General features: G+C 40.6%; 1 long non-coding RNA gene across 1 annotated transcript; it reads left to right on the top strand.

Moving 5' to 3' along the window:
• Nucleotides 1–45,133: 45,133 nt before the first annotated feature.
• Nucleotides 45,134–51,891, top strand: LOC309855497. Its single transcript, XR_014306836.1, has 3 exons — nt 45,134–45,635; nt 50,882–51,072; nt 51,421–51,891. It is a non-coding gene; the product is annotated as an uncharacterized lncRNA (long non-coding RNA).
• The last annotated feature ends 20,198 nt before the right edge of the window (nt 51,892–72,089 follow it).

Here is a 72,089-nt window from a genome sequence, read left to right as displayed (position 1 = left end):
GGAGACTGCAACTCTCTGATGTTACTTGGTGGGATAGTCAGAATAAGTCTGATATTTATCAAAATCTCATATTGTACTATCTCCACACTGTCTTTAAGGCAAAAGAGTATGAGAAAGGTGCTTTGCTTAGGTGCTTGTGGTGTGACAGACTGTAATTTTTTTTTCAGCATTTTAGAGATGGAATTCCCTTTTTTAAAAAAAAAAACTCATATGTATCATTTCTTTTGAGATATCAGCTGACTGACAACTATGGATTCTTTTAGAGTTATCACTTCTTTCTGTAGCTACTTTTAAGGTTTCCTCTTTGTGATTATTTCAGCAGCCTTATTATAATGTTCCTCTGTGTAGTTTTCTTAGTATTCAAAGTACTTCTTGAATCTATGGCTTGACTTCTTCCATTGGTGGGGGGAAATTCTCACTCATTATCTCTTCAAATATTGCTTCTGTTCCATTCTTTTTCTCCTCCCCACATGTGACTCCAATTATACTTTTATCAAACTATTTTACTATCCAACATATTACTTACACTTTTTTTTAAATTTTCAACGTTTTTTCTCTATGTTTTAGACTGTATATTTTCCTTCTGATCTTTCCTCCAGTTTACTAATTCACTCTTCAGCCCAGCTAATCTGATATTAAACTCACCTATTAAGTTTTTAGCTTCTGTTATTGTATTTTTCAAGTTTATAATATCTGTTTAATATTTGTTATTTATTCCTGTTCTCTGCTAAAATTCTCCGTTTTGCCATCTATATTCTTGAAAATTCACATCTGATCACTCTAATAATTTTAGTCTATTTATATTATGTTCTTTGATTTTAGTACTCTCTCAGTTTGTTAAGTGCTTTCTTAGTGAATGTACATCATTGGTCATGTTTCATTAAATGGCCTTCTGTCATGAAAAACTGTGAACACTATGCAGGATGTTATCTTCTTCCAGAGAGGATTTATGTTAACTTTGGGCAAAAAGTACAATAGGAGCAGTTCATCTTGATCTGATCAGGAACTGAACATACTCAAGATTGGATTTCAGTCCTTGTAAAGTCTTATCTAATTTTGGTTTTTCCTCACAACTGAGATGTAGACATGCAGGAATTTTAACTAAAAGCTTGATATGTTTACAAGGGCTCTGAATTCTAAATATTGTCTCCCTAGCACTAAAAGAGTATAAAAAATAACTGCTTGGCTTCGTGGCCCTTCAGCCCTTATGTCTTATGAAAAGATAAACGCTTTTGTGTGGAAAAGCAATGTGAAATATGAGATTCACTCTCCTGTGTTTCTCTTCATTCTGGAGTCTTGGGTCATCAAATCTTTGTAATATAGAAACTCCAATATAGGTCTGTCTCACCTATGAAATGGAGGAAAATTCTAATCAGCTTCCTTACCTATGGCTACAACTTTCTGAGCTTCATTGCCTTTTTCACCATGCAGTTTATGAATCAACAAATAAGAGGGAAAATGATACAAAATTTTGTCCTTGCCTCAGTATATTCTCTTCTATCTGAGATCTTAGCCACTCAAGTCCTGGATGCATTAATAGCTCTTTTGTGCCTTCAATAGGTCAGTTGGTGAAGCATCTGCTTTTTTTTTTTTAAGATTTTTATTTATTTATTTGACAGACAGAGATCACAAGTAGGCAGAGAGGCAGGCAGAGACAGAGAGGGAAGCAGGCTTCCCGCTGAGCAGAGAGCCCGATGTGGGGCTCGATCCCAGGACCCTGGGATCATGACCTGAGCCGAAAGCAGAGGCTTAACCCACTGAGCCACCCAGGCACCCCGAAGCATCTGCTTTTGACTCAGGTAGTGATCTCAGGTCCTGGGATCGAGTCCCACATCATGCTCCCTGCAAACTGAGTTTCTTCTGTGCTTTATCCAGGTTTTCTCTTGTTCTGTGAAGGATTGTTTGGCTATATGCTAGTTCATCCTAAGCAAAAGAACAAGATAGTGAAAAGTAGTTGAGTCTAGATATATATTACAGGCAAAAACAAAGAATTTGCTCTTTCATATGAAGTAAGGTATGAGAGGTGAATTAAGGGTTATACTGAGCTACAGGTAGGAATGAGTTGTAGTTTATAGATATGGAAAGAGCACTTGAGAAGAAAGGTTGGCAGGGGACTATCAGGAATAAATTTTGAAATGGCTGTTTAAAGAATTAAGAGTAGATATCCAAAAGGCATTTTGGTATATGAGTCTGGAGTTCACAGAAGGGTACAGTCTGAAGATATAGATTTGGAAATCTTAAGCATATGGATGGCATTTAAAACCAAGATAATAGGTGAGGTCACCAAATGTATGAGTGTTGATAGAAAAGAAAAAAGATCTAAAGAGTAAGTCTGGGGAATGCTAACGTTTATGTAGGTGTCAGGGAGATGAGGAGAAACCAGCAAAAGAAAATAAGAACTTAAAACAAGAGGGATTAAAGGAAACCCAGGTGAGTGAGTTGTCCTGGTTTCCAAATGGAGAAGTTATTCCAAGGAAAAGATGATAAATAGTATGTCAAATACAACTGAAAAACCAAATAAAATGACTGAAAAGTAACCTTTGGATTAGCAACATAGAGTCACTGGGGTCATTATGAAAGTCATTCCAGTGGGAAGATGGGAGTAAAAGTCTAATTACAATGGGTTCAAGATAAAATCAGTGACATCAGGGAATTAATTCATGTTATTTTATTAGACTTTCCAAAATAATGTCAGATAAGATTCACCTGATTTCTTGGGGCACCTAGGGGACTCAGTCAATTAAGCATCTACTTTTGGCTCCTGAAGTCCTGGGAACGAGCTCCACATTGGTCTCCTTGCTCAGCAGGGAGTCTGCTTCTCCCTCTCCCTCTGCTCCTCCTTCTGCTCATGTGCTCTCTTTCTCTCACTCACTCTGTCCCCCTCAAATAAATAAATAAAATCTTAAAAAAATAAAATAAAATTCACCTGATTTCTTAGAATAGATTAACATGGTTCATGTATTCTCAAGGCATTGATTCTTTTTTTTTTTTTTTTAAAGATTTTATTTATTTGACAGAAAGAAAGAGAGCGTGCACAAGCAGGGGGAACTTCAGGCAGAGAGAGAAGGAGAAGCAGGCTCCCCACTGAGCAGGGAGCATGATGTGGGTCTTGATCCCAGGACCTGAGATCATGACCTGAGTCAAAGGCAGATGCTTCACCAACTGAGCTACCTAGGAGCCCCAAGGCACTGATTCTTTAAGCAAGCCTCCTTCAATGTTATCTTCAGTATCTGTTCATAGCTTAAAACCTTTTTTTTTTTTTTAAAGATTTTATTTATTTATTTGACAGAGAGAGATCACAAGTAGGCAGAGAGGCAGGCAGAGAGAGAGAGAGAGGAGGAAGCAGGCTCCCCGCTGAGCAGAGAGCCCGATGCGGGACTCGATCCCAGGACCCTGAGATCATGACCTGAGCCGAAGGCAGCGGCTTAACCCACTGAGCCTCCCAGGCGCCCAGCTTAAAACCTTTTTTGTCCTTAAACAGTTAATAATCATATGTCTGATGTAAAGATTTTCTATGGTTTCCAAACTCCCCAAGTTATTATCTGGGCCCTTAAACAATACTGTATAGAGATGAACAGAAATTAACTTCTAGAGCATGTGCTACAACAAAAACTTGTCCCATGAGGCTCTTCAACAGTTGCTTCTGCTTTCTCAGTTCTAGACTTGGAACATCTCCATGGACCATCCCAACCTGTACTCAAAGATATCCCTACCATGAGAATAGCACACCCTGGGGAAACACAAACACACACACACACAGACACACGCACTTCACCCTAAACAATATTCACCCTAAACAAACTTCAGATTTCAGGCCTGTTTTGAACTTTGGGAAAAGATGGGATATCCTTAAGCCTAGCATTTCTGACAGATGTATCATATGTTTCCCTTCTCCTTTAGACAACCTTTATTTTCTAAAACAAGGAAAGTACGGATGGTAAACTTATTGATTTATTTTCATGTCCACCCTTCAGATACCCACCACTAAGATAAGCTCCCAGAACACCACCAGTATTTTCCCTCTAAACATTTACACTTCTAAACATATGACTCAGTATTTTGAACCCATGTAGGGTTCAAGATTATTCTGGAGATTAGAATGAGAAACTACCTTCATTCCATTTCTAATAATAAAGATGCCATTTTAAGTGATTACTCTCTATCATACTTTCTATTATTAGTCTCCACAATATATGATGTGGTGTATTACTCAGGATATGCTAACCACTGGAACAAACACACCCTAAATCACAGAATGTTATCAAGTATTTTCTTGAATTCCAAGATGCACATCCCTGGTCAGGTGGTTCTCCTGGCAACTTTTCTCCAAGCAGCATCTCAGAAACCATCTTGTGGCTTCAAGGTACCCCTGAATCAGTCATCAGATAAGGGAAAAGAGAAAGGTTTGCACATAGATTTTGTGGCCAGTCCTGAAATCACATGCATCACTTCCACAACGTACTATTGACCAAATGTTTGTCATGTGATTTTAATCTAAGTTCGGAGGAAATGGAGAAATACATTATTCTTGTGTTCTCAAGAACAGGAAACATGACTGCTGAGCATTTAGTCAATTTCTGCTATAGATTTTTGCCTGGCCACCAAATTCTCAGCTCACTCTCCCTCTCATCTGCAAAATACACTTACCCCCTCACTAATAAGAACAACCAAAAATCACACCCATTCATTACATCTAGTTCAGAGTTCAGATGTTCAGAGTCCAGATGATGCATAGTCCCTCCACAAGGGCTAGTTAAGGCTCCCTGTGTTCTGGTAACCTACAAATTAAAAGAAAAATTTTCTGTCCACCACCAGACACACACACACACAGAGTCAATATGTGATGGTGGAACAGTGGAACAGGCACTGTAACAGTAACAAACACCCCATTTACAAAAGGAAAATGTGGAAAAGCCTAGAAGCCAATGATCTATAGCAACACTCAAGTCCTTTTGGGTAGAAAATGTGAGGAACTCTGAAATGATGGTAGGAGAAGCTGTGTGATAAGGTTTTTCTTATGCTCTCTAAGAATGTCCCTGTCCATCTTTCTCTGTGGCTCTGGTCCCATCCTTTGTGAGCTCCGCTTTGGCCACACGTGAAGTGGGAAAAAGGGAGCATGCCTTTGGGAGCCTTGGAAATTAGCCTAAAGTTTATGGAAATTTGAAGTTCCAATGGTTGTCTGAAGTCTGAAATGTTCAAAACTGGCAGGGTTTATTTGTTTAGTCTGTGGTTTATTTGAAGATAAAAATTCCTCAAAAGCTTAATGGGCTTCTGATCTATTTTCTTCCTAACAATTTTATGTGCCAGAAACCCCCTTTGAAGATTTCTCTTAGACATAATTCTCAAATACGTTTTACCTCTCTGCTTCTTGCCACCATACTAATTTCTCTCAATTTAATAATAGGCTACCTTGCAACTACAACTTTTGAATAGAGAATATCCTATCCTTAAACTGATCTTTTTTGTGAACCACTCAGTTCACCTGGGAAGATTTACTGAGCTGCAAGTGCTTAAAGTTTGTTTTCTCTTTTAAGTTTCATTTCCCAGGGTTCAGATTCTACAAACAGCTGACTTTTCAACTTTGCAGAACTGAATTTTCCAGACTCTCTCTAGTCTCTTTCATTTATGCTTACAAACTAGACATTTCTTTCTCAAGCTTTTTCTTGGCCAAATACAGCCAATAAAAACCACACACCACTAGAGTTATGTTTCTCATTTCTTCTCCTAGAGTTCGATTTCAATAGGTACGTGTTCTACCTTCCAAGTGTTCACACGGAAAAGTTTTACAAAATGTCTTGCCACTGCATAATAAGATTACCATTTTTCCAGCTGCCAATTTCAGTTTCTTTACTGACCATAGCCAATTCTAAGCCAATAACATATATTTCAAAATTTTGTTATGAAAGAACCCTACTTCAACAGATGAATATTTATATTTGAATAGGCTAACTGCTGTATCAAACAACCCAAAATCTTATTGGCTTAATGTAACAGAAATATTTTTAAAATCCATTGTGAATATTCTTGGTGAGTGGTTCTCTTGAGTGACTCCCCTATAAGCTATGATTTAGTAATCCAAGTGCTTCTACATTATGGCTTCACCATTTTACAGGTTCAAGGTAATCCTGGAATAATCTAGTCAGTAGATGGGGGGAAGACAGAGGAGCATAACCAGAGGATTTATGACCATGCCTAAAAATTACATACATAAATTCTATACACATTTCTTTCCCCAGAACACTGTCACATAGCCCCAACATAATACCAAAGAAAGCTAGAAAATAACATCTTAACATGCCCAGGAAGAGGTAATAGGATTGGGGAGCTTGTAGACAGCTTCGAAGTACATGCAGCTAAAGCCACAGATTATCCTAATATTGGCAAGTGAAGATTATCCAATTCTGAAATATGCAACAGAGACATAGAACACACAGCTCAAACCCTGAAAATGTACTTTCTTAATATATTAGCTAAAACGCATGGAGAATTTACTATTTTCCAGGAATTCTTCCAAATATTTTATGGCTATTAAATCATTGGTTCTTAAAATAGTTCTATGAGATGGTTAGGTTATCATACCCATTTTACAGATGAAAACACCAAGGCACAAATGGATTAGGAAGCTTCCACAAGGCCTCACAGGTAGTAAGCAGCAGGAGCAGAATTTGATTCAGGTAGCCTGGTTCTAGCGCGTACACTCATCCATTATACTATTCAGCCTTACTGATTTATTCATGCACGTCTCAAGTAATTAGTTTATTTTTTTATTTTTTTAAGATTTTATTTATTTATTTGTCAGAGCAAGAGAGAGCACAAGCAGGGGGAGCAGCAGGCAGAGGGAAAAGCAGCTCCCCATTGAGCAAGGAGCCCAATGCAGGACTTGATCCCAGGACCTGAGCTGAAGGCAGACACTTAACTGACTGAGCCACCCAGGTGCCCCCCAGATAATTAGTTTAATACACTATTGCCTAATGGCATATTCTCTCTTCCCCTCCTCAACCCAGAAGGCCATTTTCAGTCTTGTCTGTCTTGTTTCTTTCCACTGATTCTCTAGAACCTAGTCTTTTTTTTTTTTTTTAAAGACTTTACTTATTTATTTGACAGACAGAGATCACAAGTAGGCAGAGAGGCCGGTAGAAAGAGAGAGAGGAGGAAGCAGGCTCTCCGCGGAGCGGACAGCCCGATGCGGGGCTCGATCCCAGGACCCTGGGATCATGACCTGAGCTGAAGGCAGAGGCTTTAACCCACTGAGCCACCCAGGCGCCCCTCTAGAACCTAGTCTTAATGCATTTCTGTACTGTCATACAGCTGTGTTAGTGGAAATTTGGGGAATAGGAATTATCATCAAGTCTATAGAATGAAAAAAGAAAAAGATAAAGGGCAAATACAAGGAACTTATTCATTTAAAAGGCAATAAGGAGAAAAACCCAGCCCACATCTAACTTTTAAGTATTAGACAGAGAATGTGGGCCTTTGTTTGTGCTCTTGCCCTAGGAGTACAAACAAAGGCCCACATTCGATGTCTAACACTTAAAAGTTAGGAGTTAAAGCTGACACAATGTTAAATAAAATACATTTCATCCTTCTACCTTGAAAACTGTATTATCATAACACCCTGGAATGCCAGGTAGGATTTAGAATTTTGGGACTCAGAATTCCATGCCAGAATATGGTGCCTTGAAGAGGAGCTGGCACTCGTGCCCCACCTTCCTTCTTCTCTCACCCCTGGACCCATCCTGTATGACAAGGAGCCATTGAGCACACAGCTGGATACGCTAACATGCACATTTGTGTTTTGTCCATAACACTACACCAAGTATTCACCCTTGTGTCCCTCAGAAGGATGATCCAAGAGAAGAGGTCTGGGCTGAAAGTCAAGTTTGTAATGTTTAAGCAGAAAATTCCTGGGTCCTGAGTATCCAGAATATGGTCTAGGTAGAGAGAAAACATTAGTTCTAAGTCAGTACATCCCCTTGGCCCCAGTGAATGCTCACGCTGTGGGGAAGGGCACAGACATAGATGTGCCAGAGCAGGACTCTGAAGAGTAGGACTGAAATCCCTGATTTTCCCTGTGAGCACAAAAGATTAGTAGGGATTGGATTTATTCTCCTGCCTCAGGCAGGAGACTTGAATTACAAATAATGTTAAAGGAAGTTCTTCAGGCATAGGAAAATGATGCCAGATGACAACTCAGAACTATGCAAAGGAATGGAGAATGCCAGAAATAATAAATATGTGGGAAAATATTATTTTTCTCATTTTTAGCGCTTTGAAATATAATTGACTATTTAAAGATACACCATGTAACAGTAAATAAATAAATAAAGATACACCATGAAAACACTATTCTACAAAAAGGCAGAGTGGCTATATTAATATCAGACAAAGATTTCAAAACAAAACAAAAAAATATTGTCAGGAATAAAGAGAAATATTTCATAATAATAAAGGCACTAATTTACCCAGAGGACATCATAATCTTAAATTTAATGCACCTACTAATAGAGCTTCAGAATACATAAAACAAAATTGGCAGGACTAAAAAGAAAAACAAACAAATCCATAAAAATAAAACTGAAAAGGGAAATGAATAAAATCAGTATCACAGTAGTAGATGGCAACACTCCTCTATCAGTAATTGATAAACAAATAGATGAAAAACTTAAAGGGATTAAAATCATACAAAGTATGTTCTCTGACTATAACAGAATTAAACTAAAGATGACTACCAAAAATATATCTGGAAAAAAATTCTCAAAAACATGGAAATTAAATAATATATCTCTAAATAACACACAGGCCAAGAAAAAAAAGAGAAATCAGAAAATATTTTAAACTGAATAAAAATGAAAATATATAAAAATTTATGAAATACAGCTAAAACAGCATTTAGAAAGAATGTCAGCATTAAATGTTTATATTAGAAAAGAACATGTGTCAAATCAACAATCTAAGATTCCATTTTTAAAAACTAGAAAAAGGTAGATCAATGAAATAGAAGAGATGCCAGAAATAAACCCACATATTTTTGGTCAATTATTTTTTGTGTGTTATTTTGTTGTTGTTGTTTCTTAAAGATTTTATTATTTATTTATCTATTTGAGAGAGAGAGAGAGAGAGCATGCACAGAAGCAGGGTGAAGGGCAAAGGAGGAGAAGCAGACTCCCCAGTGAGCAGGGACCCCAATGTGGGACTCAATCCCAGGACCCTGAAATCATGGTCCCAATGTGGGACCCCAATGTGGGACTCAATCCCAGGACCCTGAAATCATGGTCCCAATGTGGGACCCCAATGTGGGACTCAATCCCAGGACCCTGAAATCATGAACTGAGCCGAAGGCAGACACTTAATCAACTGAGCAACCCAGGTGTCCCTTGGTCAATTGATTTTTGACAAAAGGGCCAAGAGAGTTCAATTTGGGAAGGATGGGCTTTTTACCAGATGGAGGTAGAACAATTGGATATGCATGTATCCATTATATTTTTTTTTCTTGATTCTCAACTCCCATTGAAATAAACTATAGACCTAAAAGTTAACCTGAAGACTACAAAACTTCTAGAAGAAAATGTAGGAGAAAATCTTATATCCAGAATGTTTAAGAAGTCTTGTAAATCAATAAAGCAAAGAAGACATCCCATTTTTTCAAATGGGCCAAAGAGTTGAACAGATATATCATCAAAGAAGAATGACAAGTATGCATGTCCTAAGAGGGGTGATCAACTTCATTAGTCTTAAGGGAAATGCTAAGTAAAACCACAAGGAGTTACCACGACACTTAAACTAGAACAGCTAAAATCGAAAGACTGACTACTAAGTGCTGGCAAGAAATGTGAGGATACGGGAGCTCCCATAGATTGCTTGCAAATGCAAGACAGTATCAACCACTTTGGAAAACAGTTCATCATTTTCTTATAAACATCCACTCCCCATGAGATTTAAATGTCCTACTGTCCGATAATGCCTCCAGAGACATAAAAAACATGTTCACGCAAGGACTTGTGCTCAAGTGTTTACACCATTTATTCCTAACAGCTCAAACTGAAAATAACGTAAATGTCCCTTGCCTGGTATTTGAATAAAAATAACCTTATGCTACTCAGCTATAAAATGACACAGATGAACCTCAGAACCACTGTAATGAATGAAAGAAGCCACACACAACCTTCTGCCTCGATAGTGCGTACTTTCCATTTACGCACAACTCAAAAAGACAAACTTGTAACGAAAGAAAGTTTAGTGGTTGCCCAGGATGAAGAGAAGGGGGGAGACAATTGATCCCAATGGGACACAAGAACATTTGGGCGTGATGGAAATGTCCTTTATCACAATCACGGTAGTTACATGGCTCTATAGATCTGTCAAACCTTATCAAATTGTACCCTGATCACTAGTGAATGTTACTGTGCATGTATCATATCTCAACATAACTGATTTTTTTTAAAAGATTGTATTTATTTGACAGATGGAGATTACAAGCAGGCAGAGAGGCAGGCAGAGAGAGAGAGGAAAGCAGACTCCCTGCTGAGCAGAGAGCCTGATGCGGGACTCGATCCCAGAACCCTGGGATCATGACCTGAGCTGAAGGCAGAGGCTTTAACCCACTGAGCCACCCAGGCGCCCCATAACTGATATTTTTAAATGTGCAAGGGGAGCCAAGCAGAGAAACCTCTTGCCTGAGTCTAAGGACAGTAATGAAAACAAAAACTAGTAAAAGAGGCAAAAAATGTATAATTTGTAGGTGGACTAGAGCCCCTGCTCCCGGGGTTCATAGAAGCCTAGGAATAACAATCATCACCCATCAGCAGCATCTAACTTTTAATGAGAGTTTCTGGTTTGTCTTTTAGAGATGGTCAGTCAAGTACAGCCATGAGAGAAGACAGAGGAGAGGCTCAGAAAAAGAGTTTAGTATAATCACGGGTCCTAGAGAAGAGAGACAGCGCCACGTGGAAAAACATAGCAGTCAAGGGACAAGACTGGAAGTGCGGAGCACTTGGGCCATGGCCTCTGTTGGGGTTTCTGCAGGAAAGGCAAAGAAAGCTAAATGTTAAGGACTGGCCAATTTGAATCATTTTAATGGCTCCGTGCAATTGGGATGGTCTCTAGGTACCTGGTACCTGGTGCCTGGCCTGGCTCTGGGATAATTAAGACAGAGGAATATTGCCTCCTGAGTGCAGGAACCAGATAGAGGAGCTGTGGCTCTGAATTGGTTTATACATCAAGGCTAGGCTTTTAACTTGGTCCCTCAGTTACCTCTAAGAATCGGTTAGTCTAGGGAGGTGCAGACTCTCCCCAACCAGAAAGGATTTCATTAAGATGTCAAAACAGGATAACATGCAGAAATAAAATACATACATATCTTTCCAAAATGCCATTCAATAATTCTGAACTTTTTAAAAAAATTTTATTTAATTATTTGACAGAGGGAGAGAGAGATCACAAGTAGGCAGAGAGGCAGGCAGAGAGAGGGGGAAGCAGGCTCCCTGCTGAGCAGAGAGTCTGATATGTGGCTCGATCCCAGGACTCTGGGATCATGACCCAAGCCGAAGGCAGAGGCTTAACCCACCCAGGTGCCCCACTTCTGAACTTTTTTAAATTAAATGTTTCAATCTTGATGACAACCCCGGTAGCGAGTCAAACTCTTTCATGAGGGCGTGGTCAGCAAGAGGACTAGAGTGGCCTTCGGTTTTGTGCTAAAGCATGTGCTAAGCTGTTGGAAGGGTAGAGTTGAAGCCAGACTGCTGTCCATTCAGAGTGAACCCCGGGGTAGTAAAGGAACAAAAACAAAGAAGATTTTGTAGCAGATGTTGACTGTGAAGAAACCAGGTGATACAGAATCACTGTCAACAGAAGATTTGTTTTCTTAGGTTCTGAGATTTTTAACATATTTATATAATAAGACAAGGAAAATGGAAAGATACAGATAGTGAAAATATAAATGGTTTTCGGGGGTGCCTGGGTGGCGCAGTCACTTAAGTGTCTGCCTTCAGCTCAGATCAGGATCCCAGGGTCCTGGGATCCAGCCCCATGTTAGGCACCCTGCTCAGCAGGAAGCCTGCTTCCCCCTCTCCCTCTGCCTGCTACTTCCCCTGCTCTCTTATTCTCTCTCTCTCTCTGTCAAATAAATAAATAAAATATTTTTTTAAAAATGGGAAAAAAAATATAAGTAGTGTGGGAGATACTCCATGAAAAACGAGGACTTAAGTAAATTGCTTTACCTCTTGGAACCTCATCTGTTTCTTACTCTGCAATAATAGTGAGCATCATCCCAACTGCAAAAATTTTGGTGAAGATTAAGTGCAACAAAATACAGCCCATTTAGCGTATACACCAGCATAAGGTATTGTTCAATAAATGACCATTTTACTTACTCCACCTTATTTTTCACTTAATATCACACCACTACTTGCTTTATGAAGTCCAAACCAGCTGCAAAATATAAACTTGCTAGAATTTTGCCTCTTCAGGTTTTTCTATGAATCCTTTTAAAAACAGCAGGGGCTGGGGGAGCTGGAGAACTTTCAGGTAAGTTATTGAGAACCTGATAGATGTCAAAGGCCACATCCAAATGCTGAATAGGAAATGAAGCATGGGAATAAATGCAGTGCTTTTTGGAAATAAAGAGAAAGGGAGGAAGAAAAACTGAAATAAGAGAACACAATAACTCCAAAAAAAATTTTTATTGAGTTTGCTATTGGAGCAGGGTAACTGACACTTTTATTTCAGATGATGGTAGCATTAAACTAAACAGGCAAAAAGTTGTAAGCATCCTTGATTGCCTTCCGTATGTGGCATTAGCAACATAAGTCAACAGAGCAGATGAGCTAGGTGGGATTAACTGAACTATGAAAATGGGGGTAAGAGTGAATATTGGATTTTTATTTTTAAATTCAAATTAAAATAATAGCCCCAGGGACATATAAAGGCAGTCAGGAAATGTCAAAGATAAAAATGTTAATTAGAACAGGTGGTTTCTTCTTAAAGTAGGCTGCAATGTTGTCTCTTGCTTGACATTTGGAAACCTGAAATTCTTCTCTACCAATTCACCCTTGACTAATATACTCTTTTGTTTAAAGAACAGAACCAGTGAAGGTAATATTTGTTTGTTTGTTTGTTTTTTACGTTTAAAGATTATGCCCTCTTTGGGGGGTAGATATCATGAAGTCAAGCTCTGTAATTCAACCAAAGGTAAAATCTGTAAAAATATTTGCTTAAAATCCCCTGGAGAATGTTCTGTAGCCCTCAAAGTAATAAGCAGGAAGTCACTCTATTGCTGTCTATATTCGCTGTCTTAGCATTTGTGTAAGAAAGGGAGTAAGGGCAGTGCACATCCTGCACACAGAGGGCACATTCAGAGAATGTGGGCTGTGCATGAATCCCATGCACAAGCAACGTGGGCTTACATGCTCTCACATACATAATATATGCATAAAAATGTTTCCAAGATCCAGTTAAAATACAAATTCTAGCTGGACGCTTCTCAGTCCCCCATTCTATTTAACTTTATTAATGGGTCTAGGGTTGACCCAAGGAGGATACATTCTTTTTTTTTTTTTAAGATTTTATTTATTTATTTGAGAGAAAGAATGAGAGAGAAAGAGCATGAGAGGGGAGAGGGTCAGAGGGAGAAGCAGACTCCCCAGTGAGCAGGGAGCCCTATGCAGGTCGATCCTGGGACTCCAGGATCATGACCTGAGCCGAAGGCAGTTGCTCAACCAACTGAGTCACCCAGGCATCCTAGGAGGATACATTCTTAACTGTCACTCCTAAGTGATTTTTATGCAGGTGGTCTGAAGACCATACTTATAAAAAGCAATGTCTAAGTTACTCATTATAAAGAAAAGAATGATATTGTGTTAGTACCTTTATCTAAGCTAGTCTTACCTTAAGCAGAGAAAGGTAAACTAAGTGATCTGATTTCTGGGCTTTTGGGTGCCTAGAGGTGACACAGGCATTCTGTAATTAGAGGTCACACTGAATAGTTTTCTCTACAGATATAATGCATTGATTTAAATTCACATTCAGAGTAAAAACAAAATGCATGAACCGTTTGGTACTTCTATTTCCTGTGTGCTAGAGATGTAAATCTGTTGAACATGGCCCTCCAAAGGCCTGACATCTGTGTTTTTCAACCTGCTGCACCTCTAGTGATCTTCACCTCAACTCCACTCTATCATTCTGCTCCCATGGCCACATCCCACACAGTTTAGCTTCACCCAGAACAGCTGAAACTCTGAAATCCTCCAATTAAATATTCCCCCAATGAACACAAAGCTCTGTCCTTCCACTCTGGGCTTCGCTGGGACGTCCGCTCCATGACTTATTTTTCTTCGCCTCATTAGAGCCCTTCTGCCTTTACTTATTTTCTTTTTCATTTTGGATTTCATCATCTCAAAAAGTTTTGGCACAAAATGCAACTCCTTCTATTATCGTCCTCTCTTTGATACCTCAAAAATACAAAGCCTACACCAACCCAACTGACTGTTTTCTCAGTGCAAACACTGGGATATTAGGTTCAGTTAGACACTTGAAAAAACAATGCAGATAGTGGCTGCTGTAAGTTCATGATTTATGAACCTCGGCTGGGTTCCCAGACTTCTCCAAAAGCCTTTTTTAATTTTATTAGTGCACACTCTCTCGCACTCTCCAGTCTAGCTATTTCCAATCTTTGCCATTCTCTTCAAACATTTGGACCCCTCACTCTCAGGGAGAATATTCACCTCCTATTTCAAAGAGGAAACAGAACATATCAGACAAGAACCACTAAACTTTCTATTCCTAACCAACATATATGCCTTATGTTGGTTAGGCCTATACCTGGTCCTGTCACAAAAGGATTAAATATCCCTTTATCTGTCCCCAGGGAATCTCATTGTTGTGCTCTAGATACCTTTAATTCTTTACCTATTTTCTGCAAAGAATTATCTGAACAACAGCAGCATCCTTATTATCTTGGGGGACTGATGAGGTACAGAAGCCTCTGTTCAGATCTCAGAATCAGCATCTCTAGATGTGACACCAAATAACTAGGCATTTTTAAAATTTTTAGGTGATATTTCTCTCAAGTATGAGAATGACTGACCTCCAGCCGCATCAGAGACCTACAATATTTATTTGCCCTCATCCCTGGGTCTTCCATATCTCCCACCAGTGTTTAAACTGGCATAGTTCACTCATCAGGTCGGCTGTCTAACCCCCTACCGACTTAGACTCTTATGCTTCTCTTCTGTTTCACAGACATGTTTCTTGAAACATTTGCTTACTTTCTACACTCTCTAAACTAACATTCGCTTTTCAATCACTGTCCCCACCACCAGCGTTCCTATCTACGTGAACCATTTTGAAGGTGACTAATTGCCTTACTGCTGAGTCCAGGAGGCATGTTTCTGTCCTCATCTTACTTAAGCTGTTGGTAGGCGTTGATTCAGTTGACTGCCTTCCCTGGACTTCCCTCACACAATAGGCAATTCCTGTTCCTGGCCCATCTCTCTCTTTTTTTTTTTTTTTAAGATTTTTAATTTATTTATTTGACAGAGAGAGATCACAAGTAGGCAGAGAGGCAGGCAGAGAGAGAGAGAGAGGAGGAAGCAGGCTCCCTGCTGAGCAGAGAGCCCGATGCGGGACTCGATCCCAGGACCCTGAGATCATGACCTGAGCCGAAGGCAGCGGCTTAACCCACTGAGCCACCCAGGCGCCCACTGGCCCATCTCTTAAATTACTCTACAGATTTCTTCTCTAAGATGTCTTCTCTTTTACTTTATATATATGTTCTTGGGGGAAATTTCATCCATTTCTATGTCTTCAAATGTTATATACAATCTGATGGATACAAACGTTTGTATTCTAAGCCATATTTCTCTCTAAAGCTGCATTTCCATTATTTCCATCTCACTCCCACACATTCACCAAGCCTGTTCCTGTTCTGTTCTCTACCTGAATCTTGCCTGAGTATTATCTTTCATTCCTGTTCCTCCTTCACCACCACATCTGATGAATCATGAACTTCTGTATATTCTGTCTCCTAATCTCTCTCAGATCTATTCATTTGCTCCTCTACATCTCACCTTGTTCTTCTCTTCCCTTACTTTCCTGAATATTCAGAACAAAAGCCATGAGGTGGAGACAAGAAAGACATGCATCAACATGGATATGTGGGGGTGATGGAAAGCTGCTAGTGGCGCAGGGTGCAGGAGCAGGAGTGGGAATAAGAACAGTAAGAACAATAGGGAGTTACCAGCATGGAAAGGGAGAAAAACAGATTGAATTCCTGCCATGTTGAATTAAGAATTAGAGGAACAGATACGAGTTTGAGATTTTTAATATATATAGATATATAAAAAAATAAATGTTATATATACACACACATTAACACACACATATGCATGAATATATGTCTATCGCTTGGTACTGTTGACCAAGAGGATTTGGGAGCATGATTTAAATGGTTATATTGTGCTCATGTAGAAAAACATTCTTAGTTGTAGGAAATACACCCTGAAGTGTTCAAGGGTGGTGGAACATTAAATAAGCAACTTACTTTCAAATAGTTAAAAGAGAAAAAAGTATTTGTACTATATTTAGAACTTTTAAGTGTAAGATGGTCTCAAGATAAAAATAAAACAAAGTAAAAAAAAAAATGAGATGGTGCTACATACCTATGGAAACGGCTAAAATCCAAAGGATCATACATTTCAAGAAAATCTATCCTTTTTTATGTCAGTAATTAACAGATCTAACAGACAGAAAATCAATGCGGGTACTGTTGAACTGAATAGTAACATTAGTCAACAGTACCTAATTTTTTTAAAATACTTCATCCCACAACATTATAATACACATTCTTCTTCAAGCTTACATGGAACACTTACCAAAGTAGACCATATTCTGAACCATAAAATATACCTTAACAATTTTAAAAGAATATAAATCATAAAATTTATGCTCAGACTACATTGAAATCAAAATGGAAATCAATGACAGAAAAAAAACTGAAATATTGAAATAAAAAATCCTGAAATATTTGGAAATTAAACAACATACTTTTTTTTCAAGATTTTTTTTATTTATTTGAAAGAGAGAGAGAAAGGGAGAGATAGTGAGCACGGGGGAGGAGCAGAGGGAGAAGCTGAGCAGGGAACCTGATGCAGGGCTCAATTCCTAGCCCCGTAGGGTTCATGACCTGATCTAAAGCAGATGCTTAACTGACTGAGCCACCCAGGTGCCCCAAAACAACACAATTTCAAATAACACAGAGATCAAAGATAAGTCTTCCTTGAGGTAAATACTCAGGAGTGCAATTGCAGGGTCATAGGGAAGCTCTATTTTTAATTTCTTGAGGAATCTCCACACTGTTCTCCAAAGAGGCTGCACCAACTTGCATTCCCACCAACAGTATAAGAGGGTTCCCCTTTCTCCACATCCCCTCCAACACATCTTGTTTCCTGTCTTGTTAATTTTGCCCATTCTAACTGGTGTAAGGTGATATCTCAATGTGGTTTTAATTTGAATCTCCCTGAGGGCTAGTGATGATGAACATTTTTTCATGTGTCTAATAGCCATTTGTATATCTTCATTGGAGAAGTCTCTGTTCGTATCTTCTGCCCATTTTTTACAGATGTCATGAAAAGAAGGGCCATCTGTACCCCAATATGTATAGCAGCAATGGCCACGGTTGCCAAACTATGGAAAGAACCAAAATGCCCTTCAACGGACGAATGGATAAGGAAGGTGTGGTCCATATACACTATGGAATATTATGCCTCCATCAGAAAGGATGAATACCCAACTTTTGTAGCAACATGGATGGGACTGGAAGAGATTATGCTGAGTGAAATAAGTCAAGCAGAGAGAGTCAATTATCATATGGTTTCACTTATTTGGGGAGCATAACAAATAGCATGGAGGACATGGGGAGTTAGAGAGGAGAAGGGAGTTGGGGGAAATTGGAAGGGGAGGTGAATCATGAGAGACTATGGACTCTGAAAAACAATCTGAGGGGTTTGAAGTGGCGGGGGGGTGGGAGGTTGGGGTACCAGGTGGTGGGTATTATAGAGGGCACGGATTGCATGGAGCACTGGGTGTGGTACAAAAATAATGAATACTGTTATGCTGAAAATTTAAAAAAAAAAAAAAAAAGATAAAGGGGTGTTTGTGTGACTCAGTTGCTTAAGCTTCCAACCCTTGGTTTCAGCTCAGGTCATGATCTCAGGGTCCTGGGATAGAGCCCTGCATCGGGCTTTCTCTGCTTAGCAGAGAGCCTGCTTCCCCCTCTCTCTCTCTGTCTGCCTCTCTGCCTACTTGTGATCTCTCTCTCTCTCTCTCTCTCTGTGTCAAATAAATAAATAAATAATCTTTTAAAAAATAACAAAATATTAAAAAGGATAATAAAAGAGGGGTACTTGGGGCACCTGGGTGGCTCAGTGGGTTAAGCCTCTGCCTTCGGCCCAGGTCATGATCCCAGGGTCCTGGGATCGAGCCCCACGTCGGGCTCTCTGCTCAGCGGGGAGCCTGCTTCCCTTCCTCTCTCTCTGCCTGCCTCTCTGTGTACTTGTGATTTCTGTCTGTCAAATAAATAAATAAAATCTTAAAAAAAAAAAAAAAAGAGGGGCACTTGGCTGGCTCAGCTGGTGGAAATGTGACTCTTGATTTGGGGTCATGAGTTTGAGCCCCACATTGGCCATGAGCTTATTAAAAAAAAAAGAAAGAAAGAAAAAGAAAATAAAGGAATATTGTGTACAACTCTATTCCCATAAATTTGGTAACCTAGATGAAATGGACCAAGTCCTTGAAACATATAGTCTATCAAAATTCACACGAGAAGAAATGGATAAACTCAATGGGCCTCTATCTATTAGAGAAACTGAATCAATAATTAATAACCTTTCAAAACAGAAAGAACCAGACCCAGATGGTTTCACTGTTAAATTCTACCAAATACTTAAAGAAAAAATTAATAGGCTGTCTGCAATCTGTTCCAGAAAACAGAAGCAGAGGGAAAGAGGAAATACTTTTTAACTCATGTTATGAGTCCAAAATTACTCTAATACCAAAACCAGACAAAGACATTACAAATAAAGAAAATTACAGACCAATCTCTCTCATGAACATAGATACAAAACTCTTCAAGAAAATATTAACAAATCAAATACAACACTGCACAAAAAGAGTATACACCATGACCGAATGAGATTTATCCCAGATGTGTAAGACTGGTAGAAGATTTGAAAAACAATTAATGTAATTCATCATCACACTGACAGGCTAAAGAAGAAAAATCATGACACATGATGGTATCAATAGATACTGAAAAAGTATTTGGTAAAATCCAGCCTCATTCATGACAAAACTTTCAGCAAACTATGAATACAGAAGAGTTTCCTCAATTCGATAAATAAAATTTAAAAAAAAAACTACAAAAACCCTACAGCTAACATCTACTTAATGTTTCAGATATAGAAATCAATTGCTTTCATATATGCCAGTAATGAATAATTGGAAAGTGAAATAAGGAACACAACACTATTTACATTAGCACTTCCCAAGATAAAATACTTAGGCAGATTAAATCTGACAAAATATGTATAAGATCTATATGAAAAAACTATAAAACTCTGATGAAGGATATAAAGAAGATCTAAAGAAATGAAAAGATAGTCCATGTCTACGGATAGGAAAACTAAATATTCTTAAGCTATCAGTTCTTCACAACTTGATCTGTAGATTCAATGTAATATCAATCAACATCCCAGCAAATTACTTCGTGGATATTGACAAACTGACTAAAGTTTATATGGAAAGGCAAAAGACCCAGAGTAGCCAACAGAATACTGAAGCAGAAGTACAAAGTCGAGGACTGACACTACCCAATTTACTGTAAAACTGCAACAAGCCAGACAGGATGATGTTGGTGAAAGAACAGATTTTAAATGTCAATGAAACAGAAGAGACAGCCCAGAAGTATGCCTGTGCCCACAGAGTCAACTGATCTTTGACAAAGAAGCAAATGCAATTCAGTGAGAAAGAACTGTCTTTTCAGTAAATGGTGATGAAACAACTGGACATCTACATGCAAGAAAATGAATTTAACGAGACTTTATTTCTTTCCTTAAAAAATTAACTTGAAGTTGACGAATGATCTAAATGTAAAACACAAAATTGTAAAGCTCCTCGAAGATAACACAGGAGAAAATCTAGGTAACCTTGGGTGTAGTGATAACCTTTTAGATACAGCACCAAAAGCATAATGCATTAAAGAAAAAAAATGACAAGCTGAACTTCACTGAATCAAATTCTGCTCTGCAAAAGACAGTACCTAGAGAATGAAAACATAGGGGCGTCTGGGTGGCTCAGTCATTAAGAGTCTGCCTTTGGCTCGGTCCTGATCCCAGGGTCCTGGGATTGAGCCCTGTATTGAGCCCTGCATCAAGGCCTGCATCAAGGCCCGCATCAGGCTCCCTCCTCGGTGGGAAGCCTCCTTCTCCCTATCGCACTCCCCCTGCTTGTATTCCCTCTCTCGCTGTCTCTCTCTCTGTCAAATAAGTATATAAAATCTTTTTTAAAAAAAAGAATGAAAATACTTTCTGAGAGAGAATCCACAGTCTGGAAGAGATTCCTTGTAAAACATGCATCGAGTGAAGTACTAGAATCTATAATAAAAAAGAATTTTTAAAGCAACTGTAATAAACAACCTAACTTCAAAATAGATAAAATATCTGAACAGATATCTCACCAGAGAAGACACACAGATGGTATATAAGCATAGGGAAATATGTTAAATACCATATATCATTAGGGAATTACAAAGTGATACAATGAAATACTAGCACACACCTATTAAAATGGCTAAAATCCAAAACACCAGTAACACCAAATGCCAACAAGGCTGGGAAGACCAAGAACCCTCATTCGTTGCTGGTTGGAATGCAAAATGGTACAGCCACGCTGGATGACAGTTTGCTAGTTTCTTACAAAACTACACATATTCTTACTATATAATCCAGAAATCACACTACTTGTATTTACCCAGAAGAACTGAGAACTTATGTCACCCAAATACCCACACATGTATATTTATATCAGCTCTATTCATAATTGCAAAAAATTAGAAGTAACCAAGATGTTCTTCAGTATGTAAAGAGATAAACTGTGGTACATCCATACAATTCAGTGTTATTCGGTGATTTAAAAAAAAAAAAAAGCACTATCGAGTCATGAAATGCCACAGGGGAACCTTAAGTGCATCTTGCTAGGTAAAAGAAGTCAACTGAAAAAGTTGTCTGTACCACATGATTCCAACTGTATTACACTCTGGAAAGGCACACTGTAAGATAATACACAGATTTTCCATGATTTTAGGGGGAGGAGGAAGGGATGAATAGGTGGACATAAGGGATATTTAGGACAACGAGACTATTCTGTGCAATATTAGTGGAAAATGCATGATATTATGCATTGTTAAAACCATACAACTGCAGGACACAAAGAAAACACCCCAACGCAAACAACGGACTTTAAGTAAAAATCATTTATCAATAAGTTTATCCATTGTAACAATGTACCACACTAATGGCAAGATGTTAGTAATAGGAGAAACAAGTTTACATGTGAAGGGAGGCTGTTGAGGGAGCTGGCATATGGAACTCTGCACAATTTTTTTTCCAAAGATTTTATTTATTAATTTGCTTGTCAGAGAGAGCGAGCGAGCACACACAAGCATGAGCAGGGGGAGGGGCAGAAGGAGAGGAAGGCTCTCGCTGAGCAAGGAGCCTCATGCGGTACTCGATCCCAGGACTCTGGGATCATGACCTGAGCCGAAGGCAGAGGCTTAACCCACTGAGCCACCCAGGCGCCCCAACTCTGCACAATTTTTTTGGAAACCTATAACTACTCTCAAAAATAAAGCCTATTTATAAAATAATGATTAAGAAACAAGATAAAGTCTATTTTTTTTTAATTTTTTTTTTAAGATTTTATTTATTTATTTGAAAGACAGAGATCGCAAGTAGGCAGAGAGACAGGCAGAGGGAGAGAGAGGGAAGCAGGCTCCCTGCTGAGCAGAGAGCCTAATGCGGGACTCGATCCCAGGACCCTGGGATCATGACCTGAGCCGAAGGCAGAGGCTTTAACCCACTGAGCCACCCAGGCGCCCGATAAAGTCTATTTTTAAAACCTCTACTTTTCTCCACTGCAATTTCCATATGTTTGTTCAAGCTACCTCCATCTTTTGCCTCTGTACTTTTTTTTTAAAGATTCTATTCATACAGTTAGTTAACAGAGAGAGCGAGAGAGAGCACAACCAGGTGAAGCAGAGGGAGAGGAAACACAGGGAGCCAGACACTACAGGGGGGGCCGATCCCAGGACCCTGGGATCATGACCTGAGTGGAAGGCAGACACTTAACCAACTGAGCCACCCATATACCCCCTGCCTCTGTGCCATTTAACCTCCACCTAACCTTCACATCTCCCCTGTGACTCATAGTTCATTCAGCAGCAAAAGGAAGATTTTTTTTAACACTTTATTTTTTTTTACGTTTTTATTTATTTATTTGACAGAGAGTGAGCATGCACAAACAGGGGATACAAGCAGGGGGAGTGGCAGGAAGAGGGAGAGGAAGAAGCAGGTTCCCCAGTGAGCAGGGAGCCCCATGTGGGGCTCGATCCCAGGACTTTGAGATCATGACCTGAGCTGAAGACAGATGCTTAACCAACTGAGCCACACAGATGCTCCTAAAGTTTTGATTTTTAAGAAATTTCTAGGGCCGCCTGGGTGCCCTTAGGCAGCTAGCTGCCTTCGGCTCAGGTCATGATTCCAGGATCATGGGATCAAGCCCCACATTGGGCTCCCTGCTCAATGGAGAGCCTGCTTCTCTCTCTCTCTGCCTGACACTCTACTTACTTGTGCTCTCTCTCTATCTCTCTGTCAAATAAATAAATAAAATCTTAAAAAAAAAAAATTCTATACCCTCTGTGGGACTCAAACTTAGAAAAATCAAAATCACACACTTACTTTTCCAACTGAGCCAGCCAAGTTCCCCAAGGAAAAAAAAATTTTTTTTATTTGACAGGCAGAGATCACAAGTAGGCAGAGAGAGAGAGAGGGAGGAGGAAGCAGGCTCCCTGCAGAGCAGAGAGCCTGATGTGGGGCTCGATCCCAGGACCCTGGGATCATGACCTGAGCCAAACGCAGAGGCTTTATAACCCACTGAGCCACCCAGGTACCCCAAGATTTTTTTAATTAAAAAATAAAAATTGGGGGCACCTGGGTGGCTCAGTGGGTTAAGGCCTCTGCCTTTGGCTCCAGTCATGATCCCAGGGTCCTGGGATCGAACCCCACATCGGGCCCTCTGCTCTGCAGGGAGCCTGCTTCCTCATCTCTCTCTCTCTTCCTGCCTCTCTGCCTACTTGTGATTTCTGTCTGTCAAGTAAATAAATAAAATCTTTATAAATCAATCAATCAATCAATAAATAAATAAAAATTGTCCTCTTTTTAGTTTTAAATATGTCCACTCCTCCCCACTGCCTTCAGAGTACAATTCTGAACCCTTCACATGAGTCATCAGTCCCTCCATGGCCTGTTTTCTGCCCTCCCTGCTCAGCTCTTGCCCACAAAACCTACCCCACCGAAAGGCTGCCGAGCTGCCCTGTGGCTTCCCCCACACCTGGTTCTCTCTCCTCTCCACTGCACTCCCTGCTCCTGCATCATCTGCTCAGAGGAGACCTACTCCTCCTCTGCTCTCACCGTAGATATCTTTTCCTCGAGGAAGCCATCCCAGTTTGGGCAAAAACGGGCCCTGACAATCTTCAACTTTCAAAACAATCTGATGGATTTCTAATCTGTACATCTGATAACTCTCCTCCTTCCATTATAGGAAGAGCCCAAAAAACACATCCCAGGCTTGATTTCAGCTTTAATGGATGAAACAAAAACATCTGAGGGGAAAAAAAAAAAAACACTCAGCCACATGTGTGTGATCGGCTTTCCAAGTGCAAATGAATCTGGGCTGGCTATCAGCCTGGACCCCAGTGAGGTCTCCCCAGGCCCCGATCCCATGTCACAACCAAAACAAAGTTAAAGTGACCCCGGGGACAGCGGACAGGTCATCACAGCTGTTCTGGTGTGGATGCGGGCAGATTACCCTGGGTGATAGCGACTATTACTACAGGAAGAGCTCCGGAGTATTAAATAGGTATTAAAAAATAATCCAGCTGCACCTAAAGAGTCACTTGGGCCTGGGAGGGAGAGGTGAAGGGTCAAAGCTAAGGTTAAGGCTTGACTTAAGAACATGCTAGGCCCTCAAGAGTTCAAGGCAGGGGAACATGCAAACATTTTATCCAACACTGGAGCCTCAAGTGGAAAGGCCAGACATGCATTTTCCTCTGTTCTCTGAACAAAATTCACTAAAGTGGCTGGCACAACTGCTAGAGGTGGTGGTAACAAGTGGCCTGTAAGCAAGGCGGCCTGCCTTTGTCAAATGCAGGTGGTAGGCTCAGATTTTGAAACCCAAGTTGAGAGGCAGCGATCCAGACAAGACACGGAGACACGAAGGTGTTAACTGAAGAATGTCGGGCAATGCAGGCAACAAGAGAAGGTGATAATAGCTTCCTCCTCAGTCCCCCCAAACACCCAGCGTGGCCCCAGGTTCTGTGAAGTGAGAGGAGGGGGGGAGGGCTGACCTAGTTGTGTGAGGGGCCACACCCACCTAGCCACTCATACAGCTGCCCAAACACAGTCATCTGCCCTCTGCTTTAGACCCTCTGATCCGTTCCCTGCATGCTTCTTGGAGCACGGGTTCTCTGATGCACTTATTCCATCATTCATCATTCATTCAACAATAGTCACTGGGACCAGGCACTGGAGAGACCATGATAAACAGGACAGACAACATCCTCCATCTCATCGAGCTAGTATTCTAGTTGGAGAGGTAGACTACTATAGACAAACAAACTCACGTACAAAAAATACTATCAGGGAGTAGTGAGTACTGTGACGAAAAACAAACCTCGAGTAAGAGAACAGAGGGACAAGCGTGCGGTTTCAGTTCGAGTGGCTCCAAAAAGCCTCTGAGAGTAATATGACCGTATGTTATTTTCATATGGTCATTCTATTTTTAAATTTTTGAGGACCTGCCATACCATTTCCACAGCAACTGCCCCATTTTACATTAGCAGAGTGTGTATTTTTGAAGGATCGTTCCGGCGGCTGAGCAGAAAACGGACTGTAGAGGGACAGGAATGGAATCAGGGAACCCGGTGAAGGGGCTATGACAGGACCACGGGCAGTCAGGAGAACGTTGATTATAATGCCTTGTTGGTCAACGGGCTTGGAAAACTCATGATGGTACTAAACCTGGTGCTGCCGGGCTGGTTATAGATCACCAGGCTCACAACAACAGGGGCACAGCAAGCTCTGGGAATGACTGGATGGTTCCATTCACAGGCTCCGCTCAGTCAACAGTCTCCATGGGAACGCTGCTGAATTGGCTGCAGACCGAGTATGACTGGTACTACTACATCTCACACACAAATCCCCCCTAAAGAAAGGGGATGGCAAGGCAGATGCCTCCTTTGGAAACCGGTTTCCATGGGAAGACAAGGAAACCAAGAGCCCTGGAAAAGGATCACTAGAGATTCGGCTATTCCTTTTGCCACTAAGTCAGGACCACACTGAAGAATGCAGTTCGTTCTCTTCCAGAGGAAACTGCCACTTCCCACTTGTGGTTAGGCCCAGGAGCCTTGGAAGGATTCAGAGATCGACAGAACTGTGATTTCTCAACCTCACAGTTGTTTCTAGCAATGTTCCGTTATTTTATTTCTGAGGAAAACTTGCATACATTTCGCTCAGTAGATTCAAATACTTACCAAGATCCTTTGGTTAATAATGACATTCAACAAATGGCTTCCATTTCACCTTTTCAGAATAGGATCCACAAATCCTTCCTGAGACCTACAGAGTTCTTGAACTTTTATAAATGACAAGCGTTTCATTTCAAATTACTGAGCTTAAACACTTCAGATAATAAGAGGAGGGTGTTTATTTTAACACAGTGATCCATTTCAGTCAAAGATACAATATGGGCCGTTAGAAGAGTTAAGCCTTGATGAAAAATAAGACCAATCTAATTCCCTGCCAGCCTATTAGCAGCTTTTCCTTTGCAGAACGTTAATATTCCAACCCTCTAGAAGAGTCTTTGAACCAAAACCACAAAACCTTATCGCTGGCTGTCTACTGCAATTCTCTCTCTGATTGGATTGCACACAGTCCCAGAGGCTCAGATGAGAGATGGCGGACAAGGAACTCTCTCAAAAAAGCACCAATGCATAAATACCTAGACTGAGTGACGGGAAAAAACTGGGGAGAACGTATAAGGTTTTTGGAAGCATAAGTTTTTGTTTTGTTTTTTTAAAGATTTTATTTATTTGTTTGACAGACAGAGATTACAAGTAGGCAGAGAGATAGGCAGAGAGAGAGGAAGGGAAGCAGGCTCCCCACTGAGCAGAGAGCCCAACATGGGGCTCGATCCCAGGACCCTGAGATCATGACCTGAGCTGAAGGCAGAAGCTTTAAACCACTGAGCCACCCAGGCACCCAGAAGCATATGCTTTTTATCATAAAATATCTCATAACACATTCGTACACTTCCAGCTTTGTCCACATAGCAATTATAATAATCATTTGTATTTAATTGTCTAGTTGACAGAGGTTTCATTACACATCAACTTCTTTAAAATGGAAAAGACCTCTATGAGGTAGGTGTCCCCATTTTCTAGAGTGAAAAATTGGGGTGCCTTGCTCAAATCACACATCTCTTCATCTGAAACACTTTAGGCAACAAGTATCTCAGAAGGTATTTGTGTAAACCATTTTGTTTTGGCCTTAGGGACACGGAGAGGAGGATTTTTTTTAATGAAGACAGTATTTTTATTAAAACAACAACAACAACAAGGGTGTGCCTATTGAAACTTGAAAATGTAGTGCCTGCACCTGCTCTGTGGCTGTAAGGAAAGGCGGCACAGTATAATGGCTTATGCTCAGGTTTAAGTACTAACGGCCCTGGCTTCTTATCCCAGACCTGCCCCTAATTCACTACTTAACCTCTGGGGAAGTTCGATATCCAGAGCCTGAGTTTTATGGATATGCAAAGTGGAAGAATTAACAGTGCCTCCCTCTCAGGGAGGCCATGAGAACAGAATGTAACATGGCCCATAATGTGACTGTCACCCAGTGGCTGCCATCTGGTCAGCACCCAATGAGAGGTGGCCCTCAGAAGGCTTCCTGTCCATACCCCAGAACTCCCAAGAGACAGTTGGAGGGAGGGTCACACAGTCCAAATGGAGTGGCCAAGTTTGAGCTCAGGGAATCTACTGATTGCTGCTCACTAGGCAAGAGGGGTTTAGAATTCAGAACAGGGCTATGTCAAGGAAGCTGGTTAGCACAGATTGGAGAAGTACAGAAAAGCGTTTCTTCTCTCCCTGCCCTTGTAAATTCTGCTATTGGAAAACACCTTCTTGAACTCATAGAGGATACTCCACCTGATTGTTTCTCTCTGGTTCATGATTAGTGAAATGCTTTTTAAGAAGGAAATACATATCTTTTTTATCCATGTAGTTGCCTAACCTATTTTTAAAACTCAAGAGCTTTTTTAGTTTTATCAAATTTTATTTTGTCATTTTTTTTCAATCACTTCTCTGATCCTAAAAGCACTGTATAACTCATAGTTTATCTTTTTTTTTTAAGATTTTATTTACTTATTTATTTATTTGTCAGAAAAAGAAAGAGAGCACAGAAGCAGGCAGAGAGGCAGGCAGAGGCAGAGAGAGAAGCAGGCTCCCTGCCAAGCAAGGAGCCCAATGCGAGACTCTATCCCAGGACCCTGGGATCATGACCTGAGCAGAAGGCAGCAGCCTAAACCACTGAGCAGCCCAGGCGTCCCCATAGTTTATCTTTGATTCTGACAATTTCAAATTCATTTGATTTTGAAACTTTGATATCTTTTGATGTTTTATATTTATTAGTTGCACTAGAATAGAAGTTGTTTCATGAACCCAATAAATGTTGATTCAGTGAATAAAGGTGAGGCACATAAAGGTGTAGAAAAGTCTTAGTTTTAAATTACCAACTAACCCTGTGACTCAGCAATTGCACTAATGGGTATTTACCCCAAAGATACAGATATAGTGAAAAGAAGGGGCACCTGCCTTCATGTTCATAGAAGCAAAATCCACAATAGCCAAACCGTGGAAGGAGCTGAGATGTCAACAGATGAATGGATAAAAAAGATGTAGTCCATATATACAATGGAATGTTACTCAGCCATCGGGAAGGATAAATACCCACCATTTACATTGACATGGCTGGAACTGGAGGGTGTTATGTTACATTAAATAAGTCAATCTGAGAAAGACAATTATCTTACTGTTTCACTTATATGTGGAATATAAGAAATAGCACAGAGAATCATAGGAGAAGGTAGGGAAAACTGAATGGGAAGAAATGAGAAAGGGACACAAACCATGAGAGACTTGACTTCAGAAAAGCAAACTGAGGATTACAGTAGGGGAGGTGGGTGAGGGGATGGGGTTGGCTGATGGGCATTAAGGAGGACATGTGTTATGATGTGCACTGGGTATTAGACACAACTAATGAGTCACCGAACACTATACATCTATATATAATATTATATATATATATTATTATTTAATATAACTTAATATATGATATATAATATATATATTATTAACAACCAGTGAATCATTGAACACGACATCTATATATATTACATATAGATATGTAAAACTAATGATTTACCACATGTTGGCTAATTGAGTTTAAATAAAAATAAAATAAAATTACCAGCTAAGGAATAGATGCTGGTCCATGCAATTGAAATGTCTGTCTATGAGTTGTTAATAATAATAAAGTTGTTAATAATGATAAACTTTAAGAACAGTGAACATGGCCCCATGGTGAGTATGACCTTATGACTTTTATCTAGACCCCACTGCACGGAAGTGTTTTCTACCTTTCTTTTTCTCTCTTTTTTTTTTTTTTTAAGATTTTATTTATTTATTTGTAAGAGAGAGAGAGAGAGCGAGTACAGGCAGACAGAGTGGAAGGCAGAGTCAGAGGGAGAAGCAGGCTCCCTGCAGAGCAAGGAGCCTGATGTGGGACTTGATCCAAGGACGCTGGGATCATGACCTGAGCCAAAGGCAGCTGCTTAACCAACTGAGCCACCCAGGCGTCCCTACCTTTCTTTTTCTCAAACATTCCCCAACCTCCCTCTTCCAACTTCCCCACATATCACTGAGAGAGTATACTCTTATCAATGATATCAATGTATTCCCACAATAATTTTTGTTGGAGTCTTTTAAGGGGTTCTCAAATAGTGCCCTTGTTTGCAATAATTCTGAACCAACTGAGAAATAAGACAAAGGAGAGAACAGCAGATGGGAGGAAAATGTCACACGTACTGTCGCTGGTTGTACAGATACCACTAACTGCCCCCCAAGTTTGTTCTTTCTCTTTGGGACCACATTTCCCAGGCTCTCGTGCCATTAGATCACATTTCCTGCATGGCTGTGTTCTCTACTATGGCATGTGAATGGAGGTGGTGTTTCTACTGCAGACCAGGCCCAAATGACTTCTCAATCATACTCCTTGATTCTCTTTGCCCTTCTTGTGGGTGGGAAGGGAGATATTCAGGGATATCCTAGAAAGCATGTGTTGAACACAGCAGACTAGAATGACTGCATGGAGAAATTCCATCCCCCTGACCTGAACACCAGCCTTGTGCTATCAAGAGACAAAGAAAGAAACCACTTGTCCTTTGGTCATTAAATATTTGCGTAACTTCTATTAGCACAGCTGACCCTATCTTACCTATTAAGAAACTGATTTTAAAGACTATATATTTTATCTATGCCCAGATAAATTCCAGCATCAAGCAGCCTTATCCACCCAACACCTCTGACCAGGGATTTCTCCATGCCCTTCCCACCCCTCCCCCCGATGCCGGCAAGAGCCCAGCAGAAAGCCCACCCCAGTGATCCTCACTGGAATTACAAATAACTTCTGAATAACTGCTTCTGGAAAACACTTTGGAATGGTTATTTACAGAAGGATAAGAAGAGCAGGATTGGGGAATGGAGATAAAAGGGAACAAAGAAGTAAAACAAGAAGGAGTGGAGAATAAGCTCTTCTGTACTAGCCTGGATTCTAACCCTGATCCACTCCCAACTCCACTTCTGCTCCATAGACCAAATTTTGGCATCTTGTCCACATGCTCCCAGCATCTGATCTTGGCTTGCCCTGGAATGAGCTTTTCTTTTCCATCTCAGCCCACACAGCTGGGAATTCTGCAGCAGCAGAAGTCTGCCGAAACAATAGCCTTCGTAAACGTCCAACAATAAATTACGAAGCGTCCAGTCAATGGAGTATTACTCAATCATCAAACAGGATAAACATAAAGCCTTCGGAACAACATGGAAAATGCCCGTGAAATAAATGTTCCTGAAATTTTCCTTTCCTAAAAGCAAGTCATACAATCACATAGGCAATAGGGCAGCAACATTAAAAAAAAAAAAAAAAAAAAAAGTCCCTATGGGAATGAAGCTATGGATTAAACTGGAAGAGAAAAAAGCAATTGTTGGGTTGGAATAGAGGGATTCAACGAGTTTTTTTTTTAATTTATTGTTTAATTAAAGCTATTCTGTGTCTGAGTCATAAAAGGAGCAGCCTTTGCCATCCTTACTCAATGACTACAGAGGCCTCCCGCCCCTCTCTGCCGTCAGTGGGAACCACTGCAGTAGAGGGCAGAGGGTAAACAGGCAGAGCTGCAAGAGGCACCAAACTCCAGACACCCATGTTCTGCGCGATTCGAAGTCTGAGTGGAAGTCCTGCTGTTGCTTCCATATGTCCTGCTTTATTTTTAACTTTTTTAAGATTCCAAGCAGTTTGCATTCTGCTGGTGGTGTTGTCTCCCTTAGTAACTCAAGACACCCAAATAGAAATACTCTCAGACTCCCTACCTTCTGATGATCCCAGTTAGAGGAGTAATGGAAAATCGATCTCCTTTGATGATTGGAACAGATTACTATAACCCTGTTGACAAAACTTGTCATTGTGGGATTTGTACTCCTGTCTCTGTTCTAGAAGGTATTTGTAATGGGGTCAAGTTTTGGCTGTTTTGGTCACCTTCTTGAAATGGACATGGAGAACACCTATATGAAAAGCATTTGGTACCAGTAGGATGCAAATTAAGGCATGGTGCACACATTTCTTTCTTCAAAACATTTCGTATCTCAAAAAGCTTCATAGTTTATCATCTCCCTGGCTCTGTCCTCTCAGGTAAAGGAAAAATGCAGGCAATATACAGCTGTCAGTCATGCACCAAGGCCTTATCTTGACTTCCCTAATGGGAAGTCTGTGAGGGAAACCTTCCTGGGATATGAACTCCTGGCTCCAGGCTTTGCAGAATGTCCATGGAGTTCATGTAACGTCAGACAAGGCCCTAAGACAGAGGAGAGAAATGCACGCTGGGAGCATGGAAGGCAGAATAGAGAGTAACAGCTGAACAAACTGTAGGTATTCTTGCTCCAGGGGCTGAGGATTGGAAAAAAAAAAAAAAAATGTCACCAGCCACTGAAGGAGGTTAATGAATTTTTAAGTGAGGAATTTGACCCTAAAACTCATTTCTCGGTTCAGTGGGGACAGGAACCAACCCTGGGCAGCTGACAGAGGCATGGAACGAGCTTTGAGGCAGTGCCCACAACCGGGAGGCCTGCCCAGGGCAGCAGTCTTCCCTGGGATCTCACCCCCAGCATCCACTCCAGGCTGGCCAGAGCTGGTTTGGGCACTGGAAAGCCCCATAACCCCTTTTGCAATCTCTCTTCCAATGGCCAGCCCTCTTTTCTGATCTTGTCCCCTGTCACATATAATTGCCAGATCACTACTCCCTTCTTTGTCTTTTGCAGCACTCTCTCCTTCCCCATATTAACACTTACCACCCTTTCTAGTAATCATCTATGTATTAGGCGGGTTCTCACCCTTGTGCTTTGAATAGACCATGACCAGGACCTTTTCATAGGTACCTCCGTATCCACAACATCTAGTTAGGTGCCTGGCACCTTGTAGGTCGGTGTTCAATAATCCTTTGTGGTATCTGTATTGCTTCTCTAAGATAGAGACACTTCTCTAGTCCAGAAGACCACTGAGAGGAGAGAAGGGCCGTAGAGCAACCCCCTTCTCTGCGGAGAACAGGTTTCAAGACCCCTAGTGGACGCCTGGAACCACAGGTAGTAGGAAACCCTACATACACCAGGTTTTTCCCCCACGTATACATACCTATGATAAAGCTGAATTTATAAGGTAGGCACAGTAAGGTATTGACAAACTAATAATAAATGGAACAATTGCAATATACCCTATAATAAAAGTTACACGCATGTGATCTCCCTCTCAAAATAGCTTACTGAGCCGCACTCACCCTTCTTGCTGTGACGATGTGAGGTGATAAAACACTCTACAGACTAGAGGAAGAGAGGCGGACGACGTAGGCGCCGTAAGGTAGGGTTGGGCGGATGACGTAGGCGCCGTAAGGTAGGATTGGGCGGATGACGTAGGTGCCGTAAGGTAGGGTTGGGCGGATGACGTAGGCGCCGTAAGGTAGGGTTGGGCGGATGACGTAGGCGCCGTAAGGTAGGGTTAGGCAGGATCTTGACGTGATGACGCAATTGCGTCAGAAGGAGGAGCCTCCATTTCCAGACTGAGGTTGACCCGCTGGGGAAGTGACATTACGGAAAGCAAAACCAAAACTAAAACCCCGGGTGAGGCGGGGGCTGCTGTGTTTGCTCACCACTCTAATTCAGCAAAAGCAAGCGCCCACTAAAGATGTACTGGGAACTCAAGGCGGCTTTAAATATTCTTCCCAGAAATGCCTGACTCTAGCAAACTTCTCGAGGCCATTTCTCCAGCAAGACCAGGTGAGAGAGAGGAGAAGCTATAAAGTTGTTCCCCACAAGAAATAATCTTTTTTTTTTAAGTTTTTATTTATTTATCTGACAGAGAGATCACAAGTAGGCAGAGACAGGCAGAGAGAAAAGGGGAAACAGGCGCCCCGCTGAGCAGAGAGCCCGACGTGGGGCTCGATCCCAGGACCCTGAGATCATGACCTGAGCGGAAGGAGAGGCTTAACCCACTGAGCCACCCAGGCGCCCCAGAAATAATCTTTTTAATTACCTTCTGCAACAATCCTGATGCTGTGCGGCAGGCTGTGAAGTTTGCACAGCAAACACAGGACACGGTAGCATTTTGGAGGGATAAACCCAGCTACGGGGCTGCACCGTGTGATGGGGAGACTGACATTGAGCTAAGTAACAGCTGGGGTTACGAAATCTGAACCTCTATGCCGCGCAAAGATGGAGACATTCACTATTAGCTAGAGTAAGTCAGGAAGATTAACATGATGAGCATTAGGCTGCATTCTTCATGAGACCATCACACCCCCAAGACTTTATTTTTCTTCCTTGAAATAGAACATTTTTATCTTGTACTTGGAAATGCAGCATTTTCTTCTGAATTCATTAAAACTTTGTAGTGATGCTAATTCTAGTTTATGATTTATGAATCTAATTAGGAAAGGTCTCTTCCCATCTTTCATGTTGAATTAACAAAGCGTGAAATATCAAAATCCACACTGAAGAATTTTTAAAATCCTTCTGTCACCAAACATATTTACAATTTTTTTTCTTGTGATGAGAACTTTAAAGATACACCTCTTAGAAATTTGCAAGTATACAATACAGTATTACTGATTATAGTCATCAGGCTGTACATTACATCCTCATGACTTATGTCTTTTTGAAGTTTAAAAAAAAAAGAAGCAAATTCCTCTAATCAAACTTACTTCACCAAAGAAATGCTGCTATGACACTTAGAAATTTAGTCATGAGAACCAACACCATGATTTTCCCCTCTTTTCAGGATACCAATGTTCTTGCTATATTTGTGAGTTAAATTCAAACACGCTCTTACTAAGAAAGCAAATCTTATCAATATAAGGTCACTAATATTAGAGGGCTATTTTAGGGAGATTAAGTATTTTGACTCAGTTGGAATTTGGACAAAGAAGAATGTAGTGAATTATTACGAAAAAGTCCTAGTAGGTCAAAAGTAAGAAGTCTTAAAATTCACTGGTAGACCTTGAAGGAACTAAAAGTTTCTGTTTCTCCTTCCAGCAGATGATTATCAGTATTTTAATACTCAACCTATTTTATACGTATATTGCAGAACTCAAAAGAGCTAATAAAAGCTGGGCAATTAAAGGAAAAAACCATGCACTTCAGAATTTTCCAAATGTGGGCTCACTAGTAGGGTGACCAATTGTCCTGGTTTGCATGGAGGTGAGAGCTTTCTCAGGATCCAGGATTTTGAGTGCTAAACCAGGGCAATATCAGCAACCTCGGAGGGTTGCTCACCCTACATTCTAGTTCTGGAAGTTAGCAACTGAAAAAACCTCATTCTAACTACTTCCCCAAATTTCAGTTTCCTCCCCTCTAAAATGGAAATAATGGATTGTTTTTGAAAATTCTTAAATATAAGTATAGTTCCTTGAACATTCAGATGACATTTGGCACTCAATTTTACTGATAAACTTATTCAGCAAGAAGACCAAAATTTTACCCAAACTATATATTTGATCTTTTATCAATAGAATAAGGGGTTTTTGTGTGATTTTACTGTATTTTTTTCATGTGTCCAAGTACACACTTCACCTTTCAAAATGTTTTTCAATTCAAAACTATAAATCCTGTCAAAGTCTAGAATCTGAATATAGTCATGGATTTCATTTAAACTTCTGTAGAACATGGATTTTATATTGATTCCAGAGAAGAGTATATATTCCCTCTTTCTGAAACTCCATGCATTCTGAGAACTCACTGATGAGCCTGAAGCAGGCTAACATTGCAAGAGTCTCCATCTTTGATCATCATGAACTACAGACAAATCTAGATTGATGTCAATTATCTAAAGACTGGGATGGGGCCAGGAGAAGGACTGTGGGCCACCATCAGTTCTATCAGATGCATGTCTGAGACGAAACAAAGCAAATCCTTTGGGTCAGTGTGAGGGAGGGTGGGGGATAGGGCCAGCTCAGTAAGGAAGTTTCAGGAGTTCTGCGCAGGTACTTCAGGAATTGGCTGCAGTCCCAATAAGGAACTGGAGCAGGAATCAGAAAAAACAAAATGTCCTGGAGATAAGGTAGTCAAGAGGGAGCAGGTTATTACAGTGGCAGCAAAACAGGGTGGGGGCAGGCAGGACTAACACCATGGAACCAGGTGGTTTCTGAAATCTGATATTTTTAAGAGATTTTCCTTAAAACTGAATTTAAATGTCATTAGCTATTTTTAATCAACTAACCAATTTATGGGAAGACTTTAAAGCCCCATTTCTACTATTTATTTTTCTATTTTTTATATGGAAGGATATGCGCTTCCTAACCAACTTCCTTCTCTTGCATCTGAGAAAACAAGCTGAATGAAGGAAATACCTCTACGCTCCTCCCTCCACCTTAATTCATACCTGACATGATAAACATGAAAATGACTCATGAAGAGTAATACAATTTTTTTAAAAATTGTCTCCTGACAATAAAATTAGAAATGATCCCCATAAGAAACAAACAGAGGGCATAACTAAAGAGACCAATGCCCTTTAATAGTAGACTTCTAGAAACACATTTTTGCAGGCATATGCAAAAGAGAGGGGTTGAGGAGTGTGGGGACACCATACAAAGGAAAGAAAAGAAAAGGAATTGGTTTGAATCTCTAAACATGATATTAAAATACTAAAAACTTCCAAATAGCTGAGAAATTTCTAAGAGAGCATGCAGACATTTTTGGCTATATCGAAAGTAAATAGAATAACAAGAAATTTATTTATCAGCTGCCTGGGCCACTGGTGTAGTGTTAACAGATGACAACGAGATAGAAAGGAACTCAGTTTGGATTTTGTGTTAGACTGCCTTGTCAGCAAACTTGATTTTTATTCTGGAAAGGGTAGGAGAAATACTGATGGATGGGAAGGTGTAATAAAGCAGCACCTGACATCTCTGAAGTGGTTTGGTTCCACAGCAGTAAAAAACATATTGTGGTGTAGTGTTCGATAAGAACTGTAGTACCTTGTGGAATGATGGAGACTGGGTAAATGTGTTCCCTCTTATCTTAAAAAAAAAAAAAAAGATGCAGATAGAGCTTGTCTCTATGGACTTACAAGCTTGTTGTGAAAGCCAGGCAAATTTCTAGAATAGGATATTAATAGATTGAATTGTGAGTACATACAAGGAGATGTGGAGAATACTAGAAGACACCATGGGACCTATCAAGAACAAATTGTACCCAACTGATTACACACACAAACACACACACGTTGATGAAATAAATGCATCAGATGAATCTGAATTGCAGGAAAGCCTTTGACAAGGTCTCATGATGTGCTGATAGAAGAAATAGAAATGTCTAGGGAGACTGAAGGCAAACTCGCACTCACTGACTGACCTTCCCAAAAGAGTACAATATAATGCATTTTGTTGGCAGTGGGGAGGTCTGTTCAGCAGTTTAGTTGTAACAAATGTTACCATTTTGATCCCAAGGGCGAATTACTTGAAAAAAGGAGAGATACATTGTAATACACTAAATGGCTGCTTCTTAAAATTGTTCTAAGGCAAAAGCACTGGAAGGAATACCGCTTTGGGGAGGGAAAAAACCTAATATAACTATTTTACTTGCACAGTTGAGCACTGCTAGACAGGTGGCATCAGATGTAAATGTGTTGAAAAAATATGTCAAATCTTGAGAAAATTCTTTCCATTTATTCTGTTAATCGATAAGCAAGACATGAATTAATTTTAGAAGTGTAGTCTGGAGAATTCCAGGTTCAAGAGGAGCATAGTCTGAAAAGCATTATATTGTACTTAGTATCAAGTTTTGTTTTGTTTTGTTTTTTAGAATGAAGACTCTAGAAGAATTTCAAAGGATGAGAAGCATCCAATTATAGAAAGGACAAAGGATGTCAGAACAGCATAGAAAGATGTCTGAGTTTTCACTAGCCAAATGTTAAACATTAATGTCAGTGTTGTGCAAGAGATGCCAGAATTTCAAATAGGAACTTGGGCTCCATTAAAGGAATACCTTAGTGCGTGGAAAAAATGGCATGATCATACCTTCAATGTGACGCTGGTTTGTTTTGTTCTGAGAACCACATGCCGTGAAGGACATGAACAAACTGGAGTGTATCCAGTAGAGAAGGTTCAGGGTGGTAAAAAGACTGAATGATTCGGTCACAGGAATAGATGACGGAACTAGAATTGGTTAGCAGAGAGGCAGTTGCGGGGAGACCATTGCCCTCATCGCCTCAGAGCTGAACTTACAGAAAAAGGATCATCACTGTTGTTCTATCAACGCGGTCTAACGTGCTTGTAACCAGTGGGGCTGGGCAAAGCAAGCGCTGAGTAAGACCCAGAGTCAAGGTGGAAGAATCTCAAATATGAGCACTATCAGAGCTGGCACAGATGTATGTTTTAAAGTTTGTAAAGTCCTAGGCTGCAGGGGTTTTTTAAAGGAAGAAGATGGGAGAACCAAGGCACAAAGCCAAAATCATCATAGAGAACCAGAAAACCGATGAGCAAAGTATAGCAAAACAGTCAGAAAATGGGAGCGATAGGAAGGTTGAGGCAAATCAGAGAAATTTTAGAGCCACTAGATGACACAGCTCCTCTGGCCATGCTGGTGGGTATGCTCTGCACATTTTAAGGGACTAAAAACAAAAACACTAATCAACCCAACCTCTCTACACTCAAGTGAAGGGAGAACAGGGAGCTTCTTATCCATAATTTCAGTACCTGGAGCAGATAAGAAAATTTTTGAAGTCTTGTCCCCAGAGGGAATCAATTTCAAAGTCAGAATATTTGGGCAAAAGAATATCAAAAATAAGAAACAGAGAAGTAGCCAAATTCAAGTAGCCAAAAGAAAAAGCAGAAACCAAGAATCAGTTTCAAAAGAAGAGAACAGGCCAGAGGAGCAATGAGCAAAGAGGAGGACAGTGAGCAGGTAGAGGGAAGAGAGACAAGTCTGGATGAATAAGGAATACCGGCACCCACAGTGGGTGTTTATGTAGTTTCCCTGTCACTTGGATGGAAATTCCATGTGCATTTAAAAGGGACAAAATTGGGGTGCCTGGGTGGCTCAGCGGGTTAAAGCCTCTGCCTTCACCTTGGGTCATGGTCCCAGGGTCCTGGGATTGAGCCCCGCATCAGGCTCTCTGCTCCGCAGGGAGCCAGCTTCCTCCTTTCACTCTCTGTCTGCCTCTCTGCCTACTTGTGATCTCTGTCAAATAAATAAATAAAATCTTTTAAAAAATAATAAAAATAAAAGGGACAGAATTCTCAGGAGAGAGATTTTCCTGAGGGGAACCACCTTTGAAACCACCCATTACCAGGAGAAAACATCAGCCCTCTCACTGTAGCTGTTTGGTGCATGTTTGATGAGTTCTCATTACCTGAGAAGGGAGGCCAGGCTGGTCTGGAATAGACTAATCTGACCACATTCCACCATCTTTAAACTGTCATAGTCTCAGCACTTCTGCAAGGCACGCAACATCTCAGTGTAATGTCCCTACAACTTCCAACAGAAAATTTCTTTACTCCCATTCCTGCAGAGTGTAGTTAATTTTATTGAAAGGATCCTAGAGCTCTCTGCACAGCAGGGAGCCTGCTTCCTCCTCTCTCTCTGCCTGCCTCTCTACCTACTTGTGATCTCTGTCTGTCAAATAAATAAATAAAATCTTAAAAAAAAAAAAAAAAGAAAAAGAAAAAGAAAAGAAAGAAAGAAAGAAAGGAGCCCAGAATGGTAGGTTCAGATGCTAGGGTCACTGCGATATCCCCTGCCCAGTACTCTATGATCCCTTCCAGTATCACTTGTGGGTATTGTTTGGGTCTGGGTAAAGCAGGTCAAGTCAGAAGTGAACAAGACTTTTAGCTTCAGGAAGATCATAGTGGTGAAGAACAGATACATTTCTTCTGTTTTTTTTGAAATTAGTTACCAAGCCTATTGAGAGATAACAGTGGGGAATAAATCACCAATAGCTTCTGGCCATCTTTGATTATTTTAGAGAATGAGTATTAAAGCAAAATCACTAACATCTTATCTAATTTTAGGAAGTTACATTTCCTGACACAATTGCATATTTATGGGCTTCCAAACTCACATTCCTTGGGATTTTCCCAAGGAGAATACTATGCAAGCTTCAATGTTTGTTCAAGGAATGATTTAATAATAATGTCCAAACAGATTAAGGATCTCTCTGCCCAAGAGGTCAAGTAGGATCAGATCCATCAGTTTCATAGGAAGATATAGGAGTCCAGCACAAGCTGAAGAGCATTACTCTTTGTTTCTACTTCTGGAAGGTTGTCTTCTACCCAACATTCCAGTTGGTCTCTATGAGCCTGTGGGTCCTAAGGCACCAACTGCATTAAGAGCTGTGTATCATCAAGAGGTATTAGACTAGGGGCGCCTGGGTGGCTCAGTGGGTTAAAGCCTCTGCCTTCAGCTCAGGTCATGACCCCAGGGTCCTGGGATCGAGCCCCACATGGGGCTCTCTGCTCGGCCTCTCTCTCTGCCTGCCTCTCTGTCTACTTGTGATCTCTCTCCATCAAATAAATAAATAAAATCTTAAAAAAAAAAAAAAAAGAGGTATTAGACTAGAAAATGGGACGCAGAAAGAGAAGGGAGCAATCCCACATGGTTAAGATGCATTTCTTTATAGAGGGCTTTGTTTAGAGCACAGGAAGGGAGTGTACATGCTTTTCAGGAACCCAGGTGTCAGTTGCTAAACTCTCACACAGCTGTCCTGCTTCCCAGCAAGAAAATATCTGCCCCTAAATGGCCAGTCTGAATTGCCTGAGAAAGAGGTGGTGGAAGGAGAAAGGTAGGAGAAAGGTCTCTTGAAGCAGGTTGACAAGGGGAGAGGCAGTGTTGGTGGTAGGATTCTGAGGTTCAGCGGGAAGTATGGATCTTGGTAAGAAAGAGGTCTTATTTTCAGACAGAAGAGAACAAAGAGTGGGGAAAAACATGGATAGTAAACAGTAGCAGTAGACTCTATCATGTTTTCCATGCATAATTCATTGGAAGTAGACTTTGCCTCACCCAGCAGAGGCTACTCTATCAGCAGGCTTCACCCACAGGGATGACCTTGGTTTATATGAGCACCTGGGCCTACCAGACCAAATCTGATCCTCAGAATGTGCCAGAAACTCCAAGATTTTTATGCTTGACCAGAGTATCCATGTCATTTCTATAGGGATGCAGAACATCCTCCTGCCCTTCGTGGTGATGAACAGGATACATTGGGAGGTAAATTGAAACTTGCTAGTAGCCTAGGTGGTGTCCAGCCATGAAGATTATACCTAGTATCTCAGAATTATGAGGGAAATGGCTGGCTCTATCAGTATACGCCAAGTGATGTCGAGAGACGCGCTACACCCTTATTCAGAGAGTTTGGAACTATGGGTCTTCAGGGCAGTTTATAATACTGTACCGAGATTCTTAAAAAATTGGCCCCACAAGATGGGCCTGCTTATTCAGGCCAAAAAGCTATAACAAAGGGCTGTTGGCTTCTCACAGTATCTTACAGGAGTTGATCATGGCAGTCAATTTCCCTACCTTCCTGCATAAAATTACAAGGGGAAGTGGACAGCGCCTACCTTAGCATCTGGGAGACATTTATTTGCATGTATGAATGTCGCTTGGAGAAAATGTACTGAAATACTCAACAGGTACCATTATATATAGGAAATATATAAGATCAGTGATCTCTAAAAGTTCCTCTAATATGAACACCTATTTATACACTTAATTCCTTTTTTAAAAACTTCCCGTTTATCTAAACTTAAACAAAAACAGTTTACCCATTTCTCCCACCACCACCGATCCCCCCAACCCTGCCTCTGGCAACCACCAGTCTGTTCTCTGCGTCTATGAGCTTGTTCCACATGTAAGAGAGATCATATGGTATTTGTCGTTCTCTGTCTGACCTATTTCACTTAGCGTAATGTTCTCAGGGTTCATCCATGTTGTCACAAATTACAAGACTTCATTCTTTTTTATGGCTGAATACTACCCTCTCTCCGTCCCTCTCTCTATAGATATAGACACAGATACAGAGATCTATTCATATATATGTCACAATTTCTTGATCCATTCATCCACCAATGTACACATAGGCTGTTTCCCTATCTTGGAATGTGGATAATAATGTCAGTAATGCTGTGATGAACATGACGATGGGTTTATCTTTTCAAGTGAGTGTTTTCATTTTCTCTGGATAAAAATTCAGAAGAAGAAATGCTGGATCATATGGTACTTCTATTTTTCATTTTTTGAGGAAACTCCATACTGTTTGCCCCAGTGGCTGCACTAATTTACCTTCCCACCAACAATGCACAAGTGTTCCTTTCCTCCACACCCTTGCCAACCCTTGTTGTTTCTTGTATTTTTGATACCAGCCATTCTGACAGGTATGAGGTGATACTGTGGTTTTGATTTGCCTTTCCCTGATGATTAGTGATGCTGACTATCTTTTCATGTACCTGTTGGCCGTCTGTATGTCTTCTTTGGAAAATGTCTATTCAGAGCTTCTGCCCAATTTTTTAATCAGTTTTTGATTTTGTATGAATTCTTTATATATTTTGGGTATTAGCTCCTCAATGGATATATGATTTGCAAATATTTTCTCCAATTCAGTAGGTTGCCTTTACATTTTGTTGATTTCCTTGGCTCTGCAGAAGCTTTTTAGTTTCTTCTAGGAGTTTTATGACTTCGGGTCATACAGTCAAATATTTAATACACTCAGGGTAAATTTTTATGTATCACGGAAGACAAGGGTCCAGTTTCATTCTGTTGCATATGGCTCTCCAGTTTTTCCAATGCCATGTATTGAAGAGACTGTCCTTTCCCATTTGTACATTCTCAGCTCCCTCGTTGTAATTAATTGGTCATATGCTCATAGATTTATTTCTGGGCTTTCTCTTCTGTTCCACTGATCTATGTGTCTTCCTTTAAGCCAATGCCTTACTGTTTTAATTACTATAGTTTTATAATATAGTTTGAGATCATGAGGCAGCTTCACTTTTCTTTCTCAAGAATGTTTTGTCTATTCAGAGTCTTTTGCAGTTCTTTTTTTTAATCTAATGTTATTTATTTATTTGACAGAGACAACAAGTAGGCAGAGAGGCAGGCGGTGGCAGGGGGGAAGCAGGCTCCCCACTGAGCAGAGAACCCAACACGGGGCTCGATCCCAGGACCCTGAGATCACAACCTGAGCTGAAGGTAGAGGCTTAACCCAGTGAGCCACCCAGATGCCTGGTCTTTTTCAGTTCTATACAAATTTTAGGATTGTTCATTCTATTTTTGTGAAATCTTTTATATCTGAATTTTTAAAATATTTATTAACCTAAATAGGTCTCTAATTGGTAAAATTTCAAGCAATGTAGTAAAGCAAAGGAAAAATTGGTTAATTTTTAGACATAGTACAGTAACAGTCTTTTGGACAGTTGATTGTTATTTTGAATATTCACATACACATCCACATTTACATCTGTCTACACCAAACTTATAAAGGATATATACACAACCATGTTTCTATCCTGCCCTTTGCCCAAGTAGGTGGGCTTTGTAACTAGAGGAATGGTCTAGTTCTTAGCCTTGGAGGTAGCAGGAAATACCTTGGCAAAAGACAAAAAGAAAAGAAAACTTTTGTTCTTCTAGATGGACTTCTCTCCAACAAATGTAGAGCAGTATCACCAGGGAGGCAAAATAAAAATACAGATCTCAGAGCCCCACCCCTACATATTTCTGATTCAACAGCTAATTCGTGTCATTATAAGCCTATAGAGAACTCTCTTTTCCAATGGTTCCCAAACTTTACATGTATCAGAATCACCAGCAGGACTTGTAAAACACAGCATGCTGGGCCCAATCCATTTCTGATCCATAGGTCTAAGGCGGGACTGAGGAATTTGTATTCCTGACAAGTTCCCTGGTGGTGCTCATACTAGTAGTCTGAGAACTACATTTTGAGAACCATAGCTCCGTTTAAATCGTGAATCAGCTCTCCTAATTTTTGCCTATATGCTAAGGGATTAGGGCTCTGATTCAACAGGTGTCACTCCAAGATTTGAATTTGTAGTAAATCTCCCAGGTGTTCCCAATGCAAGTGCTCTGCTGAGAAACACCTACTTAGGTCTTTTTAAAATTATTATACTTACAATATTAACTCCTTGGTACAGCCTGTGCATATTTGTGATGCCAAAAATAGTTATAGTAGCAGAGCCCTGTTGCAGATTATACCTACTGTCAGAAGCCCTACAAAAATCTGACTTCCTCCCTGCTCCTCATCCCTGCTTACTTAAAATTGCATATTTCATGCCTCGCCCGGAAGACCGGAATGATTTTGAGTGAGACTCCCCCAGTTCCACAGTTACTGCCAAATAACTAAATCTATCTAAAGAAACTAGTTGGAATCTCTGTTGGCATAGCACCAACATTGTTTTCAGGCTTAGCCCTTGAAGGGTAGATGGCGGGCAAATAATCATTGGACCCCACAGAGAAGACAGCATTTGGGGAGTTGACTACTGAGCCATGCTAGTACCTAACGTCAACCAAGCCAGAAAGCATATCTTTAAGAGTAAAGCAGTCTTTTCTTGCTTACATGTCAGGTGGCTGGCACATATTTCCTTATTCCTCTCCTTCGAGTAATAAGGCATCCAACTATGTGGACTACAGTTGGGCACATGCAAATCTTCCAGGTCTCATTTATGGGAAGAAAGCAGAAATCTGGTAGAGGGAACTCTGTTGGGGAGTGTAGGGGCTCCAGTAATGGCAGAAGCAGCAGCTGTGGCTACTTAGCAAGAAAGCTTTGGGTTCATTGTTGGAGAGTTGGGCCATTGGGTTGGCCGCCATTAAACCAACTGGTCGTCTCTCAGTGGAGGCCTTCCTACATTGTTCTCTAAAGTAAAATAAGTACTATTCCTTGTCCCTGCAAAATCTGGGTTAGTGCCAAGCCATCACACGGCTACTACCTGATCACTTTCAGCCAGTGGGATGCGAATTCAAAATGGGGGGCCTCAAGTAAAGGATTTTATCTGAGGTCTTGACAATCAATGTATAACCAAGCTGACCAACCACCCTCTGCCAAACTAAACGCATGTTAAAGAACATTTAATAAATGCACAAGCCCATTCAATGGGTTCACAAATTTATCTGCTCTGTCCTCTGAGAAGGAAGCATAGAGTTTGAATCCTAGCTCTGCGCCTCACTAATAATGGCTTTGGTCACGCTGAACTCCATTGAGCCTCCACCTCATCGCCTGACAAATAAATAATGTCAGTACCTTCCCCTCAGGATGTTGGGAGGGTTAGGAGAGGTAGTAAATGTAAAGCACCAATAAGAATATCTGGAATTTGGGACGCCTGGGTGGCTCAGTTGGTTAAGCAGCTGCCTTCGGCTCAGGTCATGATCCCAGCGTCCTGGGATCGAGTCCCACATCGGGCTCCTTGCTCCGCAGGGCGCCTGCTTCTCCCTCTGACTCTGCCTGCCACGCTGCCTGTGCTCGCTCTTGCTCTCTCTCTCTCTCTCTCTGACAAATAAATAAATAAAATCTTAAAAAAAAAAAGAATATCTGGAATTTAATAACCATTCAGTAAATATAGTACTTATTAACTCGAATTTTTTCTATAAATGGCACCTCTTTACAGAGACTTTTCCTGAATTATTACTAACAGCCCCCAGGCAGGAAAGCTCATAAGGGACTCTGTAAATGACGCACACTGACGTGTGGCACACTGTCAGGCAACTCACTGTCAGGCAACTCACTGTTATATGAAGCGAAGCAGAGTGGGAAAGTTACACTGCCTCATTCTCCTCACTTAAATACAAATACAGTTATCTGTGCCTCCTCTCTGAGAATCCTAAAAACTGGAAAACCCCGGTAACCACAGGCTGTAAGAGGTAGAAGTGACTTAACTAGAAATCGGGGAAGTCTCAATCTGAAGTCTTCTGGGAAGACCTAAATATTCCCAGCCTTCCCTCTCTAGGGGCTTTCCTTACATCCCTGACTTGTTTGTGGAAACTCAATGGTGGCTTTGCCCGTTCGGCTACATGATGTATCCCTTTGAAATTTCCACTCAGAGGGGCGCCGAGGTGGCTCAGTCAGTTGAGAGTCAGACTCTTGATTTTGGCTCAGGTCATGATCTCACGGTCCTGGGATGGAGCCCTGAGTGGGGCTCTGCATTCAGCGAGGAGTCTGCTTGAGGATTCTCTTTTTCCTTTTCCCTCTGCCCCTCCCCCACTCACATGCACTCCTGCCCCTGCTCTCTCTCCCTCTCTCTCTAAAAAGTGAATAAATAAATCTCAAGAGAAAAAAAAGACATTTCTACTGAGGGTCTGACATCAATTATTTACCAAGCTCCTAGGTGACACTATGACATCATCACCAGGTATGCCAAACACCAACACAGGAATAGTGATTACAGGAAGTGATTGATTTGACTGTGCCTAGAAATGGACGTCCCCTTTCCAATCGATACTACGGGTAATGATTTTTTTTTTCCTCATTTAAAATTACCAATGAGTTTCTCTCGATTCTACTTGCTCAATTCCACTGTGGATTATTCTGAGAAGCTTTTCTCATGTAAGCATAAGTGTGAAATACCTTGGTAGAGCAGTCTTGCTACATGACCTTCAAATAACTTAACTCAAAGGACAATAGGGTGTTTACTAATAAGAATTGCAAATTCTTGGAGAGTTAAGTTGGATGAGAGCAATAGCAGCCTGTCTCCTCCTGGAAAATTCCTGGTGAATTGACATCATCTAAATCTGCCCAGCCAGCTGTCTGTGGATAACTCAGAGACCCTAAGGCATTGTGGGTAGTAAGCTTGTATTAAGTAATTATCTGGAATTGAGCCTATTTTAAATCGTATTTGCACTGCCACTTTTATTCATCTATTTCTGTTGACATGAGCATTTTAGGTTTCATCTTTTATTTTTTCACTTCATATACACTTTGGGATGAATGGCTTTGGGAGCAACAGTTATACTGCAGGCCTAAAGGAATCCTCATTTCTCATTATATACTTCACTCATTTTGATAGTGTAAATCCTTGCTCCTTAAATCATTTCCCTAACAGGTGCCTAATTTCTTGTACCAGTCACTGACATGTGAACAACACTGCCACCCTCAGGGAGTCCTGGAAAATGCCTTTCAACATGAAAAGTTATTTACATTGCTATGAGGCTGGGGAACCCGCAAGAAATAAATGAAACAATATTTGTTTGAGTTGCAAGCTGGAAAGAAAGGACTACATTGTTGAGATGGCCCAACAATTATGAGAAGGGAATTTTAGTTGTTTTAACAACAGCTAAATGAAAGCAGGCATTTTATGAGAACTTTTGGGGGTTTCCAGGAGAGTGGGATCAATGCATCCCCTCCAAATACTTGAGCAGCGACTCACTGATGAAATGTCAGCTGGTCACAGTCTGCTCATTGTGTGACACCCTTGCCTGAGATACATGGTTCACTGCGGAAGTCCCTTTTGTCATCAAGGTCACTTTGAGATCCCCCCGCCCCGGTTTTCTTTTGTGGTTGAATGTCACCAGTGTTCTGATGACCACATGTTGGTATGTGATCAAAAGACATTTTTAACCCACTCAGTTGGGTTGCAAATTAACAGCAGCCCAGAGAAGCACAGAAGAAAAATCTCTTTAGAGAAAAATCTTGATATTCAAAATCTGGAGGAAGGGCTCTTCTCTTTGATGTCTGAGCTGCTCAAGACTCCAATACCCAAAGAAGGCTCTTGAGCTCTGTAACAGGCATCCTTTCAGGCTGGCTTTAGCAAAATGAGATGATATCCATTAAGCAAGTTGGGCCAGTTTCCATGTCCTCAGAGGACCAGACACAGTGTCCAGGAAAGCAGATTACCAGCATTTCCCCTTGCCACACACCACTTGCTCCCCTTCTCTTTCTACTACAATGGAAAACATGAAATATTTAGGCAAGGCCAGGGTAGGAATCTGCCTACCAGGCTTAGCCCACACCCGCCTTCAGTTCTGCCCTGAACATTATACCAGTAAAGAGGATGAGCTTTTATTTTTACCACTTAGTTACACTATTGTCAAAGATTTTGTTTATCAAGCTATACTTGAGTGATATTTTCTCCTCTTCTGATACATCAAAGACTAATAGAAATTCCAAGTAAAGCTTCTGTTCTGTCTAGCTCCTACAGCATTATCATAGGTAAACATATACTCTCTTTCATCTTTTGGTTTTAAAACTGCCTTTATTGCACCCAAGAAGTCCAGAAAGCCCAGACTGCTATAAGCTACCAGAAGTCATGAATTCTTTTTTAGCTTCTTAGTCATGAAGTCTTATCAGCACCATTCTTGAAAGCAAGTTTTATGTCAGCATAAGGAAAACCAAAGACCCCAGAGTCCTAATGTACTGGGAAGGGAATTTTGGGAAGGCAGTGAAGGAAGTAATGTTCCATTACTGAGGCAGAGATAAAGGGACAGAGGACTAAAGACCTCACTAGCTACACTTTCATTACAGGACATTTTACTTCACAGATCTTAATCTCAGTTGAAATGGGTATTTAGAAAGTCATGACAGTATCGGTGCCTAGAACAGTGCCTGACACATAATCAGTGCTCAATAAAGATTTACAGGTGGATAAATGAGGGACGGGGAGGCGAGAGAGAAGAGTGATTTTGGTTCTTACATTTGCTGCTCTAAATTTGCCATAATAGAAAAATAATAAACTTTGTTTTAGAAAAGCAAACAAGAAAGAAAATAATGTGGCTGTTTAATTAGCAAGACAATCCAGTGCCCGGGCAGCAGGGCATTAAAATGACTTTCCCAAAGCAGAGGCTCAGCCCTATGCAGCAGTGAGCTCGGGCAACCCAGCCAGATAATCGTTATTTGTCTTTAATCATTTTTTTAATCTTTGGAAATCACTGATGCTCTCATGAAAAAGTATGTTGCAAAGCTATTAGAGAACAGAATAAAATCTTATAATGCCCAATAATTAGCTTGAAATATGTCTTATACAGCATTTTAGCTAAAGAATTAAGCATCATTCAGGAGAATTATAGCATGCAATAATGCTTAGAGTTGCAAAACAAAATGACACAGTGAAGAAAAAAAGTTTCTTTCTTCCTTTATTACATTTGGCTCAGCATATATATTGAATGCCTGATGTGTTTCCTTATCCTAATGATCACACTGAATTCCCTCAGATCTGAAGTCTTGCATTTTAAATGAAACTGACTGAAGTTTCTTCACTCAGTTATCTATGTTGAGAATGACAACGTGTCCTGTCTGTTGAGTGCTGAGTAGAACATGCATCTCACAGGTGCCCTGCTCGCGTGAAGCCGAAAATGGAGATTACTTGTTAATTGACATCTGGGTCAACACAAGCAAATGAATGCACCCAGAAAAGTGAGGCAGAATGCTCTAGATTACAGAAAATAAGGTCTGTAAAAGTGGTTCATATGGATTAGCTGTTGTGTTGTTATTATAAAGCCCCTCAACCAATGATCATTGTGGAAGTGAGAAAGAGTATCCGAAAGAGAGAAAATGCATAGACTTAGGGCCAAATGTTAACTTTGTTCTCTTTGATAGCTGTCTTCCTTCCTTCCTTTCTTCCTTCCTTCCTTTCATTCATTCCTCCACCCATCTAGTCAATCACATCATTCTTTTGTAAATTCTGCAGGCTTTTATGGCACAGTACAGTGAGTTGTGTTTGAGGGACAGAATGACGGTGCACTTCAGCTTTTCCCTTCCTTATCAGAGATGGAGATTCCAGCTGCTACCAAGAAACCAGATTTGGATAATAAAAAAAAAGAAAGAAAGAAACCAGATTTGGGGTGCTGATCCATTTCTGAAAATGAATTGCAGCAGACTATTCTTTTGTGAACTCTCAGTCTAGGATCTGTGAGGCTTTCCTCTACAAAAAATATTAATAATTTACTTTTAGTCCCCAAAATGTATTGTGTTTAAGGTACTTCTTAGGCTATATCTTAGACTGTAGGATATAAATGGTTAAAAACCCCGTGACTGACTTTGCGGTCCCTTCGAAATTGACATCCGACCCCTTCTCTATCCAACTGCCCAAACGCCTACTGACTCTCCGTGACCACACAACAAGGGAAGAGGCAAGCTGCTGCTGCTGTGAGTCAAACGCCTTTGGACTTTCCCCAGATGGGCAACTTGTCACTCCTGCCGGAGGTTCAGACGCCACTGGGAAATGCAAGAGGAGCTCAAAAGCACCACTCACCCCTCAGCTGGGAGCCTCAGTAATTTTAGCTGCACTGTGAATTTGCCCATGACAGTATTTGAGTTCTCCAGCCCGCACATTTTATCAGATGAAACCAAGCCTTAAAAGAACTACGAGTTCATCTTCATGGACTGTCTATGTCAGCTGCTCCGGGACAGTCTATGGATCTTTCTGTTCTTACACTATTCTAAATGACCATTATTTCTCATATGCGTTCTTCATCCTGAAAATAGAATACATTTTCTCCTACCTCTCTATTTGTATATGGCAGAGCTGTATTTGACCATTTGGAGTGGTCCACTATCCTAACATGCACAATATTGAGGAAAATTGGAAAGCTTTTCAGATTTATAGGTGTTAGAGCAATATGATGACAGAACTTCAGAAATAGCCTCTCTTCATTTATGGGGCTCAAGATGGAATTAGTTTTCAGAGCTGTGACACAGATTGGCTTTTATGAGGAGACATATGGTCTTGAAGAAGAAATATTGACCGAGGTGAAGACAAGGTCAGTATTTACACCAAAGAAATATGCCTGAGGATATATATCTCTGTGGTGTTTTCTTCATTCAAGAGTGTGACAATAATACCATAATTGTGGGTTTGGTTTCCTTTTGGCTATATTGAGCTCAAGGACTGAAGGACAGGGAGGAAGAGGAGAGGGAAGAGGAAGGAGGATGAGTTTCCACAGATTCTATATATTCAAGGCAGTGGTTGATAATATATGCCTCATAGTTACCCATTGAATCAATGTGTATTTATAGCATCTACTCTGTGCCAGGCCCTATGCTAGGTTCTAGAGATAAAACCGTGAATGAAGTAGACATAACTTCTATTTCTTATGAAAGGATCAGCATCGTGAGGAAGAAAAACATAGAACAAATTAGAATTAGGAGGCTAATTATGAGAAAGGAAGTGTAGGTGGCTCCTGTAGGAATATCTGATGTGAGTCCTGACCTGGTTGACAGGGGGAGGCAGAGAAAGGTTGGGGGTGGGGAGGTTGATAGGAAACCTCTTTGTATAGAACTGAAGTTATAGTTGAGGTACAAAGAGCAAGTCACAGTTCAGCCAGGCAAAAAGGTGGGTTAAGTCTGGGAGTGATGGAGAAAGAAAGAAAAGTCTCCAAAGATGGAGAAAGATGAGGCAGCATGCTCTCCTAGTCCTTTAGTCTAGTACAGGCGTCAGCATACTTGTCTGTAGGCCAAATCAATCCTGCCCTATTTTTATAAATAAAGTTTTATTGGAACCCAGCCATGCCTCCTATTCACTCACGTATGACCTAAGGCCATTTTCCTACTACAGTACCGGAGCTGAGAATTTGCAAAAGAGACTGCGTGTGGCCTGTAAAACCTAAGATATTTATGACATGGCCTTCCACCCCACCCCAGCCCCAAAACCGCCCACCTTTAGTCTAGAGTAAGTCAGTGTCAGTAAAACTAGATGCTGTAACAAACCACTCTAAAATCTCAGATCCTTATCTGATAAATGTTTTCATCTCCTATCATAGCTCTTTGAGCAGCTGAGCTGGTAGCTCCTGTCTGAGCAGTGAAGCCTCAGAGGCACCATCTTAAGGTCCTGCCATCTGCTCTCCACGGGTCCTGCATTCCCAGCTATGCAGATGGGGAGCTCCTTTCCCACCCCAAATTGCAGCAGTCCCCAAACTGCAGAAGATTCACCAAGCCTTATCCCATAAGAAAGGTAATTGAAACCCTCGAAATCATTTTTCTACCATTCCACTAGCTTCTTCCTATTTGCAACCATCTTTTCAAGTATACATTGGCCTAGAGGAAAATCAGGTCCCCTTCACCCAGATTTGCTGTTTTGTGAACTAAAATAATTGCTTTCCCAAATCCTCTGCCCTTCCTCGATCCAGAAAAGATGTCAACTGAAGCCCAGAAAAAATTTTAAATGTTTGTAAATGGACACACACACACACACACACACACACAAAGGACACAGCTGGAATAATAAGACGCAGCTCATCACATGTGCCCAACACCCTGTCTTTACCCCCATCCTAAGGTTATTTTTTTTTATCTGCTTCAGAGTCCATTTTGAGCTCTGTTTCCTGCATCATTCGAAAGGAATGCTCCTGGCCTAACATCTCCTTAGTCTGGAGGACAAAAAGTTTTTCCCAAGTCAGGAAAACACATTGAAAACCAAAAAAAGGAAAGATCAAGTAATGTGGAGAGATAACAACAATTTCAAAAAGTAAGAAAAATGGGAAGGGATAGGCCAAACAGATATTCAAAGATGTTGTGGAATTATGGCATGGTACTGACACAAGAATACATAGACATCAATTGAATAAAACATAAAAGCAAGACTTTAATATTTGCAACATAATTCAATGAGAAAAGGGAAGATCATAAAATAAGTTATAGTGGTATAAATCATTAGCAATTTGGAGGCAAATATTCTCTTACCGTGTGTGCGCACGCGCACACACACACACACACACACACACATACACACACACCGGGAGAGTGTAGTGATTAAGAAAGCAGCATCTATAGTCAGCAAGTCCGGGATTAAATCCCAGATCTAATTTATTTAGCTGTGTTATTTAATCTTGCAAATTGCACAATCTCTTTGTGCCCAGTTTTCCTTATATTACACAGAGGAAGTGATAATAATATTTACTTTACAGGGTTGTTATGAGGACTGAGTGAATCAAAACATGTAAAGCATTTAGAACAGTTTCTAACACACAGTAAGCACTCAGTATATGTTAATCATTGTAATGGAGGGAAAATCATAATAAAAAAGTCACTTCATTTCAATATATTCTACTAAATTAATTCTACATTTATTTCTTTATATACTATGAATAATACTCTGTGTAATTAAAAAAAAAAAAATGACGAAGACATGACCCTGTCTTCAGAGAGGGGAGCTCGCAATCCTTCCTCATCTTATCCAAGGTGAGCTCTTGGGCAAAACAAGAGTTACCCAGCACAGCTTGAACATAGTGCAGACCTAATTTCTCGTTATGTCACTGGAAATACATCCCGCAATAAATTCATTTTGTTCTATATATATGTTGTCGTTCATCACTGCAGTACTCTACTTATGGGAAAACAGATTATGAATAGTGTAATAACTATGACTAATAATAAACAAGGCTATTTGTTTCTTGCTCTAAAGGAAATAAATCAGACTGAAGTTGCATTCCCTGCTCTACCCTCAACCCCCAAAAGTATATGCAATTTTCAAAATTCAACTTCCTCTCCCAGAATCAAGACAAATTATACCAACACTACAGAAAATTTCTATATATTTCAGCATCTTTTGCAGAGAATGTAGGGTCTGTCCCAATGCCAGCTTCATAATTCATCAGGACATGTCTGTAGCAGGTAACACTTGGAGTGCTCCTCCTTCTGGCTTTGAATCTCTTATACCGCCTTTTAGAACCCCTCACATAGTACTTGACTAGACCAATTGTTCCCTTGGAACTAAGGAAATGACACTTCCCTAGTCTCTGAATTTTGCCAGGTGAGGAGCCTCTGAACCACATCACCTTTCTCTCTGTACTTGCTTCTCCACCAGGTTCATGCTCCTTCTCTTGAGGACTCAACCTGTGACTTAGAGAAGTGGAGGGAGTAGGAGGCTAGGAATCACAGGGCTAGAGGGGAAGAATTTGTCTGTTACCCAGCTCAGAATTCTCTAGGCCATGGCATCCTTGCAATTAAAAAAAAAAAAAAAAAAAAAAAATTTAAAAAGAGGGCATATTAGAATGCCTTTTAAAGTTATTTCCAAATGTAACTCTCTATAAAATGAACTTCCTGTACGTTTTCATCCTTGGCCTGAGCCAAGGTCAATCATTAGTCTGGCTGTTTACCTTGTCCAGTCCGCTTGGTCCAATCAAAGGGATAGTCACCTCTCCCAGTGTCATCATGGTCCTCACATCTTCCCTCAATTCCCCCTCTGCATGTCTTGATTGGTCTCCATTCACTGTGGAATGGCTGCAACCCAGACGCTAAGTCACCATTCAAGATTAGTGGTAACTTTCAGCTAATCACTAAGCAACTCTCCCAGGACTCTGTTTTCATATTTGGAAATAAAGATAACATGATCTATTCTTAATTCACAGGCTGACCGTGACTTGGGAAGAATGAATTGTGAGAAGTGTTATGAAAATGAAGGGGGACCATTACTAGAATTACTTTCCCTGAAAAATAACACCTCTCTGAGCCACATGAGGATAAGTTCAATATTATTAATATTAGCATCACAGAATTAATAATATTAAATTCTTGGTGACTTTAGAGTTTAAAAACTTATTGTGTCCCTTGAGCATTAGAAATCTGAAAACTCTATGGTTTGACATTGACTAATTGAGCCCTATTGCTTTCCTATACCAATCTTCTGAGTGGTTGGCCACACTCGAAGAAAATTGCCTCTGCCTCTTAATGTAATTACAGTGCAATTACGAAGCACATATAATATTGCTAAGGCTGACCTTGTAAATGAAACCTATCCATTTTTTTTTACTTGCATCAAAAAAACCAACTCAACCAAACATATGGAAGATATGGCATGATTCTGATTCCAGTGAAATGTTGTTGCAAAGCTCATCTCTCAACATTTTTAGTGGCCACCTTTCATCAGGCCCATAGACATTTGTCACTCTCTCTTTGTTTGGATCTTCTTCCTTTTGTTCACAGACTTGTTGCTGTCCTTCCACATGATAGGATTAATTTCTTCCTTTTGACCCGGGAAGGAGTGAGTGATGTAAATTTGTCAATGCAATAAAATAATATTTTCAAAGGAATTTATATGCTTCGTTGAATTGCAATTGATTTAGTATTGGCATTTCTCCTTCAAAGAGGATTCTCCAAGAGCAGCCCCGGCACTTCTCAGAAAGGTCTCACCCAGAGGTCACCAATGACCATGAATTGACAGACTTAATCCTATAGTAGCTACTCTTCTTGATCCGCAGCTTTGTATAGGAATGACTACCCCTTCATTCTGAAACTCTATCCTCTCTTCTTCACTTTCCTAACAGACATTCCCCCATACCTAGTACCCATTCTGCCTCACCCTCTTTGGTTAACAACCTTGTACTTTTTGAGACAAAAAAGGGATCATTGAGTCTCCAATCTCTACTTCTTATACTAGTGACCACTCCAGAAAACCAAGCCTAATGCAACCAGCATATGGAATTTTACTGTTCAGAGGGATTGGTTCGAGAACAGGTTTGTCATGCCAATAAATTGCAAGAGCAAGACTGATAGGAGTGGGGGTGGGGGAGGTATTTCCTCACTTTTAAGATAAAAACCACTGGAAGAAGGGCCTTCGTTGTATGTGGATGGGAAGTCCAGAACTGCCCCGGCCATCTTCCCAGCAGTCTAGGGATAAACCCAACATCCAGAGAAGGGCATTTCTGAGAGACTCCAAAAGAAATACAGCTGGATTTGTGATTAAGACGTCTGCTCTCTGTCTGCTCTGGTTACCTCTAGAGGTTTTATTGTTAATTTTGTTGTTGTTATATGAGCAAATAAATCACTCTGTTATTATAATCATTCTGAGTTTGACTGTTAATTGCAGCTGAAACCTACACAATTTCCACAACGCTGTGCTCTTCATTCTCCTCTTATCACACAATTATTTCTGACCATGTCTTACACTAGTTCCTCGCTCCCAACCACCCCTTAAATAGAGTGAGTCCCAGCATTCTGTTATTAGACCTCTCTCCTTCTCTATTCTCCTCTCTTGCTTCAATTTTTACCTACTTTAACAACTCCAAAATCAGTTATACCAGTCCAGACCTTTTCTTCTGAGCTTAAGATATAATTTTCAGTTATTTCCTGTCTATCTATCTTCCCTTTAAGTGTTCCATCATGGGTAAGCTGAATATTTCTAAAATGACATACAAATTTTGGTCCTGCCGCATTTTTCATATGTTTCATAGCCTAGTTATACGGCATCACCATGACTTTTCTTCAAATCCAGAAACTTCATTTTCCCCTTCGCTGCTCCCTATCTCTTACCCCTCACAGCCATAACGTCCTGCTGATTCTAACCTCATAAATATTCCCTCCTTTTTTTTGCAAGGCATACTCTGATTGGTCTTGTCCATTACCTCACCATTTTCATCTGAACTTGTCTCCTTCAAGGTCAACCTCCTCAGTGGGACCAGATATTTCTCTCAAATATAGACCCACATGAAAGTATAAAATGCCATTTCCCTGTTTAGCATTATGCAATAGTTTCCCATTACCTGTAGAATAAAGTTTATACAAGTGAGCTGGCTGTAGAAGCCTTCCCCAGCTACATCAGAACCTACCTATGCAGTCTTACCTTCAGTCACTCCCTAAAATTTAAGCCAGTCCTTAGTATCCTCCAAACAAACACAAGCCTGTATGCTTCGATCCTGTGCCTCCCATTTCCCTCTACCTTGAATTCTCTTCCCCTGTTTCTGAAGCTGGTGTATTTCTGCTCCTTTTTCACGGCCCAGACAAAACATGACCCACTCTAGAGAAGCTTTCCTGACCAACCCAGGCAAACTGCACTATTCCCTTATCTTTGTAACTCTAGGAACATAACCATAATACAATATAACATAAGCTCCGATCGATTGATGTTAATTAATGCAGGCACCTTCTCTAGTAGGTTATTTCGTAAGGTTATGAATCAAGATTTTTTATTTTTAATTCTTTAGGAGCTACTGCATGATCTGACACATAAAGGATGTTCAAAATTATTTTTCAAATGAAAGTAGTAAGAAAAAAAAAGGAAAATCACAGATTCGTGGTTACTACTCAGTTTCCTCATCTGTAAAATGAAAGAGATTTAGATGAGCCTGTATGTCTCTTCCTGCTCTTAAAAACCAGTCCAGGATTTCCTGAAAATATCACTAGCAGCAACCTGGTAATTCTTTACCAATATAGTAATCTAATATTACATTTCACAAACTACACTTTGGTCAGTCAAGCATGAATTCAAAGATGGAATTTTTTTTTCCTGAAATGTGCTCTCCGATTGCTGGATAAAATGTATTAGTTTTGGAAAGAAGCCAATACTACACTTGGAGAAGAGTTAAGAGCCAATAGAGACATTATTTTTAATTATATTAAAAGCATCTTATAAATTTCCCATCAGTTATACCTTAATTTTGCTCCATTAATCATTGAAGGGCAAGTATTTGGTCTGTTGTGGCTAAAATCTGGGTGTACGATATGTCTTCATCTTCTCAGGCCTTTGTCAACTTCAGACACTCACGTATGCAAATACACATATGAGTACACACACACATACACACAATTGAAATTGAAATTGAAAGTAGCTTAATGTAAGGGGGGGAAGGTTGAGTAAGTATACACTTTCGGGTAAGGGGTTCAAGTTAATGATAGATGGTGATCACAGAACTAGTCTCCACATTTCTTTTTGGGAGCCAGGCAAGGGAAGGGTAGCATTGTCAGACTGAAAAATCAAGTCATAAGGTCTAATTCTGGCTCTCTCATTAACATATTCTGTGACCTTGGTTAACTAAATTATTCCCTTGGATCTATTCTTGGACTAGGTTAGCCACTCAAAATCTGCCTATTTATTGCAGTGTGGTTCCTTCCAGAGTTAACCTTCACTGACTTTGCTTTTAATGTTATGCCCTTGGTTTTTATGAAAGGCCATCTCAAGAAACAATAACATAAATTGCTCTTTTTCTAATTCTTCTAATCCTATGAATTATTCTACTATATTCTACTACTAGTCTAATATAACTATAAATTCTGTACATGAGGAGGCACCAGAATGATATTTATTTCCCTCTTATGAAATTCCATATAAAAAATTCTCATAGAATTTAATTGCAGAAAAACTGCCTTCTCTTTCTCAATCTTATCATAACAGGTCTATGTTATTACACTTCATATTTTCCCTGCTACCAGAATGCCCAAAGCCTCTCATCTCTTTCTTTCTGAACTTTAATTATAAAAACAATATAGGCTTATATTGTGTGTGTGTATATATACACACACACAATTCTGTGATCCAAAGTTCCTCATTTTAAGATTTTAATATATATCTCTCAAGTTTTCTTCTACGTAATTTTTTTACCCAAGTGAGATCAAACTATATATGCAATTTTGAGTATCTTTTTTTTTTTTTTGGTATAACATTATTTTAGCATTTTCCCATGTCATTAGCAAAATTGCTTCAAATTTGTCATTATTAAAGAGAGCCCAAATTAACATAGAGTCAAAACAATAACAGCCTCCATGGTGAGCATTACGCTCTTTTCTCCTTTCTCCAGTCCTTTTGCTTCTGTGATCATCTTTTGCTATAAGTGACTTCAAATCCTTCATTAAAACAGCTTTTGAAATCCCCTAATGGCAATAATTATCCTATTCTGATTTCTTCTACTGTGTGCACAAAAGTGTCCAGACAAAAAATATAAAGAGTGTCTTATTTCCATTATGATTAACCTGTTAACTACTTTGATTAAATCATACATAGTTTTGGGTTTTGTTTTTTTTTTTAGATTTTATTTATTTATTTGACTGAAAGAGACACAGTGAGAGAGGGAATATAAGCAGGGGGAATGGGAGCGGGAGAAGCAGGCTTCCCCCTTAGCAGAGAGCCTGATATGGGGCTCAGTCCCAGGACACTGGGATCACGACCTGAGCCGAAGGCAGAGGCTCAACCCACTGAGCCACCCAGGCGCCCCAAATCATACATAGTTTTTTATTAAAGTCAGTAATAAAGAAATAATCTGAACAGCTATGAATAACTGTTAGAAACACATAAATAAGAGAAAGAAGATTCATTTTGACTCTTTAAGGAATCCATAGGGACTCCTCAGGAGGACTATTTTCTTTTCCAAGTGTTATACACCATTTATTTAATATCCTGTTGGAGAAATTTTCTCCCTTGTGCTTGACTTCTGAAATCTTTCTTTTTCTTCCTTTTGTTTATCTTTACTCTTCTGGCACATCTCCTTCTTTTTAATTTTCTTAAAGATCAGCACAAGTAGTTTATAGTCCTTTCATTGTCTTTTAGAGCAATCAGTGTCTTTTAAAAAATATTTTATTTATTTTTTTAGAGAAAGACACAGAGGGAGCATGAGTGGTGGGGGAGGGCCAGAGGGAGGGAGAGAGAGAGAATCTTAAGCAGGCTCCACGTTCAGCATGGAGCCACCTGTGGGGTGGCTCATGACCCTGAGATCATGACATGAAATCATGACCTGAGTTGAAATCAAAAGTCACACACATAACTGACTGAGCCACCCAGGTGCCCCAATCAGCATTCTTGATTAAAAAAAGAAAATCCATTCTAGTTCATTGGCAGAAAATTTATTAAAGAATATTTACTAACTGAACTTACTAAAAAAAAATTTTAGACTTTTTATAAAGGTTAGAGAAATGGGCTTGGAAGCTAAGCAGATAGCAACAATATGCAAATAGTTGGGAGTTGCAAGGGAAATGGTGCTGAGATGACCATTAGGTTATCTAATGACATTTTCTGTACCATTGTAGGTCTTATTTCAGTGACTGGAAACTTGGGTTTATATACCCAGCTTTGACTTTTGCTTTTACAAACTTTTTATCTGGACACACACACACATACACACCAGTGTTTCGTATAATGTATATAACTTGATTACATACTATATTCACATATATGCTACTACATATGTCATACATATTATATTTATAAATAAATGGAGAAGTGGTTTGGGAAGTATATAGTGCTCAAAGGCAATGATTCTAAGTCATTACCTGTGAATTTATTTAAGTTCAAAGCCAAGATAACTAGTCGTTGTCAAGGTAGTCAAATAATGTAGGCATACAGCAGGAACCAAGTATTGGTACACTGGGTAGAATCCAAGCAATTTAAAAATGCTCAAGACTAGGAAAGTAGCCAACAGAAGGTTGTCTAGAACCCAAACCAGAACAAAGCCTTAGGTAGATTCTACTATAGTTGCCCTGCAGAATTGTGTGAGTCCTCTAGAGAAGCTTTCAAGGTCATATCATTATTTTATGCCTAAATAATGTCAGGAAATGTATCCAAAGCTTTAAATTATGGCAAAACCATGGGTTGGCATATCCTTTCAATATCATGTGGGGGCAAAGGACACCCAAGGATTGCCTAGGAGAACATATTTAGCTCATCTAATTTTTCACTACAGATTAAAATTTCCAAACTTAGTAAGGGTACTTTTTAATTTTTTATTTTTATTGGTCAGAATTGCAAATAATTTCTGTCAAGCAGAAGAGATAATCCCAAGGATTGATGACTTATTGAAAATCAAACAGATTTATATTTAACTCTCCAATCTCACTCTAGTGTTTTCTCATTAAATTGTGCATAAATACCCAAGCTTCTTTTTTTTTTTTTTAAAGATTTTATTTATTTGACAGAGAGAGATCACAAGTAGGAAGAGAGGCAGAGGAGGAAGAGAGAGAGGAGGAAGCAGGCTCCCCACAGAGCAGAGAGCCCAACTCAGGGCTCGATCCCAGGACCCCGGGATCATGACCTGAGCCGAAGGCAGAGGCTTTAACCCACTGAGCCACCCAGGCGCTCCAATACCCAAGCTTCTTAAGGGTTCTTCAAAGTAGTCATGGTATCTCACTGACTCCATCATTAACTGATAAGTTACTTCATTATGACAAAAGCCTCAGTCCTCTCTGTACAGGCCACTTCTAGAGTGCAGGCTTGACCAGTGGAAGCTTGATCAAGGCAAAAGGCCTGAAAGCCACCACCTGCCTGAACAGGGACAGTCCCATCAAGCGAGACCCACCTCAAAATATCCATAAGCCCTAACTGACCAATGGGCTACTTACAACCAGGCACAGTCACCAAAAAGGGGGAATTCCATACATAGCCCTACCTATTGCCTCACCTCCCTCCTGAGAACCAGCCTCTTCCCTCCACCTCCACCCGCAGACAGTCTCTCCTCTGCTGTCCTGCCCACCCCTTCCTTGCAGTATTTTCAATAAACTTTTTATCTTATTTGTTCTCTCTTGGGTGAATCCTTTTACCACACACACCACAGGCTTCAACCGAATTGTCGCCCCATATTTGCGGGCTCTCATCCGACCAAGAGAGACACCTAATTCCATTTGACCCAGTTCTTCCCCAGCACATTTCTGGAGTTGCTATAGCACGCTTTTATTTTCACAAATAGATCGCATCTGTCCCTTTTCTGCACGGTCTGCCTGTGGACCTGGTGGTCCGCTAAACTCCTCCACAGTTTACTTCTAGCCATCTCCACAGCAGCCTTCTCAGGGGTCTCATCTTCTCATGGTTTTGATCTCCATCATGCGTTGCCCTTAGCATGGGACATGGGATCAGCCATCAGTTCCCAAAACAAAACTAAGACCGGGTTGTCCGCACACAGTAGGCTTTGGCTGAAAGCTGGGTGAAGGCATAAAGGGCCTGTCACACACACACACACACACACACACACACACACACACACACACACACACGTGTGTTTGCGCATGCGCATCTATCTAAACACACACGTCTTGCAGAACTACCTCCTTTTGCCCCACCTCCCAAGATACCAGCACTAGGCCACCAGCACCCCCCCTTCGTGGGAGATGTGGGTCCCCCAGGTCCCTCCTTCCAACTCAGTCACCCCAGCAGCAGCCGATCAGCAGCCGCTCCTCAGAAGTCTGCGTTTCCTTTCCAGGGGGCTCCTTCTTCAATAACTTCAATTTTAACTATTGCAGTGTCTCCCCTTTATTCCCTCAGCCCCATGTGTGACAGAGGCTTCTTTCAGTTGCTACCTCTGTGAGACTTTTCAGTTGCCTGGTTAACAACCTGTTGCCTCATTAACAATTCTTCCCGTGAAATTCTCTCATCCAAGGGGCGGTGGTGGTCTGCCTCCTGCCTGGGTGCCGACTGATACAATGGCGGGGCTGAGCCTCAGGCCCAGGCAGGCTGGCGTCAGAGACTCTGGCCACCACCACCCGCAGGAGGGAAAAACACCAAAAGCAAAGCAAGTTTTCCCGTCCCCTGTCTTGCAAGCCAGCCTCTCCTCACACATCATCTCAGAGATGCTATTGTACCCTTGAGGAAGACAACCTTTGACATAACTACACGGAGCCGTTCAGCTCCTCGTTGTCCGCTTTCCAACACAGGATCTGGGCTCTAATTTTGCCAAACCTGTAGGATGTTTTTCCAAAACAAAAGAACTGTCAGCCCCAAAGGCACAATCGAGCCTCCAGCTCTCACGACACAAGGAAATGTTGACATTTTGAAAAGAAAGCTGTTGTTTTTCTTAGGTTTCACATAGCTCCGGGCTCCTTCCTTAGGGGAACTCAAGGTCAAAGTATTTTCTTCCCAAGAGCCTCTTCAAGGGAAACACATTTTTGAAGCACAAGGTGTAAGGCACGGGGGACAGCCTGAAAGGGGCCTCAGAGATCTAGTCCCCACCCACCCCGCCCTCACTTCCACCCAAGCCAGCCACAGTCTGTGTTCATGGAAGTTGATCTGGAATATTTACTCAATTCATCAAGGCAGCTCTGGCAGCAAAGAGCAGAAATAAAATTAAATTCAAGCTAGCTTAAGAAAAAAGAAAAAAAAAAAAGGAATTAATGGTTCAGACTCGGCAGTGTATCCCAAAATCTCAGAGCAGATCTGAATGCTGCTAGACTTGGAAAGGAATGGGAACCAGGAACTAGGAAGACTCTCTGCTCTCATTTTTAAGCCTGTGTCATTCTCTTCTTACCAACGTGGTTTGCTTTTCCAGCACACCTCCGCTCTCCCTTGAGTCAGTCCCCGGAGAGACTAAGTCTTTCTCTTGGGTCCAGCTCCCAGGCCCCACTCCTGTTCCAACCAATGGCTTAGAGTTTAGCTTCATGTTTTACAAAAGTGGAAATGAAGGTCTTCATCTGGGAAGGCAGTGAGCAGAAAAGGAGCCATCATTAATTCACTTAGACCCTGCCATCCCCCAAGAGGTTTCTACTGCATTTATTACGAATATCTCAGTCATTATAATAACTCAACTCCATGGATGGTATTGAATTTTTTCAGGGGGAAAAAAAAATTATGCACTAAATGTCATCAGCTGTAATCTTCTGAATGCATGAAAGCATTAAATTTCTAACTAATACTGGAGTCCTTGATACAACTACCTTGCTTTGAAAATTAGGGAAGGACAAAACAGAAGTACAACAGAAGAGGAGAGGTTTACTAAGGCATTAGGTACCCTGGGGGCATCATAAACGTGAAGCCAGATTTATTATTATTATTCTGTGCACAATAGCATGGTCTCACAAGTAACATACTTAATATGATTATAATGGTTATAGCATATAATTCCGCAAAGAGCATTGGGTAAGGAGAATGGGGGGGTGGTAATTATGTCCTTGCCGAGGAATACCGGAGAGGTTCACATCGCTGAGCAGAAAGAGACACATCCCCTGTGAGCCATTCCCGTGGCCCAAGCAAAGGCACAGAGCCTCCCTAGAGGGCCTGGGAGGCAGGGAGCATCTCAGGGCCTCCCTCCTGTGACACAGGGCTCTTCCTGCTGATGGCTTGCATTTTCAAGCTCTGACTGTCCTGCCTGCCTCATCCCCCTCTTGGATTCACACTCCCACCCGCCAACCCCCCACCCCGGTGCTGTTCATCACTGGGCGGAGCCTCACACCAAAAGAGGCCAAAAAGACAGAACAAATTATATAGTAACAACAACAACAACAATGTCCATTTGTGAATATTTTCTGATTAGCAGGCACCCTACGCTGCTAAAGGTCTTAGTTATTTCTTTCCTTTACTCCTCACTGCAACCCAAGAAGTTAGTTGTTTGTATCTGCCTTGTATAGAGGAGGAAATGAAAGTTCAAAGGTCAAATTCCAGCAGGGTCACTGAGCTGGTGGGAGGGAGGAGGGGGTTCAGTTTCACTGTGCGCCCTTAGTAAGGATGCCTTCTTCCTTCTCGGTTTATTCCATGTCTGATCGACCAGACTGAGGACAACACCCAATAACCCCGTTGCCTGTTCCTTGTTTGCGGTGTTGTCCCCCTGACATCCTGAAAGGGTGGGCAGATGGGGCAGGCCCCCGTTTATGCCTCTAACATGTCATTTACCCATGATGGATATATCCTCATTCCCTGCCTGTGACCCTCGATACCCACAGGACCATCTTTAGGGGGGAAAGAAGGGGGAGTAGGGACACCTCTCTGTAATGAACACCCCCCAAACCAGGCATTCTGGTGAGGCCAGCCGCTGTCCGAACTCCACAGGGCTCCATTCCGCAAGTCTTCCATGTCCTCTTGTTACACAGGATTGGATGATCCTACTAATGAGATTAGCTTTGTCTAAACATTAATTAACCGAGGAGAATATGAACATGTGACAGAAGTGAATCCTCTTAAACCCTTGAGAACCAGACTCCTATCACTCCATTAAAAAGAGATTTACGCCAACATATTGACCGTGGCCTTGACAGACAGTCATAGACACTGTCTTGAAATTGTCAAACTGTAGGGGAGCTCAGGTACCTTTGGGGGGCATCCACAGTTATCATTTTGAATATTTTCCCAGCATTTTCTTTCCTTTTGGCATATCCTCTTATCGTGTTTGAATCACTGCAAGGGGATAAATTCACAGATATTTTACAGCTTCACTGAGAAACTCCTCACCTTGGTTTTCTTACTAAATTCAAATACATTGTTTCATTATACTATAGTGTGTTATTGTTTAAATGTATCTATATCAACCTACGTTCAATTTCTTAGGATACTATGTAAGAAGAGTCCTCACATTTATTCAGAAAATACAAAATGAAATTATATCAATTTTCATCATTCTTAAGCATTTTACTACAAAGGATGTAATAGAATAATCTCAATTTCCTAGTCTGCGTAAGGAATGACCCTTCTGCTCATTTCCGTTGAGACTTAAATGGTACCATACGTTACTTCACCCTGGGAAATCATGAATGATAAAGAGCAAAGCATGCGGATCAGTGTACATTCTCAACCTATATTGTCCTGTGAGTTTCTTTCCTCAAAAAAAAAATTGCACTGACAGAGATGCATTCCCTGGAAAGGACCCATAAACAGAATGATGCCCAATATGGAACTGCCTAAGGGTGAAAATCTGATTATATTCTGATCATAGAAAATAAGTAATGGTTCCTTTTCTGTAAATGAATGGAGATAAAACGGTTGATGTATCATCAAACAGCTCTGCTCTTTCTCCTCTCATGAAGGCAAAATGAGAGGTCCAAAGATTGGGAAGATTATGCAGACAGCAAGGAGAGGATGAGGGCTTAAAGAATGAAGAACCCCCAGGAAAAAATTACTATATTAATGGGGGCAGTCAAGCAGGAACACACACAAATGAGACCAAGTAATTTGTTTGTATCATAGAACACACTACATGCTCGCCCAGAAAACTGGTTGTAACCGGAACCCACACAACTCTCACGGAGAGAAAATGTGTTACATGCGAGTGGAAGGAAAAAACATGCAGGAAGAGAAGCACGACAATAAACTTGCATTTATATATTTCAAAATACATAAAACTGCATGATATATTTCAAAACCATTTTCTTATTATTTCATTTACTCTCCAAGAGAGCTATGAAACAGAAAGCTTATTTACTCACTTACCTTGTTAAGAAATACATTCCAGAGGCTTAGTGTGGAATGTAACGTATGACAAGGTTAATAAGAAAAAACAAGTGAGACAAAGGAAATAAAACAAGGATGGATGTGATGGGAAGCCAAGAAAAAAGCTATTATTCTTACTGTTCTGTGCCCTTACACAGGGCTAAATGGGCCCAAGGTCAACTGTAAAAAGTGGCAGGTCCTACATTAGATTATTTGACTGGTGTCCCTTCTCTTAAAAATAACCAGTGGTTACAACTGGGGGCAGTCCCTAAAAGTAACAGGCAAAGAAAATAGCCTGTAATTCTCTTAAAGGAATTTAGGATCTTTTTGCAGACTTATTTCTGTATGCTTTTTCTACAACCACTCGAATTATGGAATATCTCACAGAAGTCACCCTAAGTCAATGTCAAGTTGTTTTATGAAAGAATATTATGAAACCAGATAGGTCTATGGGGCTGTCACCTCTACTCCTATTCTTCCATGTTTTTCTCCCTCGACCATAGATGATTTCGGGGCTCTCTCGTGAATACAGATAACTCTGTGTAATACTTCATGGTGCTTCTGTGAGGTGATTCTGTGAGGTGTTGCTACTGGGCAAGGTTGGGGAGTAAGATCAGGATGGGATTTGTGACCTCAAGGAGAGGTGTTGAATAAATGATACCTAAGAAGAAAGCCCGATAGAGGGATTAGGAATGACAGGTCTGGAATCACAATGTCTGTTACCTACTTCTACCTTGCCACTTAGCATATGATCCTGGGCAAGTTACTTTTCTTCTCCGCTATTTCCCTTCTTCACATGTAAAACTGAGAAAATCATAAAAAACAGTCTCATTCAGCAAATATAAGTATTAAAAGAGATAATACCGGGGGGCCCAGGTGGCTCAGTCAGTTAAGTGTCCGAATCTTGATTTCGGCTCAGGTCATGATCTCAGCGTCGTGAGGTCGAGCCCCCATGTCAGGCTCTGTGCCCAGTGCAGCGTCTGCTTGTCCCTCTCTCTCTGCTCCTCCCCATGTTCTCTCTCTGTGTTTCTAAAATAAATAAAATCTTTAAAAGACAGAGAGAGAATGCATAAAAACATTTAGAGGAGGACTCGGTACATAGGAAATGCTGGCCAAAAAAGCTCTATTATTATTTTATAAGTACTGGAAGTGATTCTGACAAAGCGACTTTAAATTGCCTCTTTGTCACCTTGACCTGCTAACTTTGAGGAACTATATAAAGACAGTACAGGAGGAGGGCCTCATATTAGAGAGATGTCTGCCCATCACCCAGCCCTTCCCAGTGGCCAGCAGAGCAGGCTGGCAGGATTTCTCAGAGAATAACTGGAAAAATCTTCTGAAGAAAACACACCTTTCAAAGAAATCAATTGATTAAAACATAGCACTTACAGACTCCTCTTTGATCATAGGTAAAAGCAAAACCCAAAAGGAATGAGTTTAAGGAATTGACCTCAACTGGTAATAAGGAGCAAAGAGTTTTTTTTAAAAAATAGACTACTTAGCAGACCCTTAGCATTTTCTTCGGGAGAAAGTTCACTCAGGAGCCTGAAGCCCTTCACATGGCGCCATTCCTGCTAAAGCCACAAGCATTGGAATTCACCTTCCTGAACAGAACTTGGGAGTATAAACATCCGGGATATGGAAGACGACGGTGCCGATGATTCCTCTTTCCAGTTATAATCCGCCTCCCTTCCCTTCTCTCGCACATGCATCTTCTCAGAAAGTCATCTCTGCGTGAAAGTTTCAGCGAAATGCACAGGTTTTGTTGCTACTATTTTAAGAACTATTTTACTACTGTTGTAAGTTCTTTGGCATTCTCCTATTTGCCCTCGGGTAAATTTTCAGTCCCCGAATCTTTTTCCCCTTTGTTCTTCAACCATGAATTATCCTACTTCAAGAGGTTTCAGGGCACCTGGGTTAAGCCTCTGCCTTCAGCTCAGGTCATGGTCTCAGGGTCCTGGGATCGAGGCCCACATCGGGCTCTCTGCTCAGCAGGGAGCCTGCTTCCCCCTCTCTCTCTGCCTGCCTCTCTGCCTACTTGTGATCTCTCTCTCTCTCTCTCTCTCTCTCTCTGTGTGTGTGTCAAATAAATAAATAAAATCTTAAAAAAAAAAAAAGAGGTTTCAGAATCGGAGCTTTCTCGGTTGAGGAGGGATTTTTGTGCTTTGTAAGTATTACTTTCTTAGGTCAGGGAGAAAGCTTGGAAATACAATTAATGTTGTAAATGGACTTTGTCTTACCTCCAAGATACAGAATACTTTATGAAAGTACAGACTCTGACAGCTGCCAGGATTACATATGAGGCTGACAAGACTCAGGAAGTCTTCATGGTATTCAATTCATGTCCTTGTCCTCAGCCCATCATCTCTCCATACAGGTATCATAGAGAAAAGAGGCTTTTTAAGTCTAGATGTGTTACTTAAAGATTAACAGAGATAGAATAGAGTAGGGAAATGTTCATGGCTGATTTTGTTTACTGTATATTCTCGTCTGGTATTATCAGTTCAGGTGTTATTTAAATTATGGATTATGCATACTACACTCTATGTCCCAAAATCCTTAAAAGAGTCACCCATGGTCATTTTGGTTCCCCCTGCCAAACCTGTGCACAGTGGGTCCTTCACAGCAATAATCATTGGGAGCCCTTCCAAAGATGTCTAATTAGTAATTAACACTGGGCTCAGAGAAGCTGTATATGCTACCAAAAGATTCATATGCATGGGGTCATATGGGAAAAGCAGTGACCTTCACAATAAAAATTATACCTTTTGTAAGTATAGCTCATTATCGTTAATGAGGAACTTTTACATGTATTATTGTATTTGTCCTGAGAACAGCCCATGAAGTTAAGAACAAATAGGCCATCAGCATGTCTAGATCTAGTCAGTCACAAGAGCACTGGAAATATATCACATAAATTAATTTTGAATTTTGCAGTTATCTATTTTAATTGTCTGTGCTATGACAATATAATGTGGCAAAGAAGTTCTTAAAAACTGAGTGAATTTGGCCAATTATTCAATATCCATATCCTGATGCAACTTTTCTACTTGATGCCAAGATGGGCTCCTTTGATCTGAAGGGCAACTTAAATTTTAATGACATGTGGGTAGGGTGGAGGTTGGGAGGCAAAGTTACAAAGAGATAAAAGAAAACTCTGCGGGATAATGGACATGTCCGTTACCTTAATTGTGGTCCTTGTGACTTCATAGGTGTATGTGTATGTTAAAATTTATTAAATGATATTTATGTTAATTAAATATTAGAAATACGTCTTAAACATTATACTATTCTAATTTATTAAAAATTTAAGAGGCAAAAGATATGATAGAACAATATTTCCAAATGTGATCATTTATGAAAGCTCATGAGGCATTCTGCTCGTAAGTCAAGATTCATTGTTCTATCTCCTTTGATAGGTTGAAACCTTTCTTGAAGTTAATGATTTGGCTAAAGGTGGACATTAAATAGTAAGACAAAGATTGAACTTGACCTTGATTCCTAAGGTCCTAAGCCACTGATCTTTACTACGCTGAGTGTTGAAAGTTGCCCTGACAATCCCAAAGTCTGTTAGAAAGAACTAAACAGATTTGAGGCAAGGAGTAGCCCTCGATAAAATTGTTGAATAATCAAAAGTTGGTGGTTAGGGCATGTAAAGTCTGTCAACCCACGCACTTCCTCATTGCTTTCATGCATTCTATCTCTGACCTAAATAATCTCGTGAAGCCAGGTGGCCTCCCTATACCTTCCGATGTGAAGCCACCCCTCGGTCAACCCATGGTCTTTTGCAAAAAATGGCCAGGTGGAGAGTTCCACTCCTTCATGGTCTCTCTCTCTTCACTTTCCAGAACAGGAACAAATTATCTGAGAAACTCATCTGTCACCAAAGTCTAAATGGTGAAAATAGAGTTATTTGTTCCCCTAAAGACACGTACACTTTCTAAGAATTCATGGATAGTCAGTACACTAGCTCAAGTATGTGGATGTTTCTTTTCTTAATAGTGGAAATTTGAGCCCCTGGGTAAGTAATTCTGGAAGATTTGTGGCTTTTTCTGTCACCACCTGTCCAATTTATGGGCAGAGGATGCTAATCAATGTATAAATGTAAGTCTCCTTCCAGTCCTAGAAGGCAATCCTCTAAACCATGTTAAACCCACCAACATGAAATAGATGGTCCTCTCACTAGCTCTTGTCTAAAAGCCACATCAAACTAAAGGAACAGTACTTGGTATATACTGGGTGCTTGATAAATACCAGTTAAATTGAAAGGTGGATTCTTGGGGGGGAAACAGTCAGGAAACTATACCTTCCTTGTGTCTCCTTCTTTCTAATTTGAATACCTGATAAATCTCAGCAAAAGTGTGATCAGTGTTTAAGAAATAAAATGTCCTTCTGGTTTACCCCTTGTTTCATTGAGCCTTCTTCATAAGTACGGTATGATGGGCTGGTCAAATCTGAGGTCAGTAACATGTTCCTGGCTGGTAAATACTCTATTCTTTTAATTAGCTGACAGTCTCCATGCTTTAGATATAGAACAGATTAGTAACACAGAGGTAGTCTCCATCCCGTATAGGTTGGTCTGTACTTTTGCTCTGGAAGAAGGAAGATCAGATGCTTTTCTAAACAGTATAGAGCAGGGCGTGCAATCGACCCTTCCATGGTTGTGAGCCAGGCTGTGAGACCTATGTAAAAGGTTTTACAGCCCAGAAGGGGTTCTGGGTTCCCCAGTTCTTGGTCTAAGCCCCAGATTATAGGAGCAGGAGTAAAGAGACTAAAGAACGTGTTCCCCAAGGCATCCATTTTCATTCATTTTAACAAAACCACTTCTAAAAAACCTAAAAGACTAAGGTGTGAGCTATGTAATGATGCATTCAGCTTCAGAATCAGAACAAAGATTTACATTATAGAAGCCTGCTAATATGATTTCACTGAGTCCCAAAAGTAAACAGAATTTGATAATCACATCTATTTTCTCTAGAGAGGATTAGAGCGGGTTTCCCTGATAACACCCAGTCCTCTGAGATGGGGGTATGTCTTACATTCATAGTCAAGCCCTCTGGAAATCATAGTGGAGAGGTTCTGGTTTACCAGGTTTACCGCCCAGGCAGGCAGACAGCAAACATGCCATCCTCATACGTGGTCCTCATCTCTTCATCCTGGCTCTATTTTCTTTTTCTTTTTTCTTTTTTTTCTCTTATTTAGAGGCTACAGAGATTCCAAACTTGGAAATCAAGTCTAATGTGACAGACCTGCAGGCAGAACATTGGGAGAGCTTTTTCATTTCACATCGTGATAACTTAGGGAGCTGTTCATCTATTTCTCTAATCCTCCCAGCCACAGGCAGGAGACTCAGGCCTGCAGGATGACATTGCTCCCGGTCTCCAAATTCTGACACGGCTGTATGTCATTCTTTCTCACAGAGCTAGTTAAGCATTTACCGGACACATAATAAAGGAGATGAATGACCTGCTCACTTTAATCACTGATGCCCAGCTCTGGCTCAGCTTTTGAAAATCCATCTCCTTTCTTCTCCTTTGCCAATAACTCCGTCTGGCCAGCATGTGACTTTTTTTTTTTTTTTTTTTTTTTTTTTTTTTTTTAAGGAGAGAGAGAGAGAAGAGCTAGTGGCGAGGGGCAGACGGAGAGAATCTCAAGCAGGCTCTATGCTGAGCATGGGGGGCTTGATGTCACAACCCTGAGATCATGACCTGAGCCAAAATCAAGAGTCGGACACTCAAATGACTGAGCCACCCAGGCCCCCATTTGACTCATTTCAACCAAGTGGCAAATTCCATTGCACTTTAAAAAAACAAAAAACAGGAAACAGTCCATTATTATACTTAGAGGTAAGGCTTTCCTGCCTATGAAATCCCATCACTGTCCTAGAATCCATTCACTTTCCCATTTTCCTAGAAGATTATCCCAAACCTTCTCTTACCTACCTAAATTCACAACTCCACTATCCTCGCTCTCAGCTCAAAACATTACCCCCGCTTCCTCCACTCCACTTAGAAGTAACCTCCTGCAGACTCCCACAGCTTACCTCCCACCATCCTACCTATTAAGGGATCAACTTCTCAAGTTGTATCTAAACTCACTCCCTCCACATGGATCCCAGATCTCATGCCTGCTGTCTGCTCTGGGACTTCACTCTGGAATTCTCCTTTCTCTTCTATATCATCTATTTTTTCACTCCCCACTGAATTACTCCCATTAGCATACTAACATGTAAACCCTTCTCTCATTTTAGAAAAGGAAGTCAAAGTAAAACCTCTTGACTCCATTTCCCCCACCAACTTACACCGGATTCTTCTGCTCTCCTTCGTAGCAAATATCCTTGGAATCCTGGCCCTCATTCCACTCCTCTCTTTAGCTCTTAAACCCATTCTGGTTAGCATCCACCACTACCCCACTCCACAGAAATTGCTCTTTTTGCAGGCACCAATAACCTCTACATTGTTAATCCCATAGTCAGTTCTCTGTCTTCTTCTTACTTCACCTATTACATGGTTTCACACCATTCCCTTCTTAACCCATTCTCTTCATGGGACTCCCATGACACCACACTCTCCACTTTTCTTCTAAGTCACCAGTGACTTCTGTGTCCTTAATGGGATTTTGTTCTAACCATGCTCTTAATGTTGCAATACCATAGGGTTCAGTCCTTGACCCTTTTCTGGGTTCTAAGTACCTTTACTAATTTAATGAGCTCATCGAGTCTCATGTCTTTAAATAATATCCACATTCCAAAAACTCTCAAATATGTATCATAAACCCAGAACTCCCTTGCAAACACCAAAGTCAAATATTGGATTATTTATCAGCATGTGCACTTGAATGCCCATAGTGTCGCCAAATTGAACATGATCATTCTTACACCCCAGTATCTGTGGTACCTCCAGCTGTCCTCGTCTCTGTCAATGTAACTCCATCCCACCAATTGCTTGGGTCCCAAACCTTGTATCTTTGACTTTATACTTCCTTTCATGCCATACATCCAAGCTGTGAGCAAATCCTTTGGTTCTAGCTTAAAATATATCCAGAATTAGCCACTTTTCACTACCTCTATTCCTGTCACCCAGGCACAAATAACCATCATTTCTTGTTTGGAACATTGCAATAATCTGCTGACAGGAACCCTGCTTTCA

The sequence above is a fragment of the Mustela nivalis genome (assembly GCF_964662115.1).
Source record: "Mustela nivalis genome assembly, chromosome: 20".
Lineage (NCBI taxonomy): Eukaryota > Metazoa > Chordata > Mammalia > Carnivora > Mustelidae > Mustela > Mustela nivalis.
Note: the sequence above shows the minus strand (reverse complement) of the source record. Positions and strands in the feature narration are given on the sequence as shown.